Source organism: Gossypium hirsutum, chromosome D02 (assembly GCF_007990345.1).
Source record: "Gossypium hirsutum isolate 1008001.06 chromosome D02, Gossypium_hirsutum_v2.1, whole genome shotgun sequence".
Lineage (NCBI taxonomy): Eukaryota > Viridiplantae > Streptophyta > Magnoliopsida > Malvales > Malvaceae > Gossypium > Gossypium hirsutum.
The window spans coordinates 63,042,098-63,114,186 of record NC_053438.1 but is presented as its reverse complement, the minus strand read 5'-3'; the positions used below and the strand labels follow the sequence as shown (position 1 = coordinate 63,114,186).

General features: G+C 33.0%; 2 protein-coding genes across 4 annotated transcripts; one reads left to right on the top strand and one right to left on the bottom strand.

Annotated features, from left to right (window-relative positions):
- Positions 1-33,170: 33,170 nt before the first annotated feature.
- Positions 33,171-35,525, bottom strand: LOC107909581 (AP-3 complex subunit beta-2). Of its 2 annotated transcripts, XM_041088972.1 has the most exons (4): positions 35,375-35,525; positions 34,908-35,265; positions 34,371-34,447; positions 33,171-33,957 (listed from the first exon to the last, which is right to left on the bottom strand). In XM_041088972.1, the coding sequence occupies exons 2-4, from the start codon at positions 35,121-35,123 to the stop codon at positions 33,642-33,644; spliced, it is 609 nt and encodes a 202-aa protein (XP_040944906.1). In that variant the 5' UTR covers positions 35,124-35,265; positions 35,375-35,525; the 3' UTR covers positions 33,171-33,641. The 2 variants fall into 2 exon arrangements, with proteins under 2 accessions (XP_040944906.1, XP_016692654.2); XM_016837165.2 differs by lacking the exon at positions 35,375-35,525 and having other exon boundaries at positions 34,908-35,351.
- Positions 35,526-55,776: 20,251 nt separating this feature from the next.
- LOC107909582 (homeobox-leucine zipper protein HAT5) lies at positions 55,777-58,681 on the top strand. 2 transcript variants are annotated; one of them, XM_016837167.2, is made up of 3 exons: positions 55,777-57,380; positions 57,692-58,035; positions 58,130-58,681. In XM_016837167.2, exons 1-3 carry the CDS (start codon positions 57,335-57,337, stop codon positions 58,544-58,546), a joined length of 807 nt encoding a protein of 268 aa, XP_016692656.2. In that variant the 5' UTR covers positions 55,777-57,334; the 3' UTR covers positions 58,547-58,681. The 2 variants fall into 2 exon arrangements, with proteins under 2 accessions (XP_016692656.2, XP_016692657.2); XM_016837168.2 differs by having other exon boundaries at positions 56,726-56,818.
- Positions 58,682-72,089: the final 13,408 nt, after the last annotated feature.

Genomic DNA, 72,089 nt, shown 5'->3' with positions numbered 1-72,089 from the left:
ATTTCAATAATTCTTTTAGTTGCTTTGATAGGTGTAATTGTTTTGCTCGTCAGTAATAAATCTTTCTAACTAGGAATAGCAAGCAATCAAAATTAAACCTTTTTCTGTCTTATCACATCAATTTTCTTTGAATTCTATTTGAATATTGCTCGTGTATAAAATAGAAATTCATTTATTCGATATATTTCCAATAGATTCTTTTTTTGTTATACTCTAGTCAACAAATCTGTTGAATTATTGTTCATATTAATAATGAACCGAAATTGATAAGGAGTTGGTCAATGATGCTCGAACATAAACTTGTTTTGAGTGCCTATTTATTTTCTATCGGTATTTATGGATTGATCACAAGTCGAAATATGGTTAGGGCCCTTATGTGTCTTGAACTTATACTGAATGCAGTTAATATAAATTCTGTAACATTTTTTGACTTTTTTTATAGTCGGCAATTAAAAGAAAATATTTTCTCAATTTTTGTTATACCTTTGAATTATGGTTTGTTGTATATGATTGAGAATTCTACTGGAATGATTTTCGAGAATGAACAAATGATTGGTAGCCCATTTAGAAGTAGAATAGATAAGACAAATGATCAAAATCAACTTTCAAAGCAACTATGTATTATATTCAAGTAAATTGTGTTTTTCGTTTCAATATCCAAAGTTACATTTGGCTTTGAAAAAAAGTAAAAATTATCAACTAAATTTCAATATTAAAGATTTGATCCAAATATTTGTTAAGAATAAAGTTCATTATAAAATTTAATTACATTAATATTATATTTTATTTAATAAGGGTAAATTCATAAATTATCATTACATTTCTAGGAGAGTACTTATGAACCAAACATGATAATGTAACTTTTCTATAATTTTAATCAAGACCTTCTGATGTGTACCAAACATTATAAAGTAATTTTCCTTACAATCACATTGCCAGCAATCACATTCCATTGGAATCAAACATGGAAAAGCACTCAATGTTACCTTAAGGTTTGATGAAAAAAAACATAATGATAAGTTTAACCCTCAACATCCACATTTTTTGTCAATTTGGTTGTTATTATTTTATTTAGCTAAATTTGGCCACTAATATTTTAAAAAGGGTCAAATCACTTTTTTAATGCAAATGTTGACTAAAATATATATTTTTAAACAATGTTGGCGTGGTAGCCTGCATGATAGCTCACGTGTACTTCATTTACTGGTATTTTTATTGTTGATTTTGTTGGAAAATCTATTTAGAAACCAGTGTTTTTAGGCACGGTGAAAGTTTTAATTTTTTTCTTAAGTCAAGCCATTGTGTTATTTAGAGAAATAAACATTAACCAAAAGCGGTTTAAGTTGATCTCAACTTTCTACCGAATGACCTTCTCCGTTATACTTGAACCACGAACTCTTTGAGTGTGGGCTCAAAGTATCACGAGTCAATTGCACAGAAGGAAAATTTTATTAATTACTAATAGAATAGTTAATTCTCTCTATAACTGAAATTATGTGTTTTTCCCTAAAAACTAGAATTTATTCCATAAAATAAGTTACCACTATTTTCTGACAAAATAGACACTTTATAATGTGTGTGTATGTCAATAGTTCAACACATAGTTCCTATTCAGAATTAGTATAAGACTTTTGTTCGAATAAGGTCTAATTAAATAACAATATTTTAATAGAAAATACAACATCTTCTCTAAGTAAAAGTGTATGTAATAGGCCCAATTTGCCCTGCCCGTTAGTAACCAAATGAAAAACAAAAATTAAATAGTCCAATTAACAGTCCAAATTACAAAAAAAAATCCACCAGACCCAAAATTTAACCCATACCCAATCTAAATTCCTAAAACGGTGGCCCAATTACAATATGGCCCAATTACACCTAGCCCAAATCAGCCCAAAACACAAAAAACACACAGCAACCCTAGGGCAAACCCCAGCGCCACAGCAGCTCCTCTCATCCGCGCGTGCCAGGCCTCTGCACTCACGCGAGCCTCTGTACGCGCGTGCCCCACGAGCCATGCCTCCGAGCCGCTCCACGTCACCGTGCCTCCGTACGGACGTACCTGCAACAAACAAAAATGGGCAACGCAGCATCAAACAGTAAAACGACAGATAACAATTGGAAAAAAAGAAAATAGAGGATTTTTATTGTATTTTTATTTTTATTTTCATTTTTCGTTTCGGCTATAAAAAAACCATTCGAATCTGTAAAAGGGATCTCTTTTTACCCACACACCTATTGAATAAAAAAAACAAAAATTTCAAAGAAAAAAGACCAAAAATTTGAAAGGTGATTTATAGTTTTTCTTTTTTTCTCCATTTCTTTTCATTTTCTTTCTTTTCTTTCTCTATGCGTAACAATAAAAAATAAAAACGAGGGAATCATACCTTGTTTTCGGAAGCCGTCCAATCTCTGACCCTCTCCGTCGCAATCGGGGTCTTGGTGGAGGTCATGGACGTGAGAACGGCGTCGTACCTGGGGCTGGTACCTAGGTTTCTTTGAAAAGGGAAAGGGGAATCTAATGTTTAGGTTTTTAGGTTTTGTACATTTTTTTTATTTTTATAAAACGTAAAACGACGCCGTTTAGGGGCTTGCGACATGCGCGGTGACCCGACCCGAGGGAAGGATCCGCGCGTTTCATCTCAATGGTTTATTTTCGTGTTTGGTCCTTCTATTTTTGATTTACTTCAGTTTAATCCTTTTTTTATTTTTTAATTTGGCCACATAATTCAATCCTGCATCCAATTTCGTCCTCCTGTCAGTTGAGGAGACGAATGTCTAAAATGACGCCGTTTCCAATTATCTGACTTGAATGCCACGTGGGACTTGTGCGTTTAATTTCGGTGCTAGTCACCCTGATTTTAAATGAATTTCAATTCGGTCCTTTTCATTTCATTTTATTGCAAGTTTTACCCCTAAACTTCTACTTTAATTCCCAATTAGTAATTTGTTGTTTTCGCTACTAAAATAATTACTTTAATATTAATTTATCATTATTATTATTATTATTAGTGTTATTATTTATATTAGTTCATATATTTATCTATATAATTTTTTATGTATATGCATTATTTTATTATATAATATTATTTTAAGTGTTAACATTTATGTACGATACTATTTTATACATATATTAAACCGTTTTGATTATATACATGTATATATAATATATTATCGAATTTTTATTATATCTTTTTATTTATTTATACATACATACGATTTATTTAAAAAAAAAACAAAAAAACCTACTTTAATATATTTTGCTTACTTCAACTTTAATATATTATTATGTATATATGTTATTATTTATATTATTATTAAATCTTTCCTTCCTCATGTATTATTTATTTAAATTAATATATGTATATAATTTTATGTATTTTGATATAATATTTATTTATTGGGATACTATTATTTTATGAAGTATTTGTTTTTAACTATATTTTTTATTTATTTCAAACTTTCATGTATATATATATTATTTTAAACTTATTTTAACATAACTTCCCTTCTTTGGTGTTGTTTTTTTTTTTATTTTAAAACTTGATACATTTTATTTAATTAACTTATTACTTTTTTAGCTTTCTTATTCATTTTGCTTGCTAATATGGATGTTAGTATTTGCATAATGTAGGATATAAAATTGTTGCTCTTACGTATATGACATTGTTTATTTGTATATATTGAATCTTTGTTATTCATTAGAGATTGCTTTAGTTTACGAATTATCAATTCGTGTTGTACATTATTATTCAATCGTTTTTTATTCATTCAAAAGATTACAAATGACAAAGTTATTTCACACAAAAGTTTCTAAAAATAACACAATATTCGACATTTGGGATTTTCGAAAAGCTTGTGTCCTAACTTACTGGATTCTAATCTTCCTCGGGATCTAAGAAGCCGAATATCCTTTTTTGATTAAAATATAAAAGAAAAAAAACTCATTCTCGGGAATTCGATAGGTTGTGTCCTAACTCATTGGATTTGACATATTATTTTCTTAAGACAAGGATTCTTCTAACAAGTAATAATAAAGGCAATATTTGATATTTAGGAATTTTGTGAAATTGAACCCTAACTTACTGGGTTTTGATTTTCTCATTTGACCCAAATAATCAGACATCCTTCTAAAAATGCATGAGTTTTAAAGGTCAAGAGATAAACTTAATTTCGCGGATTTAAAATGTTACACTCTAACTTACTAGGTGTGACAATCTATTTCTTCGAAATAAATGAGTTTCATCTTCCGATTCGTTTCATTCAAATTTTCTTTTCAAATGATCGTATTTTAAAATCTTTTCAAACCCTCGACACTAAGACATTAAACAATCAATTCGGTACAAATTTTGGGACGTTACGAGGGTGCTAACCCTTCCTCGTGCGTAACCGACTCCCGAACCTATTTTCTCGAAATTCGTAGACCAAAAAATCATTTTTATTGGTGAACCGATCACACCCTAATAAAAGATCGGTGGCGACTCCTATTTTTATTTTCAAAGTCGATTCCCATTTTGTTTCAAATTTTAAATGGTTTCGACAGTGTAAAGGGGGGCACACCTTATGGGATACTAGGGTTGGCGCCCATTGCATGAATTATGGCCTTATTGGGCCTGTCTTGATTTTAATTATATATGTTATTTGAACTTTTATTCAACACTTGCAATTTACAAACCCAATATTCATTTTATATTTCCCAAAATATTAATTAATTAAACTGAATTAATTTCTAAATTAAATTATTTTCTCAACCCAATTCTAATTCCATTAAAGCCATTGCAACTTTATCGTGCTAGAACCCATAAGGAAAATATATTTAATTGCCTTATTCAATAAAATTGTGATGACTAATTAATTTAATTCTTTCTTTGAACTTCAATTATTTAATTGCTATTAATTAAATAATAATTCAAAAAATTTAAATTAATTTCTAAGTCATCTTTTTTACTTAGCGAGAAAATGCATTCACTGTGGATAGTGATACATGCGATATATTTCTCTTACTTCATCGTTTTCTTTCATTTCTTATTATTGGTTTTATATACAATTTCTTTCTGGTTATCTCAAGCTAGCAGAGAGACTAATTGGACATATATAATTACAGCTCCAATAATTTGTAATTAAGTTTCAACCCTTCATCTATTAATTCATCTATTAATTGCAACATTATTTAGTCATTAAGTCATTCTGCTAAAGTATCATAACTGAGCTGTATCTTATTATATGTCATCACAAAAGCTAATTCTCTGTGTATTTTGCAATCTTGTGTTAAGCATTTTATGTTGGAAATTGTAGATTGCAAATTCATTAGATATTATTAATGGATCACTTAGTGTGATTCATGAGCACTTATTCGAATTAGAAAGTGATGATTCATCCAATGGATACATTTGATTTCCATGGTACATGTTTCTTCTAAGAAGTATGTCCAATATGAAGGGTTGTGGCTCTTCAATAGTGTTCATTAAGTGCATATAAATAGAGGGACTATGGTTCTCAAAATATTCATTATTACAATCAATCAAATTTTAGAAATTAGAGTAAGAGTTAAGGAATTCCTCGATTTTGCTAATTAAAGGAAATTAAAAAGCTTCGTTGTATCCAGGAAGGACCTTTGTCTTAACCTTCTAGCAACTTTGTGTGGGGGAAAATTGTTCTCTTTGGAAAGTGTCACCCACACACGGCCATGTGGCCTTACGTCGCCAATTTTTATACTGTGTCTATTTTTGACTTGTTTGTGATCTTTTGTATTCCGACCCTCGGTTAGGTCTTAGTAAGGGTGGTTAGGACTCTGTTTGGCTAGGACTTATGAGTAATTTGTAATCATTACACTAGTATAATGATTCATTATTGCGATGTTGCCTAATAATTATATATTGTGATACTTGATTCTGAACCTGGAGTGATTTGAATGTGTGCATTTTTTATTCCGTACTCTGTTTCTGTAAGCCTGTGTTCAAAAGGTGTGCATTTTTCATTTGCATTAATCTTTTTAGGTTGGGTTGCGAAGAGAAGGGAGTTTGATCTATTTTGACAGTTTCAACTGCAATACGTCTGTATAGCGATTTACCGTACAGTACGACATATATGTCAGCTCTGCTGTATATTAACATTTGAGTTGCTTAGTCCACATACTTGGTGTGTAGGGTTGGATGGACCTTTTGAGGTCCTATATGGTGTGCATGGTTGGATGAGCTTAATTAGCTCTTTTAGGGGTGTGATCAGGGGACGGAGAGGTGTTTGGCTAGATGGGTGGGATTACTTTCTGACTTGTTACACACCATTTGCCTCTGTTTACATATTGTTTGTTTGAAGGTTGGGGTGCATGTACTGTTTGGTATCAACTAAAGTACTTAGTCTTGTGTGGATAAGTATTGTGTGTGACTGGAACTTTGTAAACGCGGCTTGTGAATTTTGTATCCGTATTTTTTATTTCTGATCGATTGTTCGGGTAATGTTTTGAGAGCATTTTGGTTTGTTTCTTCGTCCTTTTGCTTCTTACGTTTAGATTCGAACTCACACTGAGCTCGTGTAGCTCACCCCCTGAGTTTCCCTTACAGGTACATTTCTGAATTCTGACACTGGACTCGATATGCGGAGGTCTCGGGTAGTCTCAGTTAAAAATAAATTAATAGTTCTTCTTTTTAGTTTCCATTTTGTTATACGATCTTGAACTGTAAGGTTTTATAAAATCTGTGGTACAAGTTTTGTTTTTGATTTTTCTCGTAAATCTTACTTTATTCATAAATTAAACTTATCTGTTTTATTTTCTGATTGAGATCCAGAAGATTAAATGTTCTTGGTTCGTAAAGGGATAAATATGTATGTAATGGAATTTGAGATAATTTTTTTTGTAAAACTTTCCTACATTCACTTTGGTGATCAATGTAACCTCCGGGATTCGGTCTAACTTCTAGGTCGGGTTTTGGGGCGTTACAATTTTATTGGAGAGATATTATTAATTGTAAGTGAGGTTGTTTGGGGTGAGTGATTTCTAACAGTTTGGTTCATTGTTGGGGTTACAATTACTTCTTTGTGTAAGGATAAATCGGGCTTAAGCTAATAAGTGATTCAGACGATTGTTGAATAAGAATCATTCATTAAGCAAGACTTCGCAGATGTAGGATTGTTGATCCAAATTGCGTTAACAAATATCATGTGTTTATTTCTCTCCTTACTTTGCTTATTGCCTTACCTTGTTTAAATTATTCTATCCACGCCTCTATTCAAACTTTGAGATGGATTATTTTTTGTCTTTCAAATAATGGTAATTGATTTTGAAGAAAAATAATTTAATGAATTTATAATATAAAATAAAATTAAATGTAAGTTTAAAATATTTAATTTTACTTGGAAATAAAATATAATTTAATTTTATAGTACTTTAATATAATATGAAGGTAATTAAACTTTTGATTATTTTGTAATTAAAAAATGGAAGAAAAATAAAATAAATAGAAAATACTTGATAATTAAGAGCAATAGTATAGTTGTCCTTTTATACAAATATATATTTTGTTGATGGCAGAGTTATAAATCCCCATCGGCAAGTTTGGTTATTTGGTTGATTATGCTTATTACTTAGAATAGTGCTTTAAATAAAAAGAGAATGGGATATTTGAACCAACCTTAGTTAAATAAAAAAGCATATATATATATATATCAATCATGGAGGAAATTGTCAAGGTTATAACTGTTAAGAAAGATTAAATTTAGCATACATCGACCATTGAGGAAATTGTTAAGAATGAATAAATTTATCATTCATTATCTACGGTCTTCAATCAAAGTTAGCCAGAAAATATGGTCACGACTAGTGCTCAAGTACAATCAAAGGAATTCATCCAATGCAGAAGGATAGTCTTGACGAAAATAATATTGAGTTAATTTTTGGCTTATTCATTATTATACTCTCCTAATTTTTTTGTTACTTTAGCACTCTACCTTCATATTTTAGTCAATTCTTTTTATCAAAAAATGGTTGGAGCATTAATATTTTAATACTATTGGTGTGGTTGTATGCATCACCAATGAAGTACATGTAAATTGTCACATAAATTACAACATCAACCAATTAAAATTTTAACTATTGAAGAATAAGCTTTTTTGTCCAAAAAAACAATTTGACTAAATTTTAAATGTTGAGAGTTAAAGTGAGTAAAAAATGAATTAAGACTAAAATGATAGAATGGGTAATCGTTAGGGACTAAATTTGTCATTATGTCTTAATTTTTATTTTATTTTTTACTATTTCAAGAGATTAATTTGGATTTTGACTCTTTTTTTTTATCTTAGGCCTTGTTTGATGGACCATTGAAGATATTAAATCAATTGAAAATTAATATTTTCAATGATTTAATTTTTTATGAATGTTTGATAATTCAAAATAAAAACGATTTGATAGAATTTTTCTATAAAAAAAGTGTGAAAAATAATAAGTAAATACTTTTAAATTTTAATTTTTATTTAAAATAAGGTGAAATGTTTAAAAACTAATAATAAAATGTAACTTTTTTATAATTTAAAATCTATATTTATCAAACAATTTAATTAGACTCCATAAGTAATTTTAAGTAATATATAAAAAAAATATAATTTAAGATAAATACTCCAATTTATCAAACAACACTTTACATGTAACTTCAATTTATATTCATGACAATGAATAAATTTATACACTTACAAAATATCAGTTATTAAATAGTTATTTTAATATTTGTTTAATTATTAATTGATGATACTTACTGTGTATGAACTTGTATGGTATAGTATATTGAATAATTTTAAAATAATTAATAATATTAATTTATTTTTTATACTTTTATATAAAATTTAAAGTTTAACACATTAAATTTCTCAAATCCTTATATTTTATAATTCAAGTAAAAAAAAATATTTTTGCCCATGCCGTAAATTTCTTTAGGATTTCGTAAGTGTTGTTCTTTCTTTCTTCTATGCAACTTGTTGTTAGTTAAAATTATAATTTGAGATAATTTCAATCATATATTTCAAGTTTTTGGCCTCCAGAACAAAACTACTATCAAAGTTATTACTTACATTTATATCTCAACCACTCGAATGATACCAAAAGAAGAAGAAAATAAAGATCAGAAACTACTGCAATTTGCAGGTCTCCAACAACTTGGGAATTGACTTGTTCGCCCTATATCTATGACAAGGTACACAATTAATTAACTTCTCAAACATCTTACATAAATTCACCAAAACTAATGTTTTTTAAACATAATATATTTTTTCAATTCAATTTGGTAATTAAATTTATTTTCACACTTATACGTTTTTTTCATTTTCCTGCCTGAATTTATAATTAGATTTATTTTTATTTCTAAACTTGAATTCCGTCAAAATTTAATGATATTACCAGTGTTCTTGGAATATAACTAAATTGATTGATCGGATCTATTTGATAAAAAAAACTGGTCGGTATATTAATCCGATCGAATAAAGAAGTTTAACCGATTGAATCAAAAACTACTCAAAACCTATAAAAATAGAAAATTATGTCAAAAACTAATAGTCGAATATGTTGACTAGTTTAATTTTTTAAAATAGAAAACATTATGATTATTTATTTAATTTTTGTTAATTTAGCTGTTAAATTGATCAAACTAATTGAATCAAGAACAGTAATATGATCGGTTCAGTCATTCCTTCGATTATTAGAATATGATCTCTCCCCCATCCTTTGGCTTCCCAGTGGTCGATGGTGTCTTTTCTTGAGTTGGGCCAAGGCATACTCTTTAGCAGAGGCATTCATGCCGACGACTGGTGGGACCACCGTGCTTCTTTCTTCCTCGACATCCCTTGGCATTCCCTAAACCTCATCCTCCGATTACAGAGGTTGAGGAGCTTTTTAGGAGCTGGGTTTTACTGGTAATGTTTGAAGCTGGGACCTTTGGTTTTTTGGGGCCTGATTTTTATAATTGTATATATGGGCTTTCTGGGCCACTATTGTACTTATTCCCATTCTTTAATGAATGTTTTATGTTGGAAAGAAGGCATACTCATTTGGCCCCTAAACTATACAATTTTTTCACTTTAGTATCCAATCTTTTTTCATCTAACTTTCATATTTTCTGAAGTTTGGATGATTCTGTTTAAAAAAAATTCCATTATTTGACAAATTTTCCTAAAATCATTTTTCACAAGTTGTTCTTAATAAAACATGTAATACCAATTTTGCCGGGCCTGCATAAAAGAATACACGGCCCAACAAGTACAGGCCCAAAGCCTAGGCTTTACCCTAGCCCGATTTCGGCATGGCCCAGCGCAAGTATTCAGAAGCAGTAGCCATTAGCCGCATTCTGCTCAACGCTCCCAGCAACTTCCAGCGTCGCCAGCAAGACTAATCGGCGCACGTTTCGGAACCGATCACTCCTCACGATCCCTGCAAACACGGACTAAGAGTCCAAGAAGAAAATATTGTAAAAATAAAGCATTTTATCGGGCTATATAAAGCCAAATTTGTATACTGAAAAAAAAACAGCAACAGAGAGAGAAAGAAATACTGAGTTTGCAAAGAATATTTCTTTTTTCTTGAAGGTGAATCGTTTTTTTTATTTTTTATTTTATTTTATTTTATTTTTTTTCATCTATTCTTTTGATTTTTTTTGTTTTGTAAAATAATAATACAAAAAGTACGAAGGAAACTTACCCGAGAGCTCTATACTAGAAGTCTGTAGTCAATTTAAGATCAGACATCACAATTCGTCGCCGTATCGCCCAAAAATGAATGGTGCAGTGGAAGCGGCCAATAAAAATATAAAGAAGATTATGGGGAAAATGACTGAGACTTACAGGGACTGGCATGAGAAATTACCATTTGCTCTCCTCGCTTATCGAACGTCAATCAGGACCTCCACAGGGGCAACTCCTTTCTCCTTAGTTTATGGCATGGAGGCAGTCTTGCCCATCGAGGTTGAAATCGCTTCTCTCTGGGTTTTGACTGAGCTACAATTGGATGAAGCAGAATGGGTTCAATCTCGACACGATCAATTGAACTTGATAGAGGGAAAAAGGCTAAAGGCAATTCAGCATGGCCAGATGTACCAAAAAAGAATGATGCGAGCCTACAACAAGAAGGTCCGACCCAGAGAATTTCACGAGGGGGACCTGGTTTTGAGAAAAATTCTTCCTCTACAAAAGGATTTTAGGGGGAAATGGATGCCGAATTGGGAAGGTCCTTATGTTGTAAAAAAGGCCTTTTCTAGAGGAGCCCTGATCCTGGCTGAAATGGATGGAAGAAACTTGCCTAATCCAGTAAATTCAGATTCGGTCAAGAGATACTTTACTTGAAGAAGGGAGGGAACCAAGGTGAAAACCCGCAAAGGGCACCTTAAGACCGAAGGGGATTTGAGTTGAAAACCTGAAAAAGGCGGCTCAAATTTTGTTCGTCACGTGGTAGTCTTGTTGCACCTAAATTGGCATAAAGGAGTGGACGACATATTGGGGCATCAATAAACTACTGTGAATCTTCTAAACACGTGTTGAATTCAGAAGGGTCTTCAAAAAAAAGTTTGTACAGAGAAATTCAAATCAGAGATATCTGGGGCATCTGATCATAGTATTTGTATTGAATTCGTTGTTTTAGAATATTTCATTCTTCTTCTCCAATATAAATATCCTCAGGAAATTCCTCTATCTTTGACAATCCATTGCGAGCTATGCTCCCAAACTAATTTTTTTTATCCATCGTTATGATCTTTTCGCAAGCATGTTGCATTAGAATGATGATTAATGGACTAATAAAACTTTCACAAAGGAAGTTTTCATATTACTCTAGAAATCTCTAAATAATACAGGAGCATGAAGCAGGACTATTGTTTAGACTCCACTGGGTTAAAAGGTCGGAGATATCTAGGAGTCAAGAGTCAAGATTAAAATTTTCAAATCTTGACGAAGCGTTGTTATCACAAAGGAAGCCTTAATGAGTAATAATGACTTTAAGCATTCAATATTCATTTTTCATGACATAACATTCAAATGTCATTCATACACGCCTAGTTAGGAGCATTTGATTCATTCTAATCATGACATCCTAATCATTAGGCATAATTAGGCTCATAAAGTGAGTCATACAGGTCATGTTCCACAGAGAACAGATCGGTGAAATCATAAAGCCTTGTCTTCTTGAGTAACAATGGAGCGGGTTGAAAAGTAAAAAGATTAAAGCCACAACGGCGGATCTTACTTCCTTAGCAGTGCAGCGGAACAGATTGAAGCTATGACGGCGGATCTGGTTTCCCTGATATTGTAATTAAAAAGATTGAAGCCACAATGGTGGATCTTACTTCCTTAGCAGTGCAGTGGAATAGATTGAAGCTACAACGGCGGATCTGGTTTCCCTGATATTGCAATTAAAAGGATTGAAGCCACAACGGCAGATCTTACTTCCCTGATGGTGTGGTGGAACAGATTAAAGCTACGACGGCGGATCTAGTTTCCCCGACATTGTAGTTGAACAAATTGAAGATTACAGATCTTGCCTCCCTAAGCAGTAGTGGAGCAGATCGAAGATGGCGGATTTTACCTCCCTGAAGTTGCAGTGGAGTACATTGAAGCCAGTAATCCTATCCCCCGGTCGACAGTGGAATCGATCGAAGAAAGCAGATCTTGTCTTCATGTATTGGCGTGAAGTAGATCGAAGAAAGTAGATTTTGTCTTCCCATACAGGTGGTGAAGTAGATCGAAGATACAAGTCTTATCTCCCTAAAGTTACAGTGGAGCAGACATGGAGTAGATTAAAACCGCAGATCTCATCTTTCTGAGGTTGCAGTAGAGCAGATCGCGTCAAGATTTATCTTTTGGTTGTAGCAGAACAAATTGAAGCTATAGGTCATATCTCCCTGAAGTTGCAGTGGAATAGATTAAAGATAGCAAATTTTGTTCATTTGAGAAGTTACAACGTATGAATCCTATCTCTCCGACATTCCAGTGGAGTAGTTTGAAGTGCCAGTTCCTATACCTCTGAGGACGCGTTAGGAAGGAACGATGCTACTTGAAGAACGCCAAAGTCCATACGACCAGGCAAAATTGGTCTTTTTAAGTCTTTGCTCTATTCTCGTTACACGATAACGAGCAAAGAGGGGTAGCTGTAATACCAATTTTGCCAGGCCTGCATAAAATAATACACGGCCCAACAAGTACAGGCCCAAAGCCTAGGCTTTACCCTAGCCCGATTTCGGCATGGCCCAGCGCAAGTATTCAGAAGCAGTAGCCATTAGCCGCATTCTGCTCAACGCTCCCAGCAGCTTCCAGCGTCGCCAGCAAGACTAATCGGCGCACGTTTCGAAACTGATCACTCCTCACGATCCCTGCAAACACGGACTAAGAGTCCAAGAAGAAAATATTGTAAAAATAAAGCATTTTATCCGGCTATATAACGCCAAATTTGTATACTGAAAAAAAAACAGCAACAGAGAGAGAAAGAAATACTGAGTTTGCAAAGAATATCTCTTTTTTCTTGAAGGTGAATCGTTTTTTTATTTTTTTATTTTATTTATTTTATTTTTTTCATCTATTCTTTTGATTTTTTTTGTTTTGTAAAATAATAATACAAAAAGTACGAAGGAAACTTACCCGAGAGCGTCGCGCCGTCGCCATCTCCGTCGCGATCGAAGCTTTGGCGAGGAGGCCGGCGAATGGCGGTGCAATGATGCTAGGGACGAAACCCTAGCAGAGCAGAGGGAGTTTTTTATTTTTTTATTTTTTTCTCTTTTCAATCTGATGAAAATGTTTTTTAAAAGAAAAAATCTGTTTTAAGTAATGAAGTAAAACGGCGCCGTTTCGTCTAAGCCTTGACCCGCGCGGTGACCCGACCCGAAGGGAAGGATCCGCGCGTTTGGCTTCAAAGGGAAAATTGCGCATTTGGTCCCTCCCTTTTGTAGCGCGCTCCAGTTAAACCCATTTTACTTGTTTTAAAATTGGACCGCATCTTTGATGTCCGTTTCAATTTAGTCCCCTGCTGCGCAGCGTTTTGGAAAGAGGGGATAATTTCCCTTTTGGTCCTCCACTGTTGTACGCGCATTCAATGTGGTCCTGTCTTTTAATTTGCTTCAAATTTACCCATTTTTTCCCTTTTTAGGTTCAATTTAGTTTTTTGGCTACTTTATTTATTTAATTTGTTTTTTAAAAAATTTATGCTATATCATGATTTCATTTATTATTATTATTACCATTATTTCATCTATACCTACACAGGTTTTATACATCATACCTAGGCCTATTTAATATACATGTATTTTAGGTTTTTATATATGCGTGTTTTGTTTTATATACATTATCTTATTTCCTTAATTTTTTCTGCATCCATATATATATATGCCTATGTACATACGTTTTTGTATATGCTTCTTTTCTTAGACTTTTATATATTTTATATTTGATATATTTATACATACTCATATATTTTTGCTATTTTGTAAATATATACGTATGCATTTTTTCCCTTTTTATTTGGAATACATGTTTTTGTGTTTGTTTTATTGGGTATATTTTATTCCTTTTAATGGTATGTATACTTGTATATGTGTTAGATATGTGAACACATGTTTGCAGCTTTATTGCTATATTGTATTTGTATGTATATATTTGCAAATATTTATTCGTGTATACTGAAAATTAAAGGATCTGTATCATATTGTATATTAGCTCTTTAACATACCCTTTTGAGAATATATTTTGGTTTTAACCCTTCATCAAAGTTTTTTTGATTTAAAAGTTTTTTTTGAATAAAAGTATTATTTGAGGTTTGGGATTTACAAGGGAAATTGAGCCCTAACGTATTGAGTTTTGATTTTCTTTGTCAATCTTAAATGATCGAGAATATTTTTATTCAAATGCATAAAAATCATTTTGGGAACTTAACTTGTTGTGCCCTAACGTATTGGGTGTGGCATGTTATTTTCTCGAAATGAAGATTTTCGTATAAAATAAAAGTGATATTCAAGTTTGGGGAATTATGAGGAATTGTACCCTAACGTATTGGGACTCGATTTCTGTACATGACTTGAACAATTGGATATCCTTTTGCAAATTTCATCATTCAAGCTTATTTTAAAATCTTTTTAACTTTTGACACAAAAGACATCAAATAATCAATTTGGTACCGATTTTGGGCGTTACGAGGGTGCTAACCCTTCCTCGTACGTAACTGACTCCCGAACCTGTTTTCAAAATTCGCAGACCAAAATAGTTTTTAAGGTGGGCCGTTCACACCTTAATAAAGGATCGGTGGCGACTCCAGTTTTATTTTTAAAAAAAAGGTCGACAACTAAATTTTTGTTTTCAAAAGACGGTTTCAACAGCTTGGCGACTCCACTGGGGATTTTAGAGAGTCGAGCCACAAAATTGATTATGTTTGTCTTTTTGTCGAATATCAAAAGTTTTAAAAATTCATGAGTTCCCTTCACATTCATCGTTTTTCATCTTGGTATGTTGGCAACTTTACATTTGCATTTTGCATTTTACCCTTTAAGTGGGAGCGAGAAACTAGTCCTTCGTGAGGTTTTCACCTCCGTGCAGGGTAGTGGACCGCTTCCGGGATACATCCGTACCTATGTCTTCGTGAGATTTTTATCTCCGTGCAGCCATAGGGAAATGTGTCCCCCTGAATTGAACTCGATCCACATGAGCCTATAATGGGTGAGGATCGAGGAATCTGCTGGTTTGGGTACCCTTAATCTAGAAACTAAACCTCATTTAGTGAGCTTTAGGAACTTGACCTAGGTAGAACTATCCCAAAACCCTAGGGGATTCCTGTTTTGGTGTTTCTTGCTATTTTATGCTTGTTTATATCTTTATATGTGATACTGACTTGGGTTTCTTTTGTTTTGATTGCATGACATCATGATTGCATAACATTTCATCCTAAAAGGGCGTTAGTTCATATTCGGTTGCTAGATAGAAAGCTTATCATGGAAAAAGAGTTTCTTGATAAGGTGGAAGATAATGCGGCTGTCCAGACTTGGTCTGAGACAACACAACAAGAGAAAGGTGACATTTTGGCCGAGGGGTATGTGTCAGAGTGGTGGGACTTCACTCGTGTTAGCGTGACTCAGAGTAGCCTACAGGAATTAAAGGAAAATTGGGATCAGTGGAATGATGAGATTAAGCAACTCTTCTACTCTAGCTATGGAGACCTACCTTACTTGCTCGACGTAAAGGTGGATAAGCGCCTGTTCCGTGCCTTAGCCCAATTTTGGAATTCGGCTTATTGTTGTTTCACCTTTAGAAGTGTTGATTTAGTGCCTACAATGGAGGAATACATGGCATTGCTTCGTTGTTCAAAAATTCAAGTGGGCAAAGCCTATTCAAGAGCTACTAATGTTCCAACCTTTTTGAAGAAGTTGGTGAATATAACTGGGATGAGTGAGCAATGGGTCGCAGCACGAATCAAACAGAAGGGAGATAGTAAATGTATTCCTTGGAAGAATCTGAGAGATTTAATTCAAGTACATCCAGACACGAAGAAGAGAGTTGATGTTTTTGCTTTGAGCATCTACGACCTAGTTGTCTTTCCCAAAGCCTTGGGACATATCGATGAAGCAGTCACTGATCTTTTCGATCGACTTGATAAAGGAGTCACACCGGTTCCAGCAATTTTAGCAGAAACTTTCAGGTCACTGAACGAATGCCGAAGAGTAGGTGAAGGAAGATCCATTGGATGTGCGCAGCTTCTCTTGGCATGGTTTCACAGTCATTTCAGGAAGGTTGATAAATTTTCTTATCGAGTTTTTTTCTGAAACTTATTCGCCCTTAAAAGAAATAGTAGAAATACCGATGCAAGATGGGGCCTTAGAAGAAAGATGGATTGCAATTCTTCAGAATCTTCAAGAGGAGGACATTGAGTGGAGAGCTCCTTGGTTGCTGTCAAATGAGATATTGTATAGATGTGGAGATTTTGATTGGGTTCCTCTACTTGAGATTTGGGGAGCTATTGGTTATGCACCGTTACTGGTATTGAGGCAGTATAGATTGAGGCAGTTCGTACCTACAACCCAAGGATTAGCTCAAAGTGAGTTCTCGTATAAGTGTGATGGTTACAAGAAAAAGATTCGAGAAATGACAAATGCTTGGAGGCAGACTCGTCGATTGAAGAGATTGTCAGTAGGTCCGTCGATGACTCCTGAATATATTAGTTGGCTGGGTAGGAGGGTCAATGATAATATACCTGTAACAAGTCAAGGAGACAGCCAATTAGTGGAAAAGCATGTACATATGGTTCCTTCTGAGCTAAAAATCATAAAACAAGATTTTGAGAGAAGAAATTCTGAGCTTGAGAAGAAGATAAGGCAAATGGAAGAGGAGAAGATGAGTCTGAAGCTGGATGTGGATGTTCAGAAGCTGGAAACTGAAGGCTTGAGGAAAGAAAAGCGCAAGGCTGAGGAGGATTTGAATAGTTTGAAGGTGGATTATAAGAGGCTGCGTATGTCAATGAGAACTGCTGGATTGGGAAAAACCTCGGAGCAGTGGCGTCAAGAAATTCAAGAAGAAAAGGTCAAGGCTGATAGGTGGGAAAAGAGATTTCAGGAGGCTCAAAAGTAAAATAAGTCCTTTTAGAGGAGTTTGTCCGAAAGCCAGAATGAAAAGGATGAATTAAAAGCTAGGGTGGCTGAACTGGAGGCGATATTACAAGACTATGAAGCCAGAATTGAACATCTGGAAGCAAATGAAGATCATCAAAATGAACAGCTTCACTATCTTCAGGATCAAGTTGCAAGCAGGGATCACATCATGGGAGAAGCTGTGGTTCAGATTCAAGGGGTAGCTGAGCACTTGCAGACTTTGGCAGTACAAGCTGATGTACTAAGTGTGAAGTATGAATCAGAATCAGATCAGGGGCAGAAGTTGGCATCATTACTTAGGGAGATTAAAGTTCTAAGTGTTAGGGCAAAGCCGTATTTATAGTTATTTTATGTAAAGAAATTTTTTTCTAGTAAAGTTTTCTGAGTGGAATTGAATTATAATTAACGCCTTTTTTGCATTCACCCCATGCATCGCATCATATGCATTAGCATCGCATCATATGCATTAAAGACCTTTATTAAATCCTAATAAGTTAAAATTATTGCTTAGTTAACCTGGAAACCAACCAACCAACCCGACACCGATACGGCACTCGAGCAAAGACAAAAGATATGGATCAAAGATTAGAGAAGCTCGAACAGTACCAGAAGGAGATGCAAGACCAGCTTCAGCTACAAATGCAGGAGCGGTTAGACAAGATGAAATAGGAGATGTCTGAGAAGATGCGGGAATCTCAAGAGGACATAGTGGCAAAGTTAACCCGATTGATAACTAAGGGAGGTGATAAAGGAAAGGTCCCCATGGCAGATGCCAATGAGGGAAATGATGATGAACTTTTCTATCCTCCAGGTTTCACCCCTCCACATGAACGAGCTCAAGCTGAATACCCGCACAAATCTACTGTCACCATCATGCCTCAGCAATTTCAAGTTGGTGTTTCGAACCTCCAAACTAGGTCGGGTTTTAATCCTGAAAATAATCCTATTAACTCTACCATTCCTGACTTTGATGAAGTGGTTGAGAAGGAAAGAGTGAAGGAGGAGTTACCGAGACAGTTGGAGGAAAGATGCAGGTGGCTCGAGGAGAAGTTCAAGGCGATGGAAGTCACTGAAGGTTATCGAGGCATTGACGTAAAAGAGCTGAGTTTAGTGCCAGACCTTGTACTTCCCCATAAATTTAAGATGCCTGAATTCGAGAAGTACAATAGGACGACTTGCCCAGAGGCTCATATCATCATGTTCTGCAGGCGAATGGCTGGATACGTTAATAATGACCAGCTATTAATACATTACTTCCAAGACAGCCTTGCAGGGGCAGCATCCAAGTGGTACAATCAGTTGAGTCGAACCACGATTGGTTCATGGAGGGACTTGACCCAAGCATTCATAAAACAATATAGTCATGTGACAGACATGGCTCCTTATAGAATCACCCTTCAAAACATAGAGAAAAAGCCAAGTGAAAGCTTCAGGCAGTACGCTCAGAGATGGAGGGAGGTTGCAGTCCAGGTTCAGCCGCCGCTCCTGGAAAAAGAAATGACTATGTTGTTCATTAACACCCTGAACGCACCATTCATTACACATATGTTAGGAAGTGCCACAAAAAGCTTTCCTGACATAGTCATGAATGGTGAGATGATTGAGAACGCCATCAGGAGTGGGAAGATTGATGCGGGAGTGAGTAATAGAAGATCGGCCTCGAAGAGGAAGGAGAGCGAGGTGAACAACACGAGCATGTACAACAGGGGTTACTCGAAGTCAGTAACAGTGAGTCAGCCAGGGAAGGTGGCTGCTAGCCAGCAAAGCTCGTCGAGACAGGAGGTTGGTACAAGGCGAAATATTGAGAGGCCCCAATTCACGCCAATTCCTATGTCATACAGGGAACTATACCAAAATTTATTTGACGCACACGTAGTTTCCCCTTTCTATCTGAAGCCCTTGCAGCCCCCGTATCCCAAATGGTACGATGCGAATGCATAGTGCGACTATCATGCGGGAGTAACAGGGCATTCTATAGAAAACTGCACGGCCTTTAAGAAGTTGGTTGAAAAGCTCATTGGTATGGGTGTCGTTAAATTTGATGACTGAACCAAGGCAGAAAACCCACTACCAAACCACACAGAGGGTGGGGTAAATATGATTGGCGAGAACAAAAGAATCAAAGTAGACATTGCGGATGTGAAAACTCCTTTGAGATGGGTCTGGAAGGAGATGGTGAAAAGGGGATTGATCGTCTCAGAAGGAAGCTGTGAAAGGAGGGGGAACTACTGTGAGTTCCACCATGAAGTGGGGCATGAAATCCAAGAGTGTACGGAATTCAGAGCCATGATACAAGATATGAAGGATAATAGGGAGGTGGAATTCTATATAGGAGTTCAAGAAGAGAGTCATGTATGCACGTTAGAGTTGGCATTGGGAGTCTCGAAGGCTAACCGTCCTGTGGTCATCATCTCGTGACCTCAGAACAGTGAGGTTGGGGCACGAATAACACCAAAAGTAATCATTCAAAAACCGGCTGTGTTTGCATATAAGGATAACAGGATGGTTCCTTAGAATTATGATTGTAATGTGACAATCCCGAGGAAAGAGGATATGGTCAGTAAAGAGGATCAGGATAAAGGAAGACACTGCGAACAGATGAAAGATCGAGTAGAGCCAGTGAAAGAGGAAAGTTCGATTAGAAAGAAAATGGCAATTGGACCTGAATTGTTGGTCAATGAACCAATCAAGGAGGAGGAAGCTAGAGAGTTCCTGAAGTTCATAAAACATAGCGAGTACAGCATTGTGGAACAGCTACACAAACAACCAGCTCGCATATCTGTGCTGGCTTTGCTCCTGAATTTGGAGGGACATCGAAATGCACTACTGAAGGTGCTAAATGAAACTTATGTGGCCGACGATATCTCTATTAAAAAGTTGGATCGACTGGTCGAAAATATAAGCGCTGATAACTTCATCTCTTTCAGCGATGACGAAATACCACTTGGGGGTATGGGATCAACTAGAGCTTTACACATCACTGCAAGGTATAAGGGGTGCATATTACCGGGAGTTCTGGTAGACAATGGATCGACATTAAATGTATTGCCCCTATCCACGCTCAACAGGCTACCTGTGGATAGTTCGCATATGAAGTCGTGTCAGAACGTGGTTCGAGCATTCGATGGTATTGAGAGGAGGGTCATGGGAAGAATTGACATTCCCTTGTTAATTGGCCCAACTGTCTATAAGGTAGACTTCTTGGTTATAGATATCAAGCCTTCTTACAGTTGCCTATTAGGAAGGCCGTGGATTCATTCAGCAGGTGCGGTACCGTCATCGTTACATCAAAAATTGAAGCTGGTGTCAAAAGGTCGGGTAGTGACGATAGATGCTGAGAAGGATATCATTGCATCTGTGACTAACGATGCACCTTATTTGGAGACGAGTGATGATGCAATCGAGTGCTCTTTCCGTTTCTTAGAGTTCGTAAATGCAACATTCATCTTTGAGGGAACAAGATCCCGATGCCGAGAATATCAAAGACCACAGGGATGGGGCTGCAATTGATAGTTGGAAAATGAGCTTTGCCCGAGAAAGGATTGGGGAAGTATCTTCAGGGCCGAGTTGAGGCTCCAATGTTGAAAGACAAGCAGGACCGTTTTGGCTTAGGATACAAGCCAGATGCTAGGCAGAGGAAGATAGAGCAAGAAAAGAAACGTGAGAGAAGAAGGGCTCGTTTGACAGGGGATGAAGTCGAATTGGAACCCATGACCTTTCCTCACCTATCCAAGACTTTTGTATCGGGAGGATTCCTCTATCAAGGGGTCAGAAGTATTAACACGGAGTTGGAGAGTATTTATGCCGTGTATGAAGAAGTGACGGAAGGAAGAACCTTGCGGGATATTCGTCCTTACGAGTCGGGAAGGGTACTAAACAACTGGACTGCAGAAGAAATACCTGTAGCTTTTAGGATTTCCTCAGAGTAATGTCCAGAACACCTTTATTGCTTTTTAGCCTAGAAGTGATAAGGATTCCTTTGTGAAATAGGCTCGTGTCCAGAAAATCGTTATTTTAATAAAGTTCATGTTTGCAGTCATTTTTGGAGTAAATCTTTCTTTCTATAAGAGCAGTTACTTTGAATTTTTTTCCCAAACCACACTTGCATTTCATGCATGACCATATTGCACCGAGCAAATTCTTGAATCCATATTGTCTTTATAATAGGTCCTATGATATCAATTATACGAATGTCACTCTTGCAAATTCAGAGTCTCCTTTTGAACGAAATATGTGTTTAGAGGGATCGCATGATTTTGAGGATGACGAAGACTGTGGTTTGTCTCCTGACTTGTTGAAGATGGTAGAAAGGGCCAAGAAGCAAATCCTACCTCACAGGGAATCAATAGAAATTGTGAGCTTGGAGGAAGGTAAAGAGGTGAAGATCGGGTCGGATATCTCTACAAAGACAAAACAAGACCTCATCGAATTACTCCGAGAGTTCAAGGACGTATTTGCATGGTCATACCAGGATATGCCGGGGTTGAGTACTGACATCGTAGTCTATCGTCTTCCTATAAGAGAAGATTGCAAGCCAGTGCAGCAAAAGCTTAGAAGGATGAGGCCTGATATTGTGTTGAAGATAAAGGAAGAGGTCCAAAAGCAGTTTGATGCCGGATTTCTGCAAGAGGTCAAGTATTCTGAGTGGGTGGCCAACATCGTACTAGTTCCGAAGAAAGATGGGAAGGTGCGAATGTGTGTAGATCGAAGTTTATGTTGACGATATGATCGCGAAGTCCAGAACGGAGGAGGAACATGTGCAGGTCTTGAGAAAATTATTCTTAAGATTGAAAAAGTTCCAGCTCAAGCTTAATCCGGCGAAGTGCACTTTTGGGGCCAGGTCAGGAAAATTGTTAGGCTTTGTGGTCAGTGAAAAGGGAATCGAGATTGATTCAGACAAAGTGAAGGCAATACGGGATTTACCTTCACCCCGTACTCAGAAAGAAGTTTGAGGATTCCTCGGAAGACTGAACTACATTGCTAGGTTCATTTCACAACTAACCAAGAAATGTGACCCTATATTTCATCTTCTGAAGAAACATAATCCTGGTACTTGGGATGAAGAATGCGAAGAAGCCTTTAACAAGGTGAAGCAGTATTTGTCTAATACTCCAGTACTGTCACCACCTAGCCCGGATAGGCCCCTGATATTGTATTTGACAGTATTTGATAATTCCATGGGGTGTGTGCTAGGCCAACGTGATGAAACAGGGAGAAAAGAAAGGGCGATATATTATCGCAGCAAGAAATTCACTGACTGTGAAATGAGATATTCGCCTATTGAGAAGCTATGTTGTGCCTTGATTTGGACAACTCAGAGATTAAGACAGTATATGTTATACCGCACGACTTGGCTAATCTCAAAGTTAGACCCGTTAAAGTATATGATAGAGTCAACTGCTTTGAATGGGAGGATGGCCCGATGGCAGATCTTACTGTCTGAATTTGATATTGTCTATGTGAGCCAAGAGGCTGTGAAAGGGAGTGCAATTACTGACTTTCTGGCTAGCAGGGCTTTGGAAGATTACGAACCGTTAAGTTCTAATTTTCCGAATGAAGACCTGATGTGTATAGCCGCTACTGAAGAAAATCCCCAAAAAGGCCACAGTTGGAAGCTAAACTTTGATGGAGCCTCGAATGCTGTGGGCAATGGAATTGGGGCAGTCTTAGTATCCCCGAATGGTGATCATTATCCTTTCACTTGCAAATTGGATTTTGATTGCACAAACAATATGACAGAATACGAAGCGTGCATCATGGGTATTCGTGCAGCCATAGAGCGAGGAATCAAAGTATTAGAGGTCTGTGGAGATTCAGCATTAGTGATATATCAGCTCAAGGGTGAGTGGAAGACGAGAGATCCCAAATTAGTCAGCTATCGAAAGTTGGTCCTTGAATTGATTAAAGAGTTTGAAGACATCACTTTTTGCTATCTCCCACGAGATGAGAACCAGATGGCCGATGCACTAGCTACTTTAGCTTCCATGATCAAGGTGAACAGATATGAGGATATGAAGCCAATCCAAATGAGTATCTATGAAGATCCGGCTCATTGTTACAATATTGAAAAAGGAGAAATCGATGATAGTCATTGGTATCAAGATATACTACGATATGTAAAAAATCGTGAGTATCCTGGCCAAGCAACAGAGAATGAAAAGAGAACTCTGAGAAGATTAGCCATTGATTACGTCTTAGATGGGGAGATCTTATACAAGAGAGGAAAAGATCAGGTTCTGTTAAGATGTGTGGACGCCGTGGAAGCAAAGAAAATCCTGGAGGAAGTCCATGAGGGCATCTGCGGAATGCATGCTAGTGGATTCACAATGGCTAGACAGATTATGAATTCGGGTATTACTGGTCCACCATGGAAGGGGATTGCATCAGTTATTCCAAAAAGTGCCATAAATGTCAAATCTATGGTGATAAAATGCATGCACCACCTTCGCCTCTTCATGTCATGACTTCTCCATGGCCTTTCTCCATGTGGGGTATGGATGACATCGGGCCAATATCGCCGAAGGCTTTAAATGGGCATCGTTTCATATTCGTGGTTATTGACTACTTCACCAAATGGGTAGAGGCTGCTTCGTATCCTAACGTTACAAAGTCATCAGTCAGTAAGTTCTTGAAAAGAGAGATTATATGTCGGTATGGAATGCCTGAAAGAATCATATCCGACAATGCGTTGAACTTGAATAACAGCTCTATACTAGAAGTCTGTAGTCAATTTAAGATCAGACATCACAATTCGTCGCCGTATCGCCCAAAAATGAATGGTGCAGTGGAAGCGGCCAATAAAAATATAAAGAAGATTATGGGGAAAATGACTGAGACTTACAGGGACTGGCATGAGAAATTACCATTTGCTCTCCTCGCTTATCGAACGTCAATCAGGATCTCCACAGGGGCAACTCCTTTCTCCTTAGTTTATGGCATGGAGGCAGTCTTGCCCATCGAGGTTGAAATCGCTTCTCTCTGGGTTTTGACTGAGCTACAATTGGATGAAGCAGAATGGGTTCAATCTCGACACGATCAGTTGAACTTGATAGAGGGAAAAAGGCTAAAGGTAATTCAGCATGGCCAGATGTACCAAAAAAGAATGATGCGAGCCTACAACAAGAAGGTCCGACCCAGAGAATTTCACGAGGGGGACCTGGTGTTGAGAAAAATTCTTCCTCTACAAAAAGATTTTAGGGGGAAATGGATGCCAAATTGGGAAGGTCCTTATGTTGTAAAAAAGGCCTTTTCTGGAGGAGCCCTGATCCTGGCTGAAATGGATGGAAGAAACTTGCCTAATCCAGTAAATTCAGATTCGGTCAAGAGATACTTTACTTGAAGAAGGGAGGGAACCAAGGTGAAAACCCACAAAGGGCACCTTAAGACCGAAGGGGATTTGAGTTGAAAACCTGAAAAAGGCGGCTCAAATTTTGTTCGTCACGTGGTAGTCTTGTTGCACCTAAATTGGCAGAAAGGAGTGGACGACATATTGGGGCATCAACAAACTACTGTGAATCTTCTAAACACGTGTTGAATTCAGAAGGGTCTTCAAAAAAAAGTTTGTACAGAGAAATTCAAATCAGAGATATCTGGGGCATCTGATCATAGTATTTGTATTGAATTCGTTGTTTTAGAATATTTCATTCTTCTTCTCCAATATAAATATCCTCAGGAAATTCCTCTATCTTTGACAATCCATTGCGAGCTATGCTCCCAAACTAATCTTTTTTTTTCCATCGTTATGATCTTTTCGCAAGCATGTTGCATTAGAATGATGATTAATGGACTAATAAAACTTTCACAAAGGAAGTTTTCATATTACTCTAGAAATCTCTAAATAATACAGGAGCCTGAAGCAGGACTATTGTTTAGACTCCACTGGGTTAAAAGGTCGGAGATATCTAGGAGTCAAGAGTCAAGATTAAAATTTTCAAATTTTGACGAAACGTTGTTATCACAAAGGAAGCCTTAATGAGTAATAATGACTTTAAGCATTCAATATTCATTTTTCATGACATAACATTCAAATGTCATTCATACACGCCTAGTTAGGAGCATTTGATTCATTCTAATCATGACATCCTAATCATTAGGCATAATTAGGCTCATAAAGTGAGTCATACAGGTCATGTTCCACAGAGAACAGATCGGTGAAATCATAAAGCCTTGTCTTCCTGAGTAACAATAGAGCGGGTTGAAAAGTAAAAAGATTAAAGCCACAACGGCGGATCTTACTTCCTTTGCAGTGCAGCAGAACAGATTGAAGCTATGACGGCGAATCTGGTTTCCCTGATATTGTAATTAAAAAGATTGAAGCCACAATGGTGGATCTTACTTCCTTAGCAGTGCAGTGGAATAGATTGAAGCTACAACGGCGGATCTGGTTTCCCTGATATTGCAATTAAAAGGATTGAAGCCACAACGGCAGATCTTACTTCCCTGATGGTGTGGTGGAACAGATTAAAGCTACGACAGCGGATCTAGTTTCCCCGACATTGTAGTTGAAAAAATTGAAGATTACAGATCTTGCCTCCCTAAGCAGTAGTGGAGCAGATCGAAGATGGCGGATTTTACCTCCCTGAAGTTGCAGTGGAGTATATTGAAGCCAGTAATCATATCCCCCGGTCGACAGTGGAATCGATCGAAGAAAGCAGATCTTGTCCTCATGTATTGGCGTGAAGTAGATCGAAGAAAGCAGATTTTGTCTTCCCATACAGGTGGTGAAGTAGATCGAAGATACAAGTCTTATCTCCCTAAAGTTACAGTGGAGCAGACATGGAGTAGATTAAAACCGCAGATCTCATCTCTCTGAGGTTGCAGTAGAGCAGATCGCGTCAAGATTTATCTTTTGGTTGTAGCAGAACAAATTGAAGCTATAGGTCATATCTCCCCGAAGTTGCAGTGGAATAGATTAAAGATAGCAAATTTTGTTCATTTGAGAAGTTACAACGTATGAATCCTATCTCTCCGACATTCCAGTGGAGTAGTTTGAAGTGCCAGTTCCTATACCTCTGAGGACGCGTTAGGAAGGAACGATGCTACTTGAAGAACGCCAAAGTCCATACGACAGGCAAAATTGGTCTTTTTAAGTCTTTACTCTATTCTCGTTACACGATAACGAGCAAAGAGGGGTAGCTGTAATACCAATTTTGCCAGGCCTGCATAAAATAATACACGGCCCAACAAGTACAGGCCCAAAGCCTAGGCTTTACCCTAGCCCAATTTCGGCATGGCCCAGCGCAAGTATTCAGAAGCAGTAGCCATTAGCCGCATTCTGCTCAACGCTCCCAGCAGCTTCCAGCGTCGCCAGCAAGACTAATCGGCGCACGTTTCGAAACCGATCACTCCTCACGATCCCTGCAAACACGGACTAAGAGTCCAAGAAGAAAATATTGTAAAAATAAAGCATTTTATCTGGCTATATAACGCCAAATTTGTATACTGAAAAAAAAATAGCAACAGAGAGAGAAAGAAATACTGAGTTTGCAAAGAATATTTCTTTTTTCTTGAAGGTGAATCGTTTTTTTATTTTTTTATTTTATTTATTTTATTTTTTTCATCTATTCTTTTGATTTTTTTTGTTTTGTAAAATAATAATACAAAAAGTACGAAGGAAACTTACCCGAGAGCGTCGCGCCATCGCCATCTCCGTCGCGATCGGAGCTTTGGCGAGGAGGCCGGCGAACGGCGGTGCAATGATGCTAGGGACGAAACCCTAGCAGAGCAGAGGGAGTTTTTTTATTTATTTTATTTTTTTCTCTTTTCAATCTGATGAAAACGTTTTTTAAAAGAAAAAATCTGTTTTAAGTAATGAAGTAAAACGGCGCCGTTTCCTCTAAGCCTTGACCCGCGCGGTGACCCGACCCGAAGGGAAGGATCCGCGCGTTTGGCTTCAAAGGAAAAATTGCGCATTTGGTCCCTCCCTTTTGTAGCGCGCTCCAGTTAAACCCATTTTACTTGCTTTAAAATTGGACCGCATCTTTGATGTCCGTTTCAATTTAGTCCCCTGCTGCGCAGCGTTTTGGAAAGAGGGGATAATTTCCCTTTTGGTCCTCCACTGTTGTACGCGCATTCAATGTGGTCCTGTCTTTTAATTTGCTTCAAATTTACCCATTTTTTTCCCTTTTTAGGTTCAATTTAGTTTTTTGGCTACTTTATTTATTTAATTTGTTTTTAAAAAAAATTATGCTATATCATGATTTCATTTATTATTATTATTACCATTATTTCATCTATACCTACACATGTTTTATACATCATACCTAGGCCTATTTAATATACATGTATTTTAGGTTTTTATATATGCGTGTTTCTGCATCCATATATATATGCCTATGTACATACGTTTTTGTATATGCTTCTTTTCTTAGACTTTTATATATTTTATATTTGATATATTTATACATACTCATATATTTTTTCTATTTTGTAAATATATACGTATGCATTTTTTTTCCCTTTTTTATTTGGAATACATGTTTTTGTGTTTGTTTTATTGGGTATATTTTATTCCTTTTAATGGTATGTATACTTGTATATGTGTTAGATATGTGAACACATGTTTGCAGCTTTATTGCTATATTGTATTTGTATGTATATATTTGCAAATATTTATTCGTGTATATTGAAAATTAAAGGATCTGTATCATATTGTATATTAGCTCTTTAACATACCCTTTTGAGAATATATTTTGGTTTTAACCCTTCATCAAAGTTTTTTTGATTTAAAAGTTTTTTTTTGAATAAAAGTATTATTTGAGGTTTGGGATTTACAAGGGAAATTGAGCCTTAACGTATTGAGTTCTGATTTTCTTTGTCAATCCTAAATGATCGAGAATATTTTTATTCAAAATGCATAAAAATCATTTTTGGGAACTTAACTTGTTGTGCCCTAACGTATTGGGTGTGGCATGTTATTTTCTCGAAATGAAGATTTTCGTATAAAATAAAAGTGATATTCAAGTTTGGGGAATTATGAGGAATTGTACCCTAACGTATTGGGACTCGATTTCTGTACATGACTTGAACAATTGGATATCCTTTTGCAAATTTCATCATTCAAGCTTATTTTAAAATCTTTTTAACTTTCGACACAAAAGACATCAAATAATCAATTTGGTACCGATTTTGGGCGTTACGAGGGTGCTAACCCTTCCTCGTACGTAACTGACTCCCGAACCTGTTTTCAAAATTCGCAGACCAAAATAGTTTTTAAGGTGGGCCGGTCACACCTTAATAAAGGATCGGTGGCGACTCCAGTTTTATTTTTAAAAAAAAAGGTCGACAACTAAATTTTTGTTTTCAAAAGACGGTTTCGACAAAACAAACACAACATAAATATTTCTTTTACAAAATATTATAGTAATAATTAATATCATATGTAAACTTAATAATAAACAATGCTTAATTAAAACCTAATTTAAATTATATATATTACACATATGAAAGTGGATAGTCACACATTTGAGTTGTAAAGGACAAATATAAAATTGTAATATATATTTTTAAAATATTCATATTTTTCGCCCAAATTTTTTTCATATCTTATATCAGAAAACATTTATTATTAAATATTTATAAATTGTAATATATATTTATTATTAAAATATTAATATAAATATTTTTTAATAATATATTTAGAATATTATTTAAAATTATTATTTTTAATTTTTTATTAAAATAAAATTGTAATATTAAATAATTTATTAAAATAACAAATTATATTCTTAAATATAAATAATTAAATATGCATGTTTAAGAATATTGCACATTACAATATTTGATATTAATATTTTATTATTTTAATATTTTTTAAATATTTTAAAATAAAAATAAAAATTGATTATTAATATAATAATATTAGATTTGATTCAAGTTAATTTTTATATAAAGATAAATTATTCATAAAAGAGCTCATTTTCGAAAAATGACTTGCGCTTTTCAAAATAGTAAGTTAATTTACAAGAAAATTGACTTATTTTCCGTTGACCAAGTTGTTTTTCATGAAACAAACATTGGAAAATGCAGAAAACATTTTCCGTAAGTCATTTTCCATAAAACAAATGCACCCTCAAACTATCCTTTGTTACCCAAATTGGCCCATGACGTTAAAAAAATAAGGGTAAAGTACAAAAATGGTCACTAAAATATTGCTCGCGTTCTATTTTGGTCACTAAACTTTAATTTTTTTCAATTTAGTCATTAAACTAATTGAAATCAATTTTTTTGGTCACCAAGCAATAAAAGCCATTTGAAATTTGATAGAAGTGTTGACATGGGTTTTTTTATTGGTCTAATAATAAATTTAACCCTCTAATATTTACACATTCTATCAATTTGATCTTAAATATAAAAAAAACAACAAATTTAGCTCTTAATGTTTACAAAATTTATCATTTTAGTTTGAATTCTAAAAAATTTAATGAATTTATCTCTCAGTATTTACGAAATGACAAAATTTAATTTTTAAGATAATATTATTGATTTGAAAATGGTTAAATTTTACTGACTTAAATTTAAGCCTTTTCTTAATACATGTAAAATAAATCATGTACTTGAGAGTGCAAAGCGATTTCTTTTCCTTTAAGCTGATTGAACATTTTATTGCCAACGATTTGGCGAGTAACCACCCCAACAGGAGCAAACATGCCTTTCCCAATAGGGCTAGACACCATTTACATTCTTCAATCACTAAGCCATCCCCTCATCACGATTCAAGAAGAAGCACATACGCAGATCACAGATATCACTTTTGAACATATAAATTATGTCCTTAATAAGAATACATTTTCAATACTAACTCATTACTTCTCTATATCTCTTCAATTCATTATTACCGACCAAGTCTTAGTCTTGTATAGTCCTTACTAATTCCTCTAATTTCATTTAAGAGCTAAACAGAATTTGCCACCAGGAAAAATCTATTAGAATGAGCCATGAAGGTCACATCATGGTACGTCTAAAAGAACGTTCTTCATAATTTTTCATTGAGAGTCCTATTAAGACATGCCACTAGGGCAGTCCATCATAGTTATATAATCAAATTATATAAATAATTATAATATTTATATTTTAAAATATTTTTATAAGCTAATAAGTCCTTGTTTTAGTTGGAAAAGGTGAAGGTCCTAGGCCTTAAGTACCTAGGTTCGAGACTCATCATTTGCAATTTTATGCGTGGGTCTTAAAGTCACACCATGTGTGACACTCATGTCTGGGTTTAGTTCAACTAGTTCAGTTTATTGACTTTAGTCTGAACTGTACTAGTTTTTAGTCCGATCATATTGTAATGGTTTGATTGTACTTTACCATTCCTCTAACCGTATGGTTCATGGAAAGCTGGAGCCTTAGAAATTTCCTACCATAATATTACTTATTATTGACAAATTAATCCATTTGAAATGGACTTGCAAATGATCGTTTTCTTGAATGGAAATGGGCCAAAAATGAAATGCTTAATTATAAGGCTATCAATAGTTTCATTTTTGGGCCTTTAGCAAGACTAGGCTTAGCCCAAGCTCCTCCTGCTCTTTCGACTTTTCAAGTAGAAGAAACAACATAAGATGATGTGTAGCTGTTTTTCTTTTAATTAAACATTTCTCCTTCTTAATATTCCATGTTAAGTTAACCAAAAAAAATTAATTTCTTTTCTATCCTATTAGGCCTATGTGTATCCTATTAGTTTGTGTTACTTGGACTTCACTAAAAAAAGAAACTTACAGATTTATTGCTAAATAAATAAATAGAACATACTTGATTATAATTTTTATAATATATTTAGAATTTTTAATTTTTTATAAATTTCTAATTGTTTTGTAATTTTTAATATTTTTATTTAATTTTAAATAATATTAAAAAATTTAGCTATAGTTTAGGGGTCAAATTTATTATTAACCCTTCGAATTAGCATGTCATCCTCTTAAAAAAAAGTTAACAATGAGTGACCAAAATGTAACAATTTAATTAGATTAATAACTATTACGTAACATTTAAAAGTTAAGGGACTGAAACATAATTTTAAACAAAATTTTACTTTTTTATTTCTAATATTAGGATTGCTTTTACTATCTAAGTTGATGTTACTTGATGCATAACAATTAAATTCAAACATAGAATAATAGAAATTATTATCTACTATATTATTCATTTTAATTTTAAAATATTTTTAAAGAGCAGTGACATCAATGAGTTTTTTTATACTTACATTATATTATAACATATTCAGATGATTATATAAAATAAATAAATAAATAAGCCTTCAATTAAATAAAGAGCTTGAGGTCTTGAGAACTTTGTACCATGTTTAGTTCAATGCAATGAACCATGTATTCAAACTTAGTTCGGGCCAACCAAAACACATGTGCTTGGTTCATAACATAAACTGTTATGAGCCACTCCATTTAGCCCTCAATTCCATCTGAACTCACATGTCCATCATTTGACTTCTCATTGTGATAAACCATGTATTCATACTTAATTCGGGCCAATAAAAAAATATCTAATTCGGGGCCAACTAAAAAATATGGGGTTGGTTCAGAACCTAATCATTCTATTTATCCCTCTATTCTATCTAAGTGTTGAATGTCTATCATTTGATTTCTCATTCAAATTTTTAATTCAATGCATAAAGAATGGAGAAAAACTATATTGTCCACTATTGCCCCTATTTTTTTACCATCTTCTTCCCTAACCCACGCATATCATTCCATTTCAAATTTTGTCTACAACCAACAAATATTTTTTCTTGAAAAGTTTAATTTCACTCGCAAAGCTCGTGAGATTAAAAACAGCGGTGGCGGTGAGATTAGTTACTGTAGCGGTGAGATTGGATACTATAGCAGTGAGATTAGAAACAGCGGTGGAGTGTGCGTTTGGATTCAAACGCAGCTGTAGCGGTGAGGTAAAAATAGAAAATGACTTTTAAGGACATTTGATTAAAAATGATATATAATAGAAGTTTTTAAAATTATTTAACAATTACAAAATTAATAAATGATTAAAAATTATTACAATTATATTTATTTTTAATAATAAATAATTAAAAATGAATTAAAACTAGAGAAAAATTTAAAAATTTATTTTATTTAATATTTCAAAATTAATCATATATTTAATTATAGGGGCTCAATTCATTATTGAAAGATTATTGAAATTATTGAGCCTTTAGAAAAATAAAACATTATTGAAAGATAAAATAATAAAGCAACACTAGAATAAGGGTCTTAATGCATGTTATTTCAAATGTTTGTCATTAGTAACTCAATGCAAGACATTGCTAGCACCAAATAACTTTAAAACTAAAATCAACCGTTGGCTAGTAACTGAAATAGCCTATGGCCACCATGTAGAACGTGCAATGTCAAGCCTTGAGCTGGTCATCAATGCGAAAGGGAAGAGTTAAAAATCACATCTATTGGGGTTTTGACATCAGAGGAAGAAAACAGAAGCAAGTAACCCGGATGATGTAAAGATTAACTTCATTACTTGAATAAGCAATATGCCATATACATAAGTAGTCTGGATTACATGTGTTGGTTTTTTTAGCAGAAAACTAAGGAGAAAAAGAAAAACGAATGCAAAGAAGTTTGAACAATAAGAAAACTGAATTTGATTTCCAAAATTCAGATCTTTTTCATTGACTTGAGAAGCATTTATGTTACAATGAAATATGGCAGCTAACTAATGTATAACTGTTCCCACTAATACATTACTAAAGCCTAGATAGAATTACAAACAAAATGTAGCTTGCATACCAGCTATAACATCAAACATTAATCTAACCCTATTGAAATGTATTATAACAAGAGATAGATGTCTAAGGTGTCATGCTACTAAAGACATCTAAAATTGAACGTCCAAGTAAAGAAGCACAAATCTATGAATGTTTATTTAGGTAAAAAAAAATTCCTGAAAAATGCAGGCACAAAAGATGAAAAGATATTACCTTTGCATATTGCATGCCAAACTAGTCTAAAACCTTCTGTCCAAAAATACCAAACCTTTTAAGAAGCAGTTTTCAACTGATCTTAACAATGGAAATCGAGTCGTAGCAAAGTAAGGTCATAATAAATGGTGGATAACATGAAAGCAAAAATAACCATGAAGAAATAAATCTATCAAGTGAACCTCTTCAATTGTCGAGGTATGTTCCTCTAGGCGCAAATCATGTACACTTGGAAGAGCACTAGCTGCACATTTTCTAACATAGACAGATGGATCTCTAGCACACTTGCCCACAGCCACCAGAACAAGAGGTGCAATAACATGAAGACGAATTCTAGCCATGGTGCGAAGTGCCCATGCTCTCACCAAGGGATTAGGGTCCCCCAAATCCTTCTGGAAACAATTAATTGACAACAATGCTTCGTTGGGACGCCTACAAAATTAAACAGAGAAACATTAACAATAAGTTCAATCTACCTACTTAAATACAAGAAATACAATCCAGGTCACTCATCACTTCTCCTTTGAGCCACTATTATTTTAAACTAATGAGTTTCCACCATCTCAAGCACCGCTTTTATTAAGAAAAAGAACAGTTCTTCAAAATGAATTGTAATTAATTAAACTTGAAAAGTGCTTAAAAACCATGATCTAATAACTACTTTTATATAATAACTAGTTAAACTTGATACCGTTTCTATCCGGTGCAATTAGAGATAGATTTCAAGCAAGCATGTTCTTTGTTCATACTAATAATTCCCTCATTTACTAATATTGCTTCTTAACATACGGAAGCAACCATAGGAAAATAAAAAGAATATTGTAAGAGAAGTTTGCGAAACATACTTTTCAGCATAATGCAGTAGATACAAATAAACAAGTTTATTTACTTCCAAAGATTGAGATGCCACGTTTTTAACAACCTGTAATTCAAGCAACCAGAGAGATGAAAAACATATATACACCTCAATTAACAAACAAAAATAAGATTTAAAAGTATCCATTACCAAACCCTGATTTCATATCATGAATGCAATTATGAACAGCTATCTGTATTTTATCCACAGTCCTAGATCCAATTCAACCATTTCTTCACTAATCAGAGTACAACTATCAATAAAGATCCAATGAATTATAACTACAACACTCGATAGCTTAATTTTCTTTCTCAATTATCCTGTGATAAGTTCACTACACCTATTAAACAATGATATTTAAACTTTTAGACACTTAAATTTATTTACACTTTCCATAAACCTTATCAACAGTCAAAACGGTGATCTGAATGAAATTACAAAATTCAGATCACTTCAATATTAAATTTTAAGTAATTTTTTCAGAGTTCATTCAATAAAAAGAAATCAAAAATGAAAAACAAATTACCTGAGGGAAGTAATTGGAGACGTCGAAGCCTTGAGTGATGAGAGCGAGGAGTCGCTTGAGAGCCTCACACTTCTCCGAATCGAATTTACTATCTAAAAGCGGAGCAATGCTGACATCATCCGAATCGTCGTAGGGGTGAGCATCAATTCCAATCCGAAACACCATCGTCGACGCCTTGCTCAACGTCTCTGCCGTCGCTCCAAACTGTGGAAACATTTCCGAATAGTTTTTCCTTTTTCTTCTTTACACAAATTAAGAATTCATCAAAATTGAATTTGAAAATTTAATTTCAAGGGGGAAATTGAGAAGACTTTGTGATCTCTTGATGTACTAATGGAAGCATTCATGGTAGATTTGCCTGAGAAAGAGAGAAAGAGAGGAAACAAAACAGAATATGCTGAGAAGAGAAGATGAAGAACGGAAGAAGAAAAAGGAATGAAGAACGGAAGAAAGAGAAGGAGCCTTACCTGGATGAAGGAGGAATCGGAAGAAGTCCTTGACCAAACTGATTTGCAACCCAAGGGAAAGGGGAAACGGAAGGGGAAAGGGGAGAAGAAGGTAACCGACATCAGAAAAGCCTGAAGAATACAACTGAAGAACATATGGGTACAAGAGGAAAACAAAAAGCAATTGAAGTTGCTAAAATTTTACTGGAACAAAAGGCTCCAGTCTGGAATTGAGACTCCAGTGAGATGAAATGTATTTTCAACGCACTGAAGAAAGCTTTCCAAACACCCTTGCGTTTACTAACATTTCAGCTGCAATTTTTTTTAGCCTTAAAAAACCAACGTACTGAGATGCAGTTGCATCCAAAGGAAGCCTAAGTGTTGAATGTCTATCATTTGATTTCTCATTTAAATTTTTAATTCAACGGATAAAGAATGGAGAAAAACTATATTGTCCACTATTGCCCCTATTTTTTTACCATTTTCTTCCCTAACCCACGCATATCATTCCATTTCAAATTTTGTCTACAACCAACAAATATTTTTTCTTGAAAAGTTTAATTTCACTCGCAAAGCTGCAATTTTTTTTCTCTGTTTCGATCTCACACTTCATCTGGTTCTATGTCTAGCTTTCTCTCTCCCTTTCTCTTTTAAGTTTAATTGCTTGAAATTGGTGTTTGCTTTGATTTACATATTCTTTTTAATTCTCTTGCAAGCATTGATTTTTCTTTACTTAAAATTTACATGTACTTCCTCTATTTAAATTTGCTTTTCTTTTCTTCATTTCCCATGGCATTTTACCTTTCTCGTAAAAATTATAAATGGGTGTGAATTGTTACATTCCACCGTTAGTCAATTGCTCTCCATCATCTTTCCTTTTGACTTCCAACAATCTCAAGAGCTAGTAAGACCCATATTCGACAATCTTTTAATTTAGTTTTACAACCCTAGTTTTTATTGGAAATTTTTCCAAATTCTTCTTTTGGTAATATTAAAAAAAATCATTATTCTTTTCACCGCAAGCTGATGGACCTTTTAAACAACGCTAGGTTTCATTTCTTTAAGAACAATGTTCTAAATAATATGATCTAAACTTTTGATAGTTTAATGCTTATAGAGACTACAAATTTTTTATTATTAATGGTTTCCCTCTTTGAATGTATTAAGCTTGACCATGGGAGAAAACTATAAGGTGCAAAATTCATCATTGAAAACTTAATAAAATAAGTTTCTTTTTATTGCCTAAATTCATCATTAAACCTTTAGAACTTTAGGCAATTTTAAATGAATTTCTAATTGAAAGATTTGAAACAATAATTGTAAGTAAGCTTAGCAATACCAGAATGCCAAATGCTTTAGGCATTGGTGAAGAACAAAACAGGAAAAAAAAAGAAAGAAAAAAGAACATTTGATATATTTACGCAGTTAGGTTTCCTTATGTCTACAGGGTCTTGCTCAAAGAGATAATCCACTATCTTAACACCTCGTATAACAAGTGATTACAAGTACTAACACTTACCATATTAACAACCTCACTTTTGCACCTAAGATTTAGATCACTCTCTTCTAAGTTTCCCCCCTGAAAACTTAGTTTGTAAACCAAGTGACTTACTTGATTACGTACTAAATGCACTCTAAAAAACAAGTTCTGAATAACAGAATAAGTGCAAAACTCTTGACACCTTTTACCTAACAAACCTTTCAATATATAAGATCAATTACCATCAATCTTCCCATAAAAATAGCAAACTAATTAACATATAAAATATCTTTAATAAGTTCAGGATAAGGCTTCAAATCTTCTGGAAATGTTACCAAAATACTCAATCTAATCCAATCTCTTCAAAATAGGAAAGTGGATTTGCTTAATCCAATCCAAACTAGTCTTCAAGATAAATTCTTATAATAGGTTTGGATATCATAGATGGGCTTACACACATCCACATAATCAGTAAATATCACATCCCTAAATATTTGTTAATAAAAATTGCCAACTCCATATAAAGTAAGTTATGAGACTCAGTAGTGCCGGACAGCAATAGGCACTGGTCATAGCACTACTCTCACAACTGCTTGAACAATAAAACTTCTATCAAAGGTGAATGATCCTTTTATATTTAGAGAAAGAATCCAGCCTCGCTAAGCAAACTTCAAATCCATCATGATTTGCTCAAATCTTATCAAATCAATTACCCTTTATATAAGGATACAAAGGATCATAAAATCAGCTCATATATTAGTAAATAAGGTAAGTAGACTGCATAAGAATCCTTGAAACTAACATTGCTTGACTCAATCTCTTCTCCAATAATAAACACAATATTGTCAGCACAAGATTCTCAAAGAGAAGCAAGTAAATAATCAAGATATTTTGGTTAAATATGCCAACAAATAAGGTAAGTTATGAGCTTGAGCAATGCTTAACATCGGTGGACACTGCTCCTTGGCACTCCTTGTAAATTACCTCAACACTTATAATTATGCATTAAAATCCTTTTTAGAAACGTTGTAGGAAAACTTTACATCAATCCTTTTTTTTTTGGTATTATCATATGTGTCCTTATTTGTTTTATGATTTGAGCATAGCTATGTTCAAGCTAGGGGAGGTATTCAAGTAAAGCCATCCCAACAATGTCAAGTACTCTAGGATTCGAACTTGGTCCTAATTCTCAAGAAAGAAGTTCACTTTCACTTCTTCGAACTACTTATTGGTTTTACTTCAACACTTTGATGATGCTAGATTACAATTTTCATAAAGTTTGATAGGACACTTAGAATATATGGATGGAGCATTCAATTATATTTATTTTTATATATTACATGCTTAATTATGATGAGTATTAAACTAAATAATTAAGTTTAAAATCTAACTAGCAGTTGTTCTTGCAAAGAAATGGCATTAAGTTCGCATGGCATGTGAATCTCTTTCAAGTTGAATTCCAAAGATTACATAAATAGAGAAAGCTAATATCTAAATCTAACTATTCAAAATATTTTACAACAAAGTTAGTGCAAACTAATAATATTCTAACTTATTTTTCCAAATGATAAAAAAATTGACACTTTCTTATAATGCCTCACATGAAACATATAGATAGGCCTAGGTGTGTGGACTATGAATTAGACATATGTAACAATGGACTATTTTGCAATCTTTTGATTGTTGCAATATGACATCGCATTACTTTATCAATTTTTTATGATTATTTTTTTCTATTAAGTGAAACTTGTAATCTTCTTTAAAGGTATGTTAGTTATACACAATCAACAATGAATTCTTCCCAAAATTCAAAAGGAACCAAAAGGAAATGGATTTGCAAATGGATTTTGGAAGATGTTGCACTAGTTTTATGTATGATAGACTTGCATAACATCAAGACTTTTAATGTAGATACATGATTCAGAAATGATTACCTAATGAATTACAAAGAACAATAGAAAAAAATTACCTCTTGCAAACATGAAGGCTAAAAACCTTGAATCAAGGATTAGAACATTGAAGATAGATTGGGGAATTATTTATGATTACTTATAGGGGCTAGTACCTTTGACCGAGATGAGCACAAATAGATGGTTTGTAACAACCCAGATTTCAGTGGTATCAGAAATTGCGATCTCAGGACCTCATTTTCATAAACCAAGTTTGTAAATGTTAAATAAAGATATTTACGGAGTTATTGTATAGATGAATTGAAATCTAGGTATGTAATTTCTCCGAAATTATAGTTAATTAAGGTCTAAGAACTAAATTGTAAAATTTTAATTGCTATACAGTTTTAATTAGGAAAAGACTTGGGGGACTTAAATAGTAATTATCATAAGGACCAAAATGGCTAGTAGACCACTTTTGAATAGTTGGTAGTGGAATGTGATATAGATGATGATTAAATAATTAATTATGGTTTAAAACATAAGAAAATTGTCAATTAAAAGCTAATAAAGATTAATTAACTCATAATCATACTATATATATGAAATAAGTGGAAGAAGAGATGAAATTTTCATCTTCTCCAACCAAACAAAGAAAAGAAACCAAAAGGGAGGACGTTATTTTTAGGTTTTGAGCTATTCGATCTTTAATTCAAGTAAGTCCCTAACCATTTTTCTTTGTTTATTTTATGGAAATTAAATCATGGGAGCTTGATTTATCTAGCCTATGTACTAATTTGTAAAACTGTTAAAGTTTTAGGAAGTTTTGATTGTTGATTTCTTGAAGAATTAGGTGTGAAATTGATAGAAATTAAGCTTAGTTTAAGAAAAATGACTGAATTTTAAAGCTTAATTATTGATTTCGTACATTAGGGACCAAATTAAATAAAATGTAAAATTAATATGATATTTTGGTAGGAATAGAAAGTAGGAGGTCCCTAATGAATATATGTGAAATTAGATTTCAACCCAAAGTTCTAGATTGAAAGTTATGTTTGTCCTAGGTTTAGGGACTGAATTGAATAAATTATAAAATAAGCTTGATATTGTATTTGATTGTGATTCGAATGGAATTTGATGGTATTATATGTTTTATGATTTTATTTAGCTAACATTGACACGGAACCTTCGAGAGGGAAAGGAAAATTGAAAGTCGTCGACGAGTAACTCAAAAATTCGGTTTGAATTTCTATGATTTGGGAACAATTTATTTATTACTTGTTCATGACATTTTTCATTATATGGTGTTGATGTGAGTTATCAATGATTAATTGAACTGAATTGGTATGGTTAAGAATGAGTATCAAGATAGGGACTAAATTGAATAGAATGAAAAATAGTACAATTTAATTTATGTGTTATTTGGTATGAAATTGAGTTGAAGCATGCTATATTATATGATGAAATAACAATTTGTTGACAAATTGAAAATGGAAGAGATGTGAATTGATATATATATAATGAATCAGAAATTTGGTTACCCTATTAGCTATTTGGACCGAGTCGAATATAGTTGGCATGCTATAAAGTTAGGATATCGAGTGAAAACCATTATTGATAGGAAACCCAATGTGGTACATGCACATGTAAAGTCATCATTGTCGGGCAACTCGAGGTGACAAAATAATTAGAATGTGAAAATCATCGTTGTTGAGCAACTCGAGGTGGTAGTATGTACATGTATAGCGTCATCATTACCGAGCAACTGGGGGTGACTGATCTACGTATCCATTATAAGTCCATGTCTAGTTAATAGAGTTTAAAATACATAAATTGGCTACATGATTCATGAAACAAAATGATATTGAATTGTGTAATACGACAGTATGTGAAAAGAATTGAAAACAAGCCCTAAGGGACGATTGAACATGAATGAGCTATTAGGCTAATAAATGAATGAAATGATCAGATGAAAATTTAGCTTAAATACATGTAAGAAAATTGATGATTGTATATGATTATGAAAGGTATGTTAGGTACTTATGTATTGAATGGAAAAATGAAATGGATTTGTGCAAATTAAGTAGCATTGAAAGTTTTGGCATGAATATACATATGAATTGGTTATAAGTTTGGTCAAATACAAGGTGATTTGAAAATGAAAGTGTTGTGGTATGAAATGGTATGAGATTAGGTTATGAATTGAATTTTATATGGATGTATGCATATGTTTAATTTGATTATATTTACTTTAATCATGAAAATACCATTGAGCATTTTCGCTCAGCTTATGGTTTATTTTCTCAGTATCCAGGTATAGTAGATTCTCAAGAGTTCGAGCAATAGGTCCATCATCCAAGAAGCGATCCCTCGACTCAGAAAAGTTGGTATAATCTCGTTTTGTTTTAAGTTGGAAATTTTTTAAATAAAAAATGATGATGATATTGTGGAAGTATGCAAGCTTGACTATGAAGTTCAATCCATTTTAAGCAACTTATCTTGAACATTAGATTGGATTGAATTTGATCATATCAAGCAATCGAATCCATTGGATTGTGAAGATTAGATCGGGATAGCATTGAAGACATATCTCCAACAGTCCACTTTACATTGTTATTTATCATTATATTGTATATTGCTTTTTTAATTGTTGTTTAATAAGCAACTAATTGTAATTGACCTCTAGTATGTTAACAAGTCCCAAAAATCTTATATATTTGAGAGACTTGCATAAGTTTATACTGAGTATTTTGGGAATTCATTTGAGAGAGTGAACAAGTTTTGTTTACTGCTTAAGTTCTTAGAGGGAGAACTTAAAGGTAAGAGATCTAGGTTTTTAAATACAAAAGTTAGGTTTCTATACTGGGGTATGATAAACCTTAAAGGCAGTGGATTTTTCTCACTAAGCTAAGCTCCATAAATATAGGGAAACCAAACTGCATAAACAATCCTATGTGTTCTGTTTTCTGCTGTGTTCATCGTAGTTGTATCTGAAGTGGCCATTACAATCATTACTTCCATTCAAGCACTTTCTTTTTCTAAGCAATTAGCTACTTCCTATTTTAACAAAAAATTTTGATATAAATGAACCTAATTTTGCTAATTCAAATATCACTAGTACAACATTGTAAATGAAGAACATTAGGCAACTTATGCTTGAATTAAGTAGTAGCAGTGGCTCCAAAATTCTCATTCATGAAAAGGTCCAACAATTGGGTGTAGCTTTAGATGAAATTGAAGGCTTAATAGAGGATGAGTGAGATGTTGCAATGAAAAGATTATGATTGAGAATATTTATTTCTACCCATAAAATATTATTGTTGGGGTTCATATAACTTTTCGTATATGTAACTACAGGATGAGATAATGACATATAAACATGCCATAAGGTTTGTAATTTTTTGTATCTAAAAGACTACAAATCGAAGTTATGGTGTAAAAGCATCTAATGGGATGAGAAAATAATGTATAAGCATGTTTTAAAGGGTTTTAATTTTTGTATGTAGAAACTATAAATTAAACTTCATGGCATATTGTCTTGTCATATTAGGTTGTAACTTTTTTTCATATTTATCTTATAAATTAAAGGATATGGAGATGGACCTTTAGTCACACTACATATATTCAGCATTGTGTTATTATTTATAATCAAATTTCTAAATAAGTTTTCATCTTAGTATTGTAGTGAATTTTATGTTCAAAATTTTGTCTACGTATTAGTGATTTATACTTTTTTGTGTCTTTATTAATACTCTACAGTTTAGATACAATAATATGATTAATGTTTGAGAATTAAGAGGTTAGGGTTTTTTTTCTATGTTCCTAAATCGAAGTACCAAAATATGGTAAAAATTGGGCATAGATAAAAAAAAACAAGAAGAAAAGAGCAAACCGTTTGTATTTAGTGGATTTTTTTAACATTTTTTGGGTTTTACATTTGTATGTAAAAATTTGTTAAATGATATTTTTGTCGTTTGAGTCTTTTCTTATGATATTCCAATACCTATTCTCTTGAACCAAAGACATGAATTCTAGTACAATTTTCATTCTATTCTATCCAATCAAATCATTGTTATACACATTCCATTGAATTACTACTACATTTCATTCTAGCCAAATAGTAATTTCACTGAAACTCTATTTTATTCCAACAAACCAAATCTGATGTTGGTGTTTTAAGTTCAAGTCTCACCATGTGTGACTTTTTTCTCGTATTTGTTTTAGTTTAAAATATTTTCTCTCGTATTTGTTTTATATTTTTAAATGTGATCTAATTTGGTTAAGATTTATTAGGCTTCAGTTATTAAACAAAGTATGGGTCAAATATGTTTAGATACTCTAATAACTAATTTCTAATTGTTGCTACCTTAAGTTGCCTATTTGCTTAAAATGAAAATTGCAATGGATGTGCTAGACTGTAGTGGCCACTATGGCTTGGAACTATGAAAACTATGCAAACAAAAACTCAAAGAACACAAAGATTTCTTTACGTAGTTCAGCTTCTCTACGTCTATGGAGCCTAGCTTAGTGAGTAATTTCACTATCTTTAATCCACAATACAACAAGTGATTCACACTCTTATCACTCCTCAAGTATAGAGATCATACATTTGTACTTAAAGAGTAGAACACTCACCTCTAAATCCTCCCTATGAGAACCTGGGCAGTAAACACTCAACAATTTTTACAACATCAATTTGCACTTTCTCACAAGATAGTTCCACAATGAACATATTAGGATGCACTCAATAAGCTCTCATCCAAAACTTATACAAGCCTCCAAGCATATATCAGTTTCGGCTTGCTAACATAGAATTTAAGTTAATACAAAGTAATTCCTTGAAAATAACTATTACATCAATGACAATCAAAATAAAGTAACTCGAAGATATGCTCTCCAAAATCAGCAGCACTGTCTCGACCACATCTCCACATTCCAAGGACTTAAGTGATTCATATGAATCCATTCCAATCTTCAAATGCGAAGGATTGGTTCCCATATATGGACCAAAAATATCTTCGACAAAATATCACATAAACAGGTCCAAAAAATTTCTTCATTAAATTGTCAAACCAAATCATTCAAGTTTTTTAACCATCTCAATGACAGTTTGCAATTGGCACTTCCGAGTGCCACTCAACAACTCTTAACTGGTTGTGCCTCAACACTAATTGATGATGGGCTAATTAGAAATTCCTGTTAATGTACAAAGTTATATATTAGGGTTATGTTCCCCGAATTACACATACGTAACTTTTCTGACGTTCCATCTTTAGGAAAAAGATAGTTTCTTTCTCTAAAATACTTCTATGCAAATTTGGAAGATCAAAACCACAAGACTTGAATATTTCAAGATATCGATGGATTTAGACACGCTTCCACATTTGATTTTTGTTATTGATAATTTGACATAATAGATCCTAATTATAAATTAATAGTTGTTATTTTTAAAAAAATAAAAGTGGATTTTAAGTATTTTCCTAATTGAGTTGATATCCATTTAACTCATGACACCACCTCAATCAAAGACTTAATAATAATTGGACTTTTTTAAAAGTAGCACATCTAAAATAAGGATGAAAAAATTATGTAAAAGACATTTATAAAAGAAATGATTTAAAGATAACTAAGACTTTAGTTAAAATAATAATGTTGGGAGTTTGAAAACTAAGGTGTATTTGTTGTCGTGTGTGAGTATATTTTTAAATTGATTTTTATAGTTGAGTTGATGCATAGATATAAAAAGATATTTGAAAGAAAAATATTGTGGTCCTAAGTCACCCTTGTTTAGGAAAAAATCCAGATACTATCTTATTTTTTCTGGTTCAAACAAAGTCGTTTCCTTGGACCATTACTTGAATCCAACCATTACTTTTGGAGCAGCAATATGTAATTTTCCAGGGAAAATAACATGTGAGAAAAATGGAATTATTATATTTTATTTCGATTAATGTTTATGTTTCTGATCAGTAAATAATGATTTCGCTCCATTATACTTCAAATAATTTGGAACAAAATTTAATAAAAATTCATTTATGTAAATTGATGAATTGAAAATATTAAAAATTAATGAAGAAAGTTAATTCAAAACAAAGAAAAGAAGAAGAATGCTTATGTTATGAATGAAGCTAAAAGTAATTCTAAAGCCTTTCTTTTGTACAATAAAAGTTCTATTATAATTTCTTAAGTTTCAAGATTTTTATAAATAAAATCTTTGAAAATATATTGTTAAAATTTGAAAAAATAAAATAATATTTTTAAAAATAATGAAAATAGAAAAATTAATTAATATATAAATATATTAAAATAATACAGAAATTTGAAATTATATAAGAAAGTAAATATAAAAAAATATTTACATTAAATTAATGGTCACATTTAATAATAACAATTTTTAAAATTTAACTTTCTTTTCAAAACAAATCCACAAAATGGATAAATAAAAAAATAGATTTAAGATTGCTTACTTCACATAGTATAAATAACTTATAAAATAATTAAAAATAATATCATAATATTATATCACCTCATCATCAATAAAATAATATTCTATCTCTTTTCACTGTTGTTCGAATATGATTCAATATTGCCTCTTTGAAGAACGATTGTTTTAATGCTTCATTCTTTTTTATATAATTCTAACTTATTATTATTAATAATCTCCATTACTGGCAAATTTTCTTAGATGTTACTTGATTGAATATACTTAACTACTAAATGATATTTATAAAGCTAAAGTTAAATTTTTGTTGGTATATATTTCTAATACTAATTCTGTGATAATTAAGATACTTAGAGTTCTATTCAATGAATAACTTTATTTTACCTAAATAAAATTACCCATTTTTTAAATAATAAATAATTTTTATAGTAATTTCAAAATTAAATTATAATTATTTTTAAATAATAATTTTAAATTAAATTATAATTATAATTATCACAATATTTTTTTTATATATTTTATGTTTAAAGTTCTACTCAAGTAATATTTCTATTTTAAAATTAGAAAAACTTTGTTTACATCAAAATTTTTGTAATTAATAATTGTAAATTAAATTATAAATATTTTAAATTGATAATTATCATAATTTTTATTAAATTATGATTTTTTGTTTCTCAGAGTATCCACTAGAATTAGCTCAAAACTTGTACTTAAAAGTTTCTCCAAAACTCATGCTTTTATATATATCATAACTGTAAAGTGTTAAATTTATATGTAATTTTAAATAGAATGATAAATTATATTGGTGAATTTTAATATTTGCCTAGACAAAAAATTTGCCCTTTTAACCTTTTTCTTTGGATATAGTCATTATTTCTATAATGAACGCTACTTGTTTGTAGGTCGATTCTTACCTAAATACAAAAATTAGCTCCATCAACCTAAAATTTAAGCTTATTCAATTTGATTTGATCACAAAAAGTCAACAACTCAAATTTGTCTAATCCAAATTTTAAAATGACTTGAATCTAGAATAATCAAATACAAAATAACTCAAACTTGAAACAATTCAAACTAGAAATGGCCCAAGCCTAAAATAACTTGAACCCAAATTTACCTTAAAAATTAACATGAAATGAATAAAATTAAATTTGTAAATTTGTAAAAAAAATTATTTACTAATACTTATAGCATAAGTTATTATTTTATTTTAATTTTATAGGCTTTTTTTACCCTGATAATACAAAAAATAATAATTATATACCAAAATGGTATCACCATTGCATTATTTACCAAAATTGTATGAAGTGAATAGTGCCAAGGGGTAATGCCTAACAAAGTAGCGACTTTACCTATTTTTTTCTACCCAATCATAACGCCATTATTAGGCCATAATATGTTTTATTTTAAAATAATTTTTAAATGGTAAAGGGGTCTTATATGCCGGCACCAATATTATACGCCTATACCGGGTAAAATCTAGGCAAAATACAAGTTAAAAAGGGTGTTGGAGGGCCACTCACTGGCGGCACCAAGGTTGGAGGGCCTCTATCAGGCAGTGCCAGTAGAAGGAGGGCCTTTGTTAGGCGACACCAGTAGGAGGAGGGACACTGTCAATGTAACGCCCAAAATTTCTTAACTTTGTTTCTGTGAATTTTGACATAAACGTGTATCTACTTCAGTGGTTAAGTGTTTTGGGTGTGTGTATGAGGTCTTGGGTTCAAGTCTCACTTTTGGAAAATTCTATTATTTTTTATCCTAGCCTTATCCCCGTTGGGTAGGCTTATATTATATTTTTAGTAAACTAATCTCAGAATGAGCTTGCCAGTTTGAGTGGTAAGGTGTTAAAGGTATTGTGTTTGATTCCTTGTGTGAGCATGAATGATATTTTTGCTGCGGTTGTGAGATAGAGGTTTGATGGAGGTAGAATTCTAAGGTGGTGGAGGTGGAGGTGGTTAGTGGGTAGGATTCTGGAAGATTTAGGTATTAGTGCGTAGTTAGGATAATTTCATTAAATTATATTTTATTTTTTAAAAAAATTTCTCTCTCTTCCCAAAATTGATTTTGTTTTTGACGTTTTCTTCCTTTTTTTCTGTTCACTGTCAAAATTTTCTCATTTCTCTTTCTTTTCCGATTCTGTCACAAAATTTCTACGTAATTCATTATGTCTCGATTTTCGGTATCCATTTCGATTTGGTAAATGGTGTGATTTGTTGTTTCGTGTTTAATCTTCGATTTTTGTAAAGCATTTGTGGAAGTTTTGTTGAAATGACATAGCAATGCGTAGTTAAGGAATTTGACGTTTTTACAAATATCGTGTAGGAGAAGGCTGTGAATGAGAAGGTTTCGCTCTGACGACCTGAACGGTATAAGCAGTAGTTTGTCGTTGGTGGTAAGTCAGTTTCATTGTTGGATTTTTGTTGATGAATTCGTTAATCAAAGTACTAAATTGATGTTGGGTAATCTGTTTTTAGGTTTCGAAAGTCTCGGGATTGCTTCCACATCAAAATCGAATAGGTGTGTAACGAAAACACGAGAAATCAGGGTTCGATGAAAGCCAAAAAAAGAGATCTATCGACGCCACACGGGCGTGTGCCTAGTCATGTGGCTGGCCGTGTGTCACACATGACCATGTGACAGTTGAGTGTGGCCGTGTGAGCCACACGAGCTAAGCCAAATTGGGTGTGTAGACCATACGGGCATGCCACACAGGCGTGTGGATCTTGGGCCAGGCCATGTGGGCCACATGAGCATGTGGGCCCACATGAGAATATGGGCCTAAAATTTTAAATTTTTCCCTCGGGTCGCACGGGTCGTTCCAATCGATTGTGTATGATAACTGTATATGAGCATGCGGGACATGTTAATTCTGTTAATTCGATATATGTATTCTATATTTCTGTATAGAGTGAGATTTGTATATGTGGAGGAAGTGTTCTGTACAACGACCTTTTGCCTATTTTCTAGCAGTTTGGCTGCATATTATTCTATTATGTGTCGTGTAGACACTATATGGTGTGTAGGAATGGGTGGGTGTTTTATACCCCACATGGTGTGATGGAATGGTCGAATATGGTGTGCACAGGATGAGGGTAAGATTTTTTACATCTATTCTCATTATCTGATTCTAATATATGTTTTTGTTAAGGACTTAAGTCTGTATTTGTATATGTTCTGCATATGAAATATTCTGAGTTTATATGTATGTCTTTCTCTATTAGGTTACACACTGAGTTTGTGAAATCTCACATCTGTTTGTCTATTCTGTTTAGGTAATCCTCAGTTATAGGCGGGTCGGTGTGATGGAGGCTCAACGGTGACCACCAATCAGAAAATCTGTCATTTAATTAATGGTTTTACTTTCAATCCTGGTTTTCTTGAGAGTTTGTAAATTTTGGGACTCTCTGGACTATTTTGGTTTTAACTTTGGTTTTGGATTTGTTTTGATTTTTACCTTGCGACGTGTGACAAAAATAATCTACGCAAATAACTATTTTGGTTTTGGATCTGGGCTTTCAAAATATAACGGGTTTACGACTTCTACTGCAAACTAAGTTTTGGTGTATGAACAGATTACCGATGGCTTTGGTAACAAATATGTAAGTGAAAATGTTTTGTAAAACTTGGATTCTTTTTAACAAGTAACTATACAAGGTTTTAACAGAAGTAACATCAGTTTCAAAACCGTTCTTCGTAACGCTCCCTAATTCGACCATAACATCTACGCCGGGTTTAGAAGTGTTACAGTCAGGCGGCATCGAAACCCTTTATATTCGAGTTGAGCGGTTGTAGCAATTTTTGTGTTTCATTGAAGTGTTATAGTAATTTTTGTGTTTTGTTAAAGGTTTGTAGCAACTTTGTTGGATTTTTGTAATATTTTTTATGTTTTGTTGAATGGTTGTAGCAACTAACCGATAAGAAAGGATTTTTTTTTTTGTAGAAGAGGAGAAAACAAAGAAGAAAAGTTAGAAATATTTGTAAGGTTTGTATAGTGATTAATTTTTTTATTATATTTTTAATAGTAGAATTTTTTTTCAAATAATTATTGAGAAATTTAATTATTTTTATAGATTTAGTATTGAAGATTGATAATCAATTCTTCGTATGCATTTATTTTGATGGAGTACTTTTAACAACAACAGTTGGTTATATATTTGAATGTCGCCAACAAATAGAAATGAGATTTAATAGAAAAGTGTCAATTGATGATATGAAAGAAAAGATCAATGCAAAAATTGTTAGACATTGTGGGAGGAGGATCTTGAAACTATTCTAAAAATTTCCAGTTTCGTCAAATCCCATCAAATTCACCGAGATGAAACTCGTAGACAATGAAGACGTGGAGACAATGGTCACACTTTATTGCCAGAACCGGAGTGGTCACACTGAACCGATTCAGTTGTTTACTGAGTTAGCTGATGTGAAGCCAACTAAAGATTTCACTCTATTAAGTGAAGAACATGGAGTTCAAGATCTATGTATAGAGGTTTCGAGAGCGTAGGAGATCGTCTATACGCGGGTTCAACATCGATCTTAATACTACACCAGTGTCTGAGAACCTTAACCCAAGTCTCGGTTTACAAATACATCCAGAGTTGATTGAGACCGATACGGATGGTGAAGATAGATATGATAATCATGGTCCTTTTGATCACGAGGTTGAAGATTATAGCGATCCAGATCTAGACAAAGTCCTAGATGATATCAATGATGAAGGCACGAATGACGATGGAAATGTTTACGCATCTACAATCGGGAACCCGAGTCAGGGCATTATCGTATGCAATGATCTTGGGGACCATATATTGATTGTAGATCCCGATACGATTTACGCATATGAGTCCCCTAAATACTCTGATGTACTACTTGCTTATCAACTGGTCGCGGATCCCGAACGTGAGAAGTTGTTCGTGGGATAAAAATTCACGACCAAGGAAGACTGTGTATTTGCCATCAAGCGGTGTAGCATGAATGTGTCTAAACCAACATAACTAAGAAAATCAATAAAAACTTAAGCTTTCTTGCAAAATCTTGGATACAACAATGGCAGCAAGAGAAGTAAATAAAGAACATTAAAGGGGTAATTTTTACCAAAGAAAATTAAATAAAACTTATTAGCATTAAACTAGGATTAAAATGTAAATACAAGAGAGTAATATAAATACAAGAAAGTTTGAAGGATAACTAAGTAAATAAAACCTAGCTATAGTAATAACTAACTTAACTACCAACTATGGAACCAAGAAAGGCCAAAAAATGTGCATGAAAATTAAGCCTAAGCAATAGAGAAGATAAAAGAAATCTAAACCCTAAAAGATGAAGAGAAAACTAAGAAACTAAGCTAAGTCTAATGTCTAAGTGGCTCTCTCTCTCCAACCAATATTTTGGCCTTTTTTTAGTAGATATTAGACCCAATTTTGTTGACCAATTTGCTCCTAAGCATGTATTTTTTATTAGGGGACATGTTGCACAAGGACTACCCTTCTGGTCATTTTTTTGTCTCCCTTCAACAGTGATATCGCAATACTTAAGGCCTGATATCATGATATCCCTGGTAATCTTGAAATGGGGGAGTCCTTGGGAGCTATGCATCACGATACCCATAGCTGATATTGCAATACCATTGGAAAAAGACTCAGTCCTCTTCAATTCAACACTGTCGGGGGTATCACAACTTCCAAGCTTTAATATCGCGATATCCTCTTTTTAAGAAATGTTTTTACTCACGTTCGAGCCTCCGATGACTCTATATAACACTCATCCATCCATTAGGTCCTCGATGGCACATTTGGCCATTTCGGGTATCAAAAGTAATAAAAAGTGCACTAATTCACTTATTAAAGCTAATAACGAAAAAAGTAAAAACATGAGAAAAACACCTAAATTGCTCAAAAACAAGCTCGTTAAGTGTAATGGGGAGCCTAATTTGAAATATCAAATTACGGCAGATTAAACTCCCCTACACTTAAGTCTTTGTTTGTCCTCAAGCAAATATACAAAACATGCAAAAAGACAACCTTTAGGCTAGATTGGAAAAAAGGCAATATAGTAGTAAAATATCAAATTCGTACCTGAATTATCGCGCATGCAACCTAATAATGATATTTAGGTAACTCGAGTATTCTTAAAGTAAATAAAAATTAATTCAAAAAAGTAAAAAGCTAACAAATCTAGAGGTAATCCAAAAGAGTATATGTACAATTGTGTTATCCATCAAATAGCCTATATAGATAAATTATAGATATATAAAACAAATTGAAAATGTTCATCTAGAACAATGTTGGCAATTCAAGAGAAACATGTTAGTGGCATGTTTAGGTCCCAAAGGTCTTCTAGGCTTGTAACGTTCAGAGGCTTAGGATGATTTGAAATTCAAACAAAAGGTCGTTGTAAACAGTTTCAAGCACTAAAAAACAGTGAAGCACATAAAATTCTTCCCCATTCGCCCCTAAATTATGCGTAATTTTTGCCTCCTTATTTCTTTTTCTCCCATCTTCCTTATCTCTCCAAAAACTTAGAAGATACTACATGATATTGGTATGTACAGTAAACTACAAGTATTACACATTATGAAATGAAAGGTTTCTTTTGTAGCTTGATTTTGATTTGAGCTCATTTTTCTAATTGTTGCACTCTTTCACTCATAACACTATTACTCTCACCTTGCTTTTATTTACACGATTTTTTAGCAGGGTTCTATACATACCATATCATATAAAATCTTCTTTTTCTCTCACATACAGTTTGAAACCACCATAATGTTCCTACCTACCCTCAACATGCATGACTTTCTGTCCATTTTATAGTGCATTTTAGTACGAGATAAAGAGGGTGTATTTAGGCTCAAGGCTTCCAAGATAAGGCTTATTAAGAAAAGGGATACTTGAGGCTCAAAGTATGGGAACTAATGGTCAAGAGCATCAGGACAATCCTTTTTTTTTTCTTTAGGTTCATCAAACAATGCCTAAAGTCTTTCTCAAAACATTTCACAAGTTACACTCTCTATCATGCTTACTATTATTTAAATGAACAATTAACAATTAACAATTCAAGCTTTATTTATCTACAAGTATTTACATAATCCATTTATCCTATGGTATAATTTACATATTTTTTATTAAGAGTGGTTGCCTCTAGCCTATTAAGCAAATTAACTTATTGAACTAATTAATCTATTTCTAAGAATATCGAATAATCTAATATCAATCAAAATTTAAATGCTCAGCAATCCAAAAATACTTATTCAATATTTACAACTAATGGCCTATTTCCCAATTATTGTCCAAGCACCATGCAATCACAAGAAAATCAAAGAAGAAAAAGAAAAATATTTTTGCAAATTTTTGAAAATTTACCCTAAAAACAAAAACATGCAATTAAACAAAAAAAAATAATTGAAAATAATGTGCATCCCCCAATACTTAAGTTAGACATTGTCCCCTAGATGTGCCCAAAATAAAAGTTTAGAAGGTATCAAACTTCCCAAAAGGAGAGTCAAACTAGCTCAGGTCGTCCCTTTCTCGTTGAAGGTCAAAATTGTTGTGTAACTTCTGGGTGAAAGGCTACACACAAAAACAAAAAGACAAAGACAAAATAATACACATAATAAAAGCAAATAAAAATAAAAATCAAGTCCAAATCCGAAAAGAAAAGAAAAATACTTCAATAGTTTATAGTTACATGCCACATAAACTAAAATAAAAAAAAAATGCAAAGACATTTAACTAATCGTCGTCGGAGTGCGACTCCAGTCCAACTTTTCCCTTCGCCACTAACCTCTTGTAATACTGGTGTGTCGGTGGCTTCAGGTCTTGGATGACAAAACTCACGATGGAGGGGTGCTCGAGAGAAAATGTCACCTCAAAATCATCTCGGTATCGTTCCTGGCTGTCGTCCTCCATCTGTTCGTTGTCTTCCTCAACTTTCTCTTCCTCTTCCTCTCTTGCTTCTTCCTTATCTTCATTACTCACGGTTAAATCGCTCGACCATTCAAGCCACTGTATGCCCTTTATCCCTTGGCTCGTTGCAAATCAATCTATAAACAGTTTCATTACCTTGAGCAGTCGAGTGTTGTAGCGCACGTCATGGCACAACTTATGCTACCACTATGTGCCTTTATCGACCTTCTTTGTCGTGGTTTTCTTCTTTCAAGCTGGAGACATTTCCATCTTATGTTTGTGCCTTTGATCCCACTCTTGAATCTTCTTCCTCTACAGCTCGTAGAATTGAAGCATCAGGGTGTTGCCTATAACGCTTTGTGTAGGGTGGTGAAACTACTCTGTCGAATTCATCCTCGCCCTCTTTTTACTACATAAGTTTGTAATCAGATGAGGGAGATAGCATACTGATCTATCGTAATTTGATATGTCAAATTAGGCTCTCCATTACACTTAATGAGCTTGTTTTCGAGCAATTTAGGTGTTTTTTTTATGTTTTTACTTAATTTTTGTTATTAACTTTAATAAGTGAATTAGTGCACTTTTTATTACTTTTGAGACCTGAAATGGCCAAATGCACCATTAAGGACCCAATGGTTGGTTGAGAGCCCAAACATGAGCAAAAATATCGCCTAATAGAGGTGTCATGAGATCGAAGCCTGAAAGTCGTGATACCCTCGACAGTGTTAAATTGAAAAGGATTGAGGCTTTTCCTAGTGGTATCACGATACCAGCTATAGGTATATGCTCACCCTGTTGTTTTCCCTTTTCCTTGTAGATTGATACCTTGCGAAATGTGTCAAGCCAAATCAACTCAAAGCTCACAATATCCTATCACCGAATTGGTGGATGTTTGATTATTTTGAGTCAATAGTTGTGGCATGTATTTAGGTGACTTGGTGTATATGTTGACTTGGTGTTTTGGTATTGCCTATGGTGTTGGACATATATGTGCTTATATGCTAAACATGTGAAATTCAATAAGTATATGGAATGGTATGGATTGAGTCAGAAATGGTATGGAGTGAGTCAGAAATGGTAACTTGATTGGTTAGTGAATGAAATGGAAATGTATTTGAACATTAGCAACTTGATACATGCTTATAAAAAAATGTGGCATAAATTGGATAGTTGGTAGATATGTTTGAGGCTTTTATGCCATACTTGTGCATAAGGTTCACAAGATTATGAAAATGAAGTAAAACGATATGTTTGATAGACTTTGCATAGGTAATAATAGGCAATTTGAATGATTTGAATGGAAGGCCCTAATGATATTGAAATGTTTAGTTTTAATTGATTTATATGTATTTAATGTTTGTTAAGTAGTTGAATTTGAATGATGGAAGTGATTTGGTATGTTTTAATTCAATTGAAATTGGTAATTGTTGAACATGTTGATAGGTATGTTTTGAAGCTTTGAAATAGGTACCAAAAATTTGCACTCTACCAAAAACAAGGACTTAGTGATCTGTTTTCGTTGTTGCGATACCATACCCTTGATGTCGCGATATCAACTCTGTTTAATTTTGAAAACTTTATAATTTGGTCCTCAAGTTGGGAAGTTTAGCTACTGTCTATAAGATCGCGATACCCACTTGACATATTTTGAAGTTTGGCTACTGTAAACCCTTATACCCAACTCAGTCGTCGGGTCAAAGTATTGGAATGTTACATTTATTGCCAAAGCAAAGATAATTAATTTTGGTTCATTTCATTATTTCATTCAAGTTAATAAGATCATTATACATTTACAATAAGATTCGAACACAAATTTGGTTATATATGAGCTTATAATAGCACTTTTAGTGCTCTAAGTTTAAACATGGACTAAAATGTGAAGTTTCCAAAGTTTCAAGCTGACGTCGCAACATCGAGGGTTCCTCGTCCAACATGTTTTAAGGAATGCATTCATAGCGTCATATCTTTTAAGGAATGGTTGAACACATTTTAGAATGGTTGATTTAATTTGAGCATGTTTACGAAAGTGTTATGTATGTCTATGGATGTTCTTTAAGCATGAGTTATATTCACTATGTTTGGGGGTGATTCGATAGTTGTATACTTGAATATGGTGTTTGAAACTTAATTTATAAGTCCCCTAAGTCCAAGTTTTAGTACTAAGCTTTTAAATATTAAAAAAAAATTAAGTCAATTTTTTTGTCAAGACTAAAGGTTTCGATACTTGATCTTTGTGGTGTCACAACAAGCGAGATAGAATGTAAAAGTCTACAGCAACAGGGAGAAGTAGTAGTATTTCTCCCCACTTGTATCGATACCACAGTGTAGGGCTCATGCCACTGCACTATTTTGAGCATTTTTACCTTCTAAGGCCCTTTTAAGTTCCAATAAACTTTAAATCAATCCTAAATGATTTAAAACTATTTTTAAAAGCTTTCAATTGGTCCAAAACTTGATTTAAAGATTTTATTAAAAAATGTTTTAAACTATCAACTCTTAATTAGTTCCAAGAATTCTTGTTTGTTCATATTCCAATAGTATCTCCCATCTATACTGGTTGTCAGGGTGGATGAACGGTGCTACAGCTATTAAGGCCTTTGATGGCTATCAACTACTTATTAAATAGATTGATTTTGACACATGGTTAAATGTGATTGGACAAAAAAAATTTAGATTATTTATGTTATAAAATGTTAATATTGAACAATAAAAATGGGTTTCTTCAGGAACTTCCTTTTCCCTCTCCATTCTTTTCCTTTCCCTTTTAATTTCACTCGGAAAAAAAGAGCGCCATAACCTCAAAGAAGAAGAAAGGTTCGAAAGAAAAAGAAGTCATGAATGAAACAACAATGGATTCAGAAATCAGCCCAACTTCCCTCTCGACAGCAGCAACAACAGTAGAAAATCATGCTCAGCACCGTGGTCGTTTTCTTCTTCTCCGCGGCAAAGTCAGATTTGTTTTTTGGTACTTGTATAACAATATCAACATCAATTACTACAAGAATTTAATTGAAGAATACAATATAGACACATTTTATAAGAGAATTCTATAGCTATAAGGATAGATGAATTAAGTAATCACTTTTTTTTTGGATAATAAATTATAAATTTATATTTATTTAAAGTGTGAAACTCAAAATATGACTTACTTGAAACTATGTCAATTTGTTAAGATGTAAGCCAACTACATATCAATACAAAATGGTTTAAATAATAACGGGGAAAAAACTATCTCAGAGAAGACTCTCGTATTCACCATTCACATCATTTAAAAGTTCCAGGCCTTTCCAGTATTAGGTTGTGACGATGATATCTCAGATATTTGTAAATTTTGTGATATTCACTTATTTATTTTAATATATATTCAATTCAATTTAGATATCTAAACTTCTGCAAATTCTAATAGCTTATTGGAATTGAAGGAACTTTAATGGTGAAATTTTCTAAATACATACTATAAGGTACAAATCACAATCTTTCAATTTCAATTGTGAAAGTAAAAGTTTTTTAATTTTGTGTCTATGAAATATAAAATGGATACATACGAAAAAATTCAATGTAAAAGGATCTAATATTAAATATATTAAAATATTTTAAGAATAATTAACTAAATAAGTGAAAAAATTAAAACATTAATATGGTGTCTATAAGTTGTTTACTAATTTACAGAGGATATAGAGTCAGAAAATATGAAATTTCTATTTTGAGGCTGCCCAGCCACACCATCCCCAAGAAGAAAAAGTAAGGCAGGCAAAGGTAAGGCCCCCTCCCTCATCTCTGTCTATACCTTAACCAAAGCTTTGATATAAATTATAAACCCAATGCAGGCCATTCCACCCCATACTCCCCCCCGCCCCCTCTTCCAGTTTTTAAGTTTTAGTAGATCCTCCCTGCTCAACAATCTAACACTATTTAAGCCAAACCTCTCAAGCTTCTTGATTCAAACTCTCACTCAAATTTCAAAGCAAAAATCTAGTGATTGTTCTCCTTTTTTTGCGGGTTTCCTTGTGAGTTATGGATATAAGCTTTTGTTTCAGACTTTCCACATTACAGTATTTCCCATCACAAATTTTTTGCATGATAAGTCATAGATCAAACTGAAACTCATGACTGAGGTTTCTCCTCCCAAAGACATCATCTTTTAAGCTTTTTGGGATCCCTCAAAAGTAAAGCAAGGATAAGAGTATAGGAGTTGGCAATTTTTGTGGTGGTTCAAACTTACGTCTTTTGCTTCCAACTGGGCCATTTTCTTCTTCCTCTACCTCTAGGGTTATGGAGCCTTTATGGACACCCTCCTCAACTTCCTCTGTTCTCCAGGGTATTTTTATTTTCCTCTCTGCCCTATTACCTCTCCTCTTCTTTACTTTCAATTTTCTTGTTCAGTAATGGTTTTTAGCAGGTTGCTGTAGGGGTTTCCTTGTCTTTGTTTTTAGCTTTCGGTTTTTTTCCTTGTGTATTTGCTTCAATGTTTATGATGCTGTCTTTCTTCTTTACACTGTCCAGAACAGGGTCCTGCTGTAGTTTTGGAACACTCGATAATGAAATTTGTAAAAAGATTGGATGATTGGTATTTTATATAGTAAAACCAGCTGATTATTATGTTGTTTTGCCTGTGATTTAATCAATCAGGTGAGAAGCCAGTCATGGAGTATGAGTATGTTAATGGAGGAGATGATTTGGATGGATCGTGTCAGCCAGCAGGTGTAAAGAAAAGGCGGCTAACGGCGACTCAGGTTGAGTTTCTTGAGAGGAGCTTTGAGGTTGAAAACAAACTTGAATCAGACAGGAAATTGCGACTAGCAAAAGAACTTGGGCTCCAGCCCCGGCAAGTAGCTATTTGGTTTCAAAATCGGCGTGCTCGATCTAAGAACAAACAACTGGAAAAAGACTATGATTCACTCAGAGCTACCTTCGATAAGCTCAAGGCTGACTTCGACAATCTCCTTAAGGAGAAAGATGATTTAAAAAATCAGGTAAATTAACTTCAATTTCACCTAACAGGGTTCAACTATAACATTGCCGGTAAATTCCAGACAGATGATGGTTCATTTTTTGACAATGCAACAGGTGCTTGCACTCAAAGAGAAGCTGCTTATTAAAGAGAAAGGGATGGAAAATCTGGGATCTGTCGAAGCCATACATTCGTCCAATGATGAACCTCAAAAACCCAATCCAGATGCATCCCATGTGCCATTGCTGGCCTGTAAACAGGAAGAAGCATGTTCGGCTAAAAGTGATGTTTTTGACTCGGACAGCCCACACTATACCGATGGCCATGGGTATCATTCCTCATTCATAGAGCCTACGGATTCCTCTAACGTTTTCGAACCGGATCAATCAGACGAAGAAGATGATCTCAGCAAAAGCCTTCTGCATCCACCATTGTTCTTCCCAAAATTCGATTGTTACTATGATGCACCTGCCACTTCTTGTAATTTTTCATTACCGGTGGAAGATCAGTCGTTTTGGTCATCCCTTTACTAAGTTAATCGTTTCCCCACACCTTATATTATATCTAGGATACCTGCTCCTGCTATCCCTCCCCTCTTCTTAGTACTCCAGTTGTAAGCAAAGCAATATCTTATAAAGATCAGATATAAACATCATGTTACCGTAAAATCATATGCTTGTTTTTTACCTACTCCTTGCAATTGTATGTTTTTGGTCAAATTTCCTTGTGATGAGGGTTTAGGACATGTGAAAAGAACAGCAACTGTCATGCACGACAAGGTTGCCTCAATATGTGTGCTTCTGGAGAAAACACTGTGGGAACCAAAGGCTTGGGCAGTTTGAACTTTGAAATTCACACCCGCAGGAAAGAAGCAATTAATGGTGAAGTGTTCCGTTTACTTCTTGTAAAACCTAAGATTCCATGAACATGCATTAACTTTATGATAGCGTTTGAATCCCATTGATGATGAAAAAGTTTGAAAAATAGGAACGAATGGGCATTAAAAGCCAATATTCAGGTATGGATGATTTCAGCTTCCTTTGGTTATTCCATTGGCAATGAGTTGTAGTCTTCGATTTGTTGGCGACGTTGACCTCTTTACCTTTTAAACTATATAGTCGTACTGTCTAGAATTTCCCAGAGTTAATTCTACACTCCACAAGCAAATAATGGATCAGTTGTCGAAATGAGTATTATTCGACTAAAAAAATAATAAAAATTTTAAAAAATAAAAAACTTAATTCAATCAGTTTTTTAGCCGTTTCAATCAATTCATATCAATTCACAATTTAATAAGTTCCATTTTGTTCTCTAGACCAATTCCCTATTCGACCGGCTAGTCTGATCCGGTACAAACATCATAACCTCAAAGTAAATGGAATGTTTTTAAAAAACAAGATATAGATAAAAAAAATGTAACAAATCTATAAGAAAAATTGATATGAAAGTCAAATGTTGCTTTAATTAAAGTGGTAAAAATTGAGGAAAAGAAGATTTTGAGATACTTGGTTCAAATCTCATCACGTGCGGATATGTTTCACAACTAAATTGTATGTATAAAAATAAAAATACTCTTAAAATTAGATTTGTTACTTCATTAAATTTTTAGTAATTTCACAACTAAATTAAAATTGGATTGAGGTGACACTAACTTAATAAAAACTTTAAATATTAATATAGACTATATAACAATAGTATTTTTAGTTGAATGTTTGTTTGTGATAAGTTGTTACTGAAAATTTTAAAACTTGAATACCCTACTTATTTTGTAGTTTTAACTTGACTTTCTCATAATAAGTTTAATTGGATTGGTGTACTTTTTTTTCTCTTGGAATTAAGTTGAAGTCTTTCTTTCTTCACATCAAATTTAATAAAAAAAATTATAATAACATAAATAAATAGATATTAATAGATACAGGGTGTGTTTAATTGAATAGAAAAACGGTAGAATGGAAAGAGGGAAGGAAAAAGTAAAAAGAATATAAATTTTAAGTGTTCTTAGTAGGGAAGAAAAGTGGGAGGAAAGAAATAAGAGGAATTACTATTTTTCGTCTTAATCTTAATGCATAAAAATCAATATTTTTAAATTGGAAAGATGAGATGAGAGAAAATGAGAGAGATGTGTATGCTAATTCAAAATTATACATTTTTTTAAATATTTTATTTTCTTTCATTACATTTTTCAACTCTACCAAACAATAGATGGGTACTTTTCTTTCAATTTTTCCCTTTTTCCTACCAAGGACGCAAAGAAAAATTATATTTTTCATCTTTCTATTTTTCTATTCCTTAAAATTTTCATCTATTCAATTTTCTTTTCATTTTACCAAGTAAATCCTTAATTTAGTATCACTTGTTACGTAAATCTCATCAGTAAAAAAAAAAGTCAACAAAATCTTAAATTAAAATAAGAGTATTTATGTTTTGTAAAAAAAATTAAAAAAATTTCTCTATCTTGAAACTTATTCACTCTTAATCAATTTATTTTTTTAAGCTAACTTTTCATCAATAAAAAAGTTATGTAGTTATTTCCTTCAACTTCTTAAGAAACTCAATTATTTTAAATATTACAATATCAGGTCCATCATGTAAGTAAAAGTTTTATGTAATAAACAAATTTTTAGTTGAAATGGTAAATATACAAAAAAAAAATTATGGTGTTTTGGGTTTAAATCCTATCAAATGCAATTTTTTCCAACATGATTTGAAATGATAAAAGTAAACTCACAATAATGTTTATTATTTAAGTTAATTGAGTCATACATCCCCAAACAATAACATTATTTGTTTTGAATTGATCCTCAAACTTTAAAACATTCTAATTACATCCCTAAACTATTAAGATTATATTAATAAGGTCATTCCATTACTAAAATAATCGATTTAACCGTTAAATGAGATGTTAAGTCTTATGTGGCATAGTTTAAAATGAAAAGTTTAAAGAATAATAAATATATAAAAATGGATGTTGTAAAAATCTTGATTTTGAGGTTTTTGAAAATTTTACGAAAACTTAAATGCTCACTCACTTTCTCTTTTCGATTTTATTTTATTTTTAATTTTTACTTTTAAAAGTTATGCGGTAATATTTTAATTTTCTTTAAAATTTTCATTTTAAATTATGCCATATAAGATTTGGCATGTCATTTAACGATTAAATTAATGATTTTAAAAATTGAAGAGCCTGATTGATATAACACCAATAGTTTTGAGATATAAAGATGCTTTAAAGTTTGGGAGTCAACTTAGAATGAAGGTCATCTTTAGAGAAGGTCTAGTACAATTAACTCTTATTATTTTATAAAAGGAAGGGTTTTGGCAATTGCTCAACTAAGTTGAGACTTGTTAAGATTTTGTGCCCTTAGTGCACTGAATTTTATTCTTCTTACAATTTTTCGAATAGACCGGTTAAATAAAATTTCGTAATTAATTTAATATATCTTTATATAATTGTTTTCAATAGTTTTTGCATGAAAAGCAAAATAAAGAAGTAAATACTAGTTCTGTAACACTCCAAAATCCAGCCTAGAAGTTATGACCAAATACTGAGGAATTACATCAACTCGTTCAAAGCTTCAGTTCAAATCAAACTCAATTCATGTTTCGAAAACATAAAATTTTGGCAGAATACCCATAGATGATTAGAAAAATCGAAGTTCAAGAACACTTATTTAAAACCCATAATACACATTCAAAATCGCACGTTTTGAAACTACCAACAGCAAATAATTTCCGATATTAAAACAATCATTCGTTATAGAACCATATATTTTATTTTCAGAAAATACTTAAATGATTACTTAACCTTGCAGCGGAACATTTTCAAAATTTGTTTTAGTTTTGAAAACCAAAATCTAATTTGTTAGCTCGTGTGATTTGTAGTTTAGTGCTTAAAATTATTAATGCTGACGAATAAAACAAAAACCAAACCCAGGCCCAAAAACGGATTACAGTCCAAAAATAATTAAATCATAAACCCACAGATATTTTATCTGGTAACCAAATCGAGCTCCCGCACGCCGTCCGATCCTAAGCTAGAAGTTAACCTGAAATGTATTAAAAAAATAAATGAGTTAGGAGCCCAGTGTGTGTCTCAACCCACTAGCATAATTTTTATTTAACAAGCACACATAAATATGATCACAAAACTTTACTTTAATGTACCATTAACATATCAGAATGTTGTATTATCAGAAACATATTTCAGATCATAATGTCATATTTCTGGAACATATTTCGGATTGGAATATCATATTTTTAGAAACATATATCAGATTAGAATGTCATGTTTTCGGAAACACATATATCATATCGACATGTTATATCAAACCAAAACAAAGCAGACATAGATCCTAACTGATCCGCTACACACCAACTCCATCCAACCAATCACACCAATTAGGACTTCAAGAGTTCATCCATCCAATCACACTGGGTCGTGGTCGTATGCCAATCATAATAGTGCAGCTGAGCCGCCAAACATATATTGTGGTTTAACCACCAAAAATGCAGTAACACTGCTGAAAAATACTTCCTCCAACAAATTAGAACCCACCCTAATGCATATGCAAACTCGTGTTAACATACATACGTGTCACATAGGTTGTATGCACGCATACATAAACAGATATTATTCGGAACGTAACTGACACATAATTTATACAAATCATAGCATATCATATTACATGATCGGATCGGATAGCTTATCAGAACAAATAACGGAATATGAATAACACATATGATTTACAAAATAGTCATGCTTAACTCACGTACCTACTTATAGCAGATTATGTCGCATTATTATACTTATTGAAATTTATTTAACTTACTTCCCACACTTACCCATGTTTGTTTTACTGACATTTATATTTTTCTAGGCCTACATAATGCCTCGAACCCAAATTCAGAGTCCTTTAGTTGGCCCCTAATTAGGCTTTAAAATTGGCCCAAAAGGTCCACACGGCCCAAAAAGCTAGCTCGTGTGGTCCACACGGCCCAAAAAATAGCTCGCGTGGACTACCCACACGGTCTGCATGATTTCACATGACCGTGTGCCCCATACGGCCTACCCACATAGCCTACATGATTTCACACAGCCATATGCCCTACACAGTCTACCACACGGCTTGGCACACGGCTATGTGGCGCTGAACAGTTTTGAAAACAACCCTGTTTCACATTTTACACGAGTTTCAAGCAATAAATCGGGTTAGTTTTCACACACCTAAAAGCTGTTGAATGTCGACACACCACAACAATATTAAAATTGCATACGACATTCATATCCAAACCTAATTAGCAACTATCCAACAATGACGAAAAACGAATATGATATTTAAACACTTAAACCAAACCTCTAAAACGATATTAGAGGACTTACCCCAGAACTCCAGTCGAAGGAAGAAAAGAGGAAAAAAAAACAGCAACTAAGCAATCGATGAACAATTGTGTGCCTTACGAACTTCTCGTACCAAGAAAATCGCATAATTAATTCTGAATGCTCAAGAACAATAATAACTTCCAATAATCTTATCAACACAACTTAAATAACCTTTCCACCTAAAAACACACGTACTAACTTACTTGAGACGATAACCAAACTCCTCGTCCCCAACACAACTCAATAGTAAAATTGTTAAGATGGAGTCTAAATGAAAACAGATTGACACAAGGGATAAAAATTTTGGCGTCTAGATGAAATCAAAATGGAGTAGCAATTCAACAACAAAAAAAAAAGAGAGGAGTAAAATAGATTGTTGCAATTATGAGAATAATAAAACAAAAGAAAGGTGAATAAGCCAATAGGAGAGGGAAAGAAAAGAAAAGAAAATACAACATGTTAAAAAGCAACATGAAGAAAACAAACGTGAATTGGGGTTGGGGGTAGTGGACGGTTAAAGGGTAAGAAAATTTAGGGATTTAAATAAAATTTAAACAAAAATTAAATATCTTATTTTAATTCAAATCCTAACCACAAAAATGACACAGCAAGGGAAATAAAAATATTTCAATTTTACACGCACAAGGATTCAAATACAATATCAAATAGTAAACTAAAACCTTACCACTAAACCAGTAAACTCATTCTTACTAAACTTGAATAGTAATTAAATTTGAGTTATTTGTTCGAGATAAAGATAGGGACAAAATTAACAAATTCTTTTAAAGAGAGGGATTTAACAGTAAGACTTCAAACACACATCCAAAGCACTTAACCACTAAAACAAGTCAATTTACTTAACAAATTTTCACGATCAAAACTAAAAATCAGGACGTGACCACTCTGACGTTTCACTAATTCAATTTCTTCTAATTCGATTTTTGGGATGTGACAAGTTCATTGATTATATAAGGTTTAAAAGTTGCATCATATGATAGAACTATGATGCTAAACAACTTATATTAATAGATAATCGAAATAATTCGTAATCTAAAAAATTAAAATGAACAATTGATTCATGGGAACTATTATATTATACATAAAATCTAATTAATTACCAATAAGGCCAATGTAACTGGTCCAACCATTGACAACAAGTTTATATCCCGATTCGACTAAACCCTGTATTGGTGTGACAAAATTTAATATAAATAAATAAACAAATACAAGTTTATTTTCATCAATAGGGACATAGTGTCTAAAAGCATCATTTAACCACTATTTAATTATCATTTAAAATTTGAAAAATATGAAAACTTAAAATTATTTGATTAAATAATATAAACTAAACCTACAATTTTATATATAAGACAAAACTAATAATCAAGTTTAATTAAAATACATCAACTAAATCTATAATTTTTGTAAATTTAAACTATAACATATCAATTAATTAATATCATATATAAATTGATTAGTATTGCTGTTTATGACAAAAATCCTTCCTGAAAACTAAAAAGTCAAGTCTTTCTTAGGGGGAAAAAGATCTTCAAATGATTTGATTGCGTAATTCCAATTTCCCAAGGCATTCAGGTGCAGAGAGGTGATGGGAATCATCAGAAACTGTGATATCGTTGGCTGGTGCTTGCAGGGAACAAGTGAATCATTAATGGTGTTCTGAAAGTGGCATGGTGTAACATCCAATGCCACCATTGTCATATGCATCTCCATAAGCCTTACATTGGATCAATCACCCATTTCTTCCTTTAATTTAACAACTGTTATCAATGTTTTTATTATAAAATCATAAATATTCGAATCAACCCAAGCTCCGTACAAATAGATTTCAGTAACAAATGGAAATTTTATGGGCAATGGCCCGGCCTCACCCTTCATACCTCAAAATTTTATGGGATGTTTGTCTTTTTGCCTATCCATATTTTTAAAAATAATAATTATCAAAATTATTTTTTTAAAATATGAACACCTTATCACTATATAAATATGTCCAAATTTATATAATACAAATTATTATATATTAAAATATAAATAAATCAAATAATAATCAACAACCTCTTAAGCTAGTGATAAAAGCATTATGTTTATTTGATATAAATAGAAGTAAGTAACGTTTACATCTTTTATCAATTAAACTCTAATTCTTTTTAAACTAAATTTAGTTATTAACCTTTCAAAATATAATCAAATCGCTTTCTTGAGCGAAGATTCTGACTAAAACATTAATTCTTTAACGATATTAGCATGACAGTTCACGTATACTTCATGTTGACATGACACTATTTATATTATATGTCACGTCAATAAATAATTTATAATTTATAAAAAAATATTCAAAAAATGTAAAAATTTCATAAAAGTTCAAGAAAAATAGCATGGAGTACATGTGCATTGCCATGCGAGCTGCTATATTTAAAATTTTAATGTTTTAGTCAATATTTTTGTTTAAGGAAAACAACAATTTGAATTTTTTTAAAATACTGATGATTAAATTCGACTTTTTTTAACAGATTCGAGAGTTAAATTTAACTTTTAAAAAAATAAAAACCAATTAATAAACTAAGTTTTTAATTATACCTGAGAAAAACATAATAACTTTTTTTGGTAAGATAGATGATGGGGTGATTTGTGAATTCATATGCCGCCTCTTAATTTAAAAGACATTGCGAACAAACTCAAATTATTTTGGTACAAATGAGGAAGCTCAATTTGATAATGATAAGTTTAATCAAGTAAAGAAAGAAAAAGCGGGGAGTATAAAGGGTATGATGAGGACTTTTATGAAATATCAACATTACCCACTTATTTACAAATCAAGAATGATAACTCATTTAAGATTTAGGCACCACATATTTGGGTCCCCTATAATTTTACATAAGATTAATATTGAGGAGGAAAATTCTCTTGTTTTTCATTTAAAAAATTTAAGGGTTTAGAAATTTTTACTAAATTAACCTAATCATCAATCAATATAATAAATCAGTTAATATTGATTAAAAATCGATTTAAGTAATTAGTGCAATGTTAAAGGTATGTTGTACTTTTATGAGAGAATATAAATTTAAATTTTAAAAGCGACATTATTAAGAAGAGTAATCATGAATCCTAAACGCTAGTAACATAAAAAAATCAATTTAAAAATGTGAACTGAATATGTAATCAACAAGATATCGTAAGTCTGTAAAAAAGGCAAAGAGCCATTAATGAATTATATTTAGGGCTTGTATGGAGAATTATTTACTAAGTTGGATTGAAGGAGCATTAGCCTATTAGCAACATGTTTGACAAAGGGGTTGAAATAATTAATTATTTTAGCTGAATCTGCCTAAAATAGTTGACTTCAAGCTTTCATTAAGTTTCTTGCTGCACTAAAAAACTCAACCAATGTAAGTATAGTCAATGCTTTGCATCATCCATCCATCCATATCTTCCCTTAAAAAAGGTTTTAATTAGTCAAATATGTTTTTCATTGTTTGGTTGTGTTGTTGTTATACTCCTCTAAAGTCAATATTGTTGAATTCAGGTGTTGCCCAATAATACTGCTTAAGGTCACATTTACCAAAATTTTAAAATTTATTTTGAATTCCTTAATTTAATAATTAGATAATTGGATATGCAATTCTTATAAATAATTTTTTTTGGGAATATAAATAATTACAACTACTTGATTGATTGAAAGAGAAGAGCTAGTAAAAGATTTTAGGGAAGTGTCATATATGCCAAAATGAAAGGGACAACACGCACCAAGTTAAATTTTACTATTGTGACATCTTAAAAATCGAGGTTAGTAGAATTGAGTTTAAGAATCGAGAGAGAACAATCATGCATTAATTTTTGAGATTATCTATATGTTTTTAAAAATAAATGAGGTATTGGTTTGTTAGTTAAGTGTTAGTGAAACGTTTCTTGAAACCCAAGTTCAAATCCTTTCTCTCTCACCATTTTTATTATTTTGCTAATTTTGCCTCAAACCCTAGTACGTGACATGCCTTGTTTTTAAAATAAATAGTGCAAAATTATTTTAAAAATAAGGAAATAGCCTAGTGGTAATTGATAAATGCAAAAGTATGAAAATTAAATTAATGTCCCAAGTTTGAATCCTTTCCGATACAAAATATTTTTTTTTACAAAATCCTTTGTTTTTAATGTGTGTGCCATCCATACCCTTGTAACCATATGTATAAATGTTAATTTTACACAAAATAATAAGCCTTTATTCTATTTTTACTCACCCTAGTCGTTCCTCCCCTCTCCACTCCTCCTTGATCTTCAATTTTTTTTCTTTCTTCCCCCATTGTTGTCGTCGCCTACACCTAATTTTACCATGTCTTTCTTTTTCTTTTTTGTCTCAAGATTTATTAACATCTTCTCTACCATATTGCTGGTATTTTTCCTCATTAAAATTAGCCTCAAATATGAAATCTTAAACCCCAAGATTGATCTCGAACTGTAACACCCCTAATCCCTTTCCGTCGATTGATTAGGGTCACAGGAATTACAACCAATCATCACATTCAATCACATCAAAAATAAAAACTACAAGCTGGCTATTTACATCACATCATACAGGGAGCAATACATGCTAATTTAATATTTCCATAATAATGTCTTATACAATCGAATAATGAGTCATGCTATGCAATGCTAAACTTGGTCTGCCATTGTCTACACTCTAATCACTATTTATCTCCTCTTGAAAGCTAGATGTTGGATATATAATAAGACTACTCCAATTATTAGCATCAGAGTATTGAACCATACTCTGACTACTACTACCTTCGATGATATTAGTATAATGGCCTACTTTACCTAGCTTAGGTTTGCTATTTCATTCAAAATCAGAGTAAAAAAATCTTATAGGCCTTAATTTGAGTCTATTTATTCCTAAAAATAGCCTATGAATAAATAAGGACTAATTTGGAACAATTTTGAAAGTTTTAGGGTAATTTCAAAAATACCTAGAAACAAGGGACATACGGCCGTGTGGAATGCTCCATACCGTGTGACTTTTAAAGTTGGGACACACGGCTGTGTCCCAGCCTATGTCCTTACCCGTGTTACTCATTGACTTGAGACAAATGGCCGCGTCGCAGGCCGTGTGTTAGCCCGTGTGAAAACTACACCTATACTATTTTTCAACACGCTCAAGGCACACGTCTGTGTGTGTTGCCTGTGTGTGACACACGGCCGTGTGACAGGCAATGTGCACCTAAATGTACCTTGAAACTCAAGTTTACCAAATTATGCTTACTTGGACATTGAACAACTTAATTATCAGCCATTTAATCTATTCAAAACACCATTAAACATGCTCAAAACAAGTCGAAACAACCATCCTAAGTGTCTAACCAATGTACCCTCATTTGTACCACATTCTATACCATCAAATATACTAGCAAACATCAATCATTCAAAGCTTCCGTTCATACCAAATTTTACCGTAATTGGACTAACATTTAGCTACTTAAGCTACTAAACTTTAAACTAACACCTACCAAAACATTAAGCTAAGCTAGTATGCCAACATAGCCTCAACCACTACCATATATACACATAATCATCATATCACTAGAAAACCAAATTATTATTACATTATAAGCAACCTCAAACAAAGACTTCCTAGGTATATGCCATTACAAATTTAAACATCACCACACTTGAGCTCAGGATTCATTGTTGGATGTTGTGTCGACGATAAGCTAAAAGTACCTAACCTACACACGAAAAACAAACCGCACGCTGAGTATAACTCAGTGGTATTTCTATAATCCGAACAATTTAAACTTAATATGAGTAGTTAAAATGCAAGCAATGTAACAAGTAATGTTATAAAAATATATATATCAAATCGATAATACGAATTTAGTCATTCTTCATTTACATCTACTAGCTTCCAAATGTTCAAGTACATATCAGTTGTATCTCATAGACATATAAATATATATATATAGCATTTGGTAATTCAACTCATGCAATGGCATGGTTCATCTTTTTTTATCAATACTTGAACTCATTTCAAAATTCACATCTCATTTCATCATTTCATATTTCATTTCTCATCTCATAATCATTTCTCAACTTTGCCATCTCAATATCAAACACATAAATTCATTATTTAATTTTCCTATTAACACGACCCGGGCTCGGACGGATACACGGATCCAATCAACAAACCAGTTTAGCACCCAATGCCTTATTGAAAAATCAGAAGTAACAATTACGCCCAGCGCTATATAAGTTGACACCCAGTGTCTCATCGGTTAAACCGAAGCAAATTGGCATCCAGTGCCTCATCGACTCAAGGTCGAAGAAATCCTTGAACTCTTCCTATGTAACACCCCGACCCGTGTCCGTCGTCAGATTAGAGTTACGAGGCATTACTAAACAAAGCACACATCCGAACAATTTTAAATCATAAAGCTAACATAAACTCTTTATGAATTATTCCATATTTTAAAACGAACATATATGTAGTCACATAAATCATAAAAAAAAAAATCAAAAATCACTTTTTCATAATCGGCACATCATGCGTTTACATTCAATAACTTACATTGACTGAATTTAATAGACTTATCATTATATTTCTATATACAACTTATATGTCTATGAGATACAAAATTCACATCTCATTTCATCATTTCATATTTCATTTCTCATCTCATAATCATTTCTCAACTTTGCCATCTCAATATCAAACACATAAATTCATTATTTAATTTTCCTATTAACACAACCCGGGCTCGGACGGATACACGGATCCAATCAACAAACCAGTTTAGCACCCAATGCCTTATTGGAAAATCAGAAGTAACAATTACGCCCAGCGCTATATAAGTTGACACCCAGTGTCTCATCGGTTAAACCGAAGCAAATTGGCATCCAGTGCCTCATTGACTCAAGGTCGAAGAAATCCTTGAACTCTTCCTATGTAACACCTCGACCCGTGTCCGTCGTCAGATTAGAGTTACGAGGCATTACTAAACAAAGCACACATCCGAACAATTTTAAATCATAAAGCTAACATAAACTCTTTATGAATTATTCCATATTTTAAAACGAACATATATGTAGTCACATAAATCATAAAAAAAAATCAAAAATCACTTTTTCATAATCGGCACATCATGCGTTTACATTCAATAACTTACATTGACTGAATTTAATAGACTTATCATTATATTTCTATATACAACTTAGTCATTAAAATTCAAATAACCAAAACCAATTTACTTAAAACACATATACCTTTCTAGTTTTATTATAACACAAGTCACTATTCAAATGGTCAAACCCAAATACAAAAGCTGAAAATAAACTTGCTAATTCATATGTTTTAGTAAATATCTATTTTCATTCAACTAAATTACATCGCACGCAATTAATATTGCATAGTACCGAACTAAAATATATTGTTCCATAATTAGCAATTTATAACAAACTCATCACTAATATATATATATATATAACATGTCCGTATGTAAGTAGGCTTAATACACTAATCATAACTAGTTCATTATGTACATATTAAACACTTATTAACCTATTACAAGCTTGTGCATGTGTGTACTCCAAATGGGTCATTTCCGAACATCCATATTTCATTATCACTACAAAACTAATTAAGACATATTCGGTCGTTATAACACTCAAACCATAGCATATTTATGTTTTCTTAATATTCTCCAAAACACCTACTTATCAATATAAATATGAACACCAAAACTGAATTATATAATCACGTACATTTTCAAATCAAACATAATTTAAATACACCACATGTATATACAATATTTCTAAATACCTAATTATCACATAACATAATCTTAATTCAACTAACATCCAATATTAATCTTATTGCCGAAACACATAACTAAATATCACCTTTTTATTCAACTTATATCACAAGACTTTAATATCTAACATAAACCAAATTTATCACATACATGTAACTTGAATATCTCATTCAAATGCAAGCTCAAATCATGATCAAATGTAGTTAAATTCAAGCATAAAAATTAAACACATCAAGCACCCATTCAAAAACACATAAAACTCAATTTAAACAAAATGATCATCAACAAGCCATTTTTAAACCAAACCGAACACAAACATGGAAATTAAACCATTTTCGCATGGCTATTTATATATTATGATCCAAAACTAACCAAAAACATAATCAAGCCTATACATGTCATAAGATCGAGTTCAAAATTTAACAAAATACCAAAAGATGTCGATAGTGTGATAGACTATGCTGATGATCCCCGAGCTCGTAACACGACTCCAAAATCTATAAAACAGAGGTAAACAAAAACACATACAGTAAGCTATTAAAGCTTAGTAAGTCATAAGCAAAATTTCATATACATATATATACTAATACTTATTCCATCATTAAGTTAAAATAAACCAAATATCCTAATATTTTGTACCATATAACACTTTAATAAAAATCACATTGTATTTTCATATAAACAAACCATATGGCCAAATACACATAAATATTTAGCAAAGCCAAATTTTCAACAAATCATTATGCCAAAACATTATTCAAATGGTTAACTCATACTCTATATTTCATTTGAAACTATTATCAATTTAAAATAATCAACTTACCTTAACACTAATTAAGCAAATGGCTAACACATACCTGAATAATTTAGCTTTCTTAATAC

Excerpts from the sequence above, each read along its gene's own strand:
- LOC107909581 (XM_041088972.1), bottom strand. The coding sequence starts at position 35,123 with ATGTTTCCACAGTTTGGAGCGACGGCAGAGACGTTGAGCAAGGCGTCG. Across the intron at positions 34,448-34,907 it reads TCTCCAATTACTTCCCTCAG|GTTGTTAAAAACGTGGCATC; the intron begins GTAATTTGTTTT and ends CTTGAATTACAG. Across the intron at positions 33,958-34,370 it reads CTACTGCATTATGCTGAAAA|GCGTCCCAACGAAGCATTGT; the intron begins GTATGTTTCGCA and ends TTAATTTTGTAG.
- LOC107909582 (XM_016837167.2), top strand. The coding sequence starts at position 57,335 with ATGGAGCCTTTATGGACACCCTCCTCAACTTCCTCTGTTCTCCAGG. Across the intron at positions 57,381-57,691 it reads AACTTCCTCTGTTCTCCAGG|GTGAGAAGCCAGTCATGGAG; the intron begins GTATTTTTATTT and ends TTAATCAATCAG. Across the intron at positions 58,036-58,129 it reads AAGATGATTTAAAAAATCAG|GTGCTTGCACTCAAAGAGAA; the intron begins GTAAATTAACTT and ends ACAATGCAACAG.